Source organism: Tripterygium wilfordii, chromosome 8 (genome assembly GCF_013401445.1).
Source record: "Tripterygium wilfordii isolate XIE 37 chromosome 8, ASM1340144v1, whole genome shotgun sequence".
NCBI lineage: Eukaryota > Viridiplantae > Streptophyta > Magnoliopsida > Celastrales > Celastraceae > Tripterygium > Tripterygium wilfordii.
The window spans coordinates 9,016,859-9,088,947 of record NC_052239.1 but is presented as its reverse complement, the minus strand read 5'-3'; the positions used below and the strand labels follow the sequence as shown (position 1 = coordinate 9,088,947).

The 72,089-nt window shown below is 37.3% G+C and overlaps 2 protein-coding genes, 1 non-coding gene and 1 pseudogene across 3 annotated transcripts; 2 read left to right on the top strand and 2 right to left on the bottom strand.

Annotated features, from left to right (window-relative positions):
• The first annotated feature begins 30,378 nt into the window (after positions 1 to 30,378).
• Positions 30,379 to 30,478, top strand: LOC120004711 (annotated as a pseudogene).
• A 12,656-nt stretch (positions 30,479 to 43,134) lies between these two features.
• On the bottom strand, positions 43,135 to 45,483 carry LOC120003607. Its single transcript, XM_038852626.1, has one exon. The coding sequence runs from the start codon at positions 45,481 to 45,483 to the stop codon at positions 43,135 to 43,137; it is 2,349 nt and encodes a 782-aa protein (XP_038708554.1).
• On the top strand, positions 44,816 to 44,922 carry LOC120004693. The gene has a single exon (XR_005469610.1). It is a non-coding gene; the product is annotated as a small nucleolar RNA R71 (small nucleolar RNA).
• A 17,679-nt stretch (positions 45,484 to 63,162) lies between the features above and the next one.
• On the bottom strand, positions 63,163 to 64,921 carry LOC120003834 (zinc-finger homeodomain protein 4-like). The gene has a single exon (XM_038852947.1). The coding sequence runs from the start codon at positions 64,169 to 64,171 to the stop codon at positions 63,314 to 63,316; it is 858 nt and encodes a 285-aa protein (XP_038708875.1). The 5' UTR covers positions 64,172 to 64,921; the 3' UTR covers positions 63,163 to 63,313.
• Between the last annotated feature and the right edge of the window lie 7,168 nt (positions 64,922 to 72,089).

Here is a 72,089-nt window from a genome sequence, read left to right as displayed (position 1 = left end):
ATAGGGTCAAGCCCATATGATTAATTGATTGGCTATGGTTGTTTCTTTTTGTATGGTTAATTGTTTGTTTCCTTTATATGTTAGAGATGTTGATTTATTTTGTTGTAGTAAATTATTTGTCATCTCATACATTTACACTCACTATAGCCTACCACCCGGGCTCTACCTTTAGCATTAGAGAGGGTTGACCACTATTCTCGTGAGATTCCGTCTCCGCATGGATAGTGGAAGACATCCTCACCGGATCGACTTCCCTTAAAAGTTAAGAGAGGAGCTTTTGTCTCAATAGCTGGGATTTTAAAAGCAACCTCATTTGGGACCTCGCGAAGTAGTTAGATAAACTTACCCATGCACTTTATAATGCCTTAGATCCATGCCCGAAACCTCCAGAAATTTAGGTTACCCCATGTAATGACATATTCTATTTTTGTGTGATTTATTTATTTATTTCTTTGGTATTTGCCGTTGATGTTTTGTTTTACACATTTTTAATTGTAATTTCCATTACTGATTTCTTTTCCCATGGCATTCACATAGGCATAGTCATTGCAATTTGATTTGATAATATTGTCAAGACATCTTTCAATTGAAACAGGATGGCGTCAAGAGTGTCCATATATGAAAAGGTGGATATCTATGACGTAAGAGATGAGTTGAGCAGATTGCAATCCGAGCATGGAGATAGTTTGAAAGAGGATGTCTTATTACCAAGGGTAATGAAGACAGAATTTCAGAGTCACACATTGTCACGTCTGATAAGTTTAAGGGCAAGGGTAAGTCCGCATTTGAGGTCGGAGTTCTCAAAAAAGTATGGTCTCTTCGGGACTCTGCTAAGTGTCGATACACTAGTGACATTGCTTCAAGAAGCTATTTCATATTAGGATCCAGCATACAGGTGCTTCACATTTGGGCAGATAGACTTCTCACCCACAATTTAGGAATATGCTAAGTTACTACAATTGGAGCCTCATAATACGAAAATGTATTACTTCCATGAAAACATGTCAGCTGAAAAAATTGTAGCCAAGATGTTGGGATGTGAGATTGAGAATGTCAAGAGGATGGGTTCATTCAAAGGGAGCAAGTGATGTTTTCAAATTGAGGAGTTGATGAAGTATGTGGAGGGAAAGTCGAAGACAACATTGGGACAGTCAGCATTGGCACTTGCAATATATGGAGCTATATTATTTCCTTGCACTCAAGGACATGTGGAAGGGAGAGTGATCAAGTTTTTTAATCAGGTAGATCGCGGTGTGAACCCAGTTCCTACAATAATATGTAAAACGATTCATTCTCTCAACTTTTGTCGTCGCAACATGAAAGCAAGGTTCAATGGATGTTCAGCTTTACTCGGAATCTGGTTAGTAAGTCACATCAAATACTATAGGGAGCTTGATTTTTCAAAGATTGGCTTTAAGGATCACACGCGGCCAGAAAGGAGACCGATACTGGAGTTCACAGAGTCAAAGTGGAAACTTGGACACCCGAATATTGGAGAACGGGAAAAGTTCTTGCAATCCCTTGATGCTTGCAGTGTAGAAGGAAAAGCACCTTGCTTTTTGCCTAATACATTTCTATACAGGTGTATAGATTTTCCTTGGGTCCCTCTTTTAGGCCCATGGGGAGCTGTCAGTCAAGCACCAACATTAGTATTTAGGCAAATAGGGTCTGATCTTTGTATTCCAGCAACACATGGGTTGTTAGATCTTGATTTTTCTTATGATGAGGGAGAATATCTGGAGTTGATTGTACCAAGGGTACAAAAGATACTTCAAGCATGGAAAACTCTCAAGATTACGAATCGAGGCAAGCACACATCAGATGGAACCCTAATTTACTTTAAGTGGCATGAGAAGAGGTGCAAAACTATTTCAGAAGATCCTATCCAAGGAGGAAATACCCATAACGAAAGAACAAGGGTACCTCAGAATACAGTAGGGGAAAATGAAATGAGGTTTCAAGGAAATGAGCATACGGGTCATGGAAGGAAAAGGCCTAACATTGAAGAAGTCGAAGACTTAACTGTGAAGAAGATTCAGGATATAGAAGAAGCGTTACGGAGGATGACTCAAGAAGCTGGAAGCTATAAAAGGAAATATGAGTTAAAAAAGAGGAGCTCTCTCAAGCAAAGGTACAAGAGATGGAGGAAATGAAAGAACTAGAAAAGGTGAGTAAGAAGAGGAAGCAGTTGGAACAAAATAACCTACAAATGCAATTTGAACTCCAAAGGGCAAAAGTGGAGATGTCACATGCATTAGAGGAACTTAAAGCTTGGAAGTCCCAACACCAAAGAATTGAGCGAGCAAATGTCACAATGGAAGCGGCCATGAGAAGAACGAATGAAGAAATTAAGAGGCTAAGAGCGTTACATCAAGAGTTGCTAAACCAGAACCAGACTGAGATGGCCAGGCTAGCAGATGAGAATGAGGCATTACTTGATGGACTTGTAGATAATCGTGAGGCATGGTGAGGCACGGGCTACGCTTACCCGTCAGACTGAGATAGCAACGTGCCAAGTGACAAAGTTGTCTACATGGGCTATTGCTTTTGAGGAAGAAGCTGCAAAGTTGAGCCAGAATGAAGTGCTTCAGGGGCCAGAATTTGGGAAAGTCCTGCAATGCTTGGCCAATCTTCGCAAGAACCTAGAGAAAATTGGAGGGCTCCAGCATGGAGGGTTTCCAAACTAGGGATTAATTTTATTTTCTGGGCTATCATGTAAAAATACAAGTCGTTTTAATGAAATGATGTTTTTTTTTATTATCTTTTCAAATTGCAATGGCTATATAGGATTCGCACACAAGCATGCATAAGAAAAATAACAAAACAAGAAAACTAACCTTGCTACATTTTTTCAAATCAGGGGTTTAGTGCATCATTAATCATAGCTTTCAAGAAGCAACATCGTCACCCCTATCAAACTCGTCTGCAATAAAAAATCACTGAGAATATAGAGCATGAAATAGAGGAACAGAGTCAAAGTCAAGATATAGCAGAATTGAAAGAGCAGATGGCCCTATTGGTGAAGAATATGGCATTGTTGATTAAGGGGAAAGGAATAGCTGAAAGTTCTGAAACACTGGAGGTTCAAGAGAATTGTCCGCACCATGAAATACCAAATTACCCACCTGGGTTTACTCCTGTTCATAACCAACCTTTGCATGGTTTGTATCAACATCAATAGTCTTCCCAACAAGCAGCTATTCAGAACCCGACGTATAATTATCCAGTTGAGACTCATGTGCAAGATAATTCCTTCCCAATCGGTGCCGATACCGCGAGAGTTTTCACCAGCGGAGTAGTGACTAAGGAAGTTCAAAATGAAGAAAGTAGTTTAATGGATGCAATTAAGAAGTTGGAAAAGCGATTGAGGGCCATGAAGGGTTTTAATGCTTCTGGAATGTTGAACCCAGCCAATTTGTGCCTCATGAAGAATTTGAATATTCAGTATGATTTTGTACTACGAAAATTTAGCTTGTTTGATAGCACTGGAGTTCCATTGGATCATTTAATGATGTATTGTCGGCGTATGCAGCCATATGCAATTGATGAGAAAGTGTTGGTGCATTATTTCCAAGATAGTCTGACTGGGGCAGCTCAAAGGTGGTTCAATACCCTTAATCCTTCGTCAGTATCTTCGTGGGAGGACTTAGCTGAAATGTTTATGAAGCACTATAAGCATAATGAAGATAAGATCCCCACCATTTATGACCTGCAAAATACAGTAATGAAGAATGGAGAAAATTTCAAGGAATTTGCTCATCGATGGAGGGATTTGGCAGACCAGATAATTCCACCACTGTCAAAGAAGGATTTGTTGAATGCTTTTATTGATGCTCTCCAGGAGCCTTATACTTCCAATTTGGCTGGAGGCGATCATAATAACCTAGCTGATACAAGCAGGAGAGCGAGTTGAACGTTGTATGAAGAGGGGTACCCTGCACTATCTCACCCTTGACAAACCAGACCCAACTAAAAGAAGTAAAGGCAAAAAAACTGAAGTACATTCTGTGAATTTTGATTCAAATCCAGCTGTTTATGGTGCACCCACTTCAAATTATCGCCCTAGGAGTAATGCCCCCAGGATGTCTAGCCCAGGAACAAACTATAATCACCCTCAAAACCCTTATCCACCCCAATTCAATGCATCACCTCCTAATCAATACCTGCAAAACCCAAACACCTACCAAAACCCTCGCCCAAATTTCCAAAACCCAAGACCTAGAAGGCCAGTTGAACATTTTGATCCCATACCTATGACATATGCCGAGTGTTTCACCAAGTTACAAGCCCAAGGGGTAGTAGTACCAATATCAGGTAGAGTTCACCAGACTCCATATCTTCCCTGGTATGACCCAAATTCCACATGTCTTTACCATGGGGGTACACTAGGCCATTCAATAGAAGCATGCGTGACATTCAAAAGATTAATACAAGGGATGATTGAAGTGAAATGGCTTAACCTGAATGCTATGGATAAGCCAGATGTTAACAATAACCCGTTACCTAATCATGGAAATGGAGGTGTGAATTGTGTCGACGAATCTCGTACTGTTAAGAAATGGGTCTCAAAAATTTCAATGCCTTTGGGCCAATTGTTTGAAGTTTTGAGAAATGAGGGATTGGTTGAAAAAGAAACAACGAACATGCCCGTTTAGTATGGACCTTACGATGCAACTAAGACTTGTGAGTTCCATAAGGGACAAAGGGGACATGCTATTGAGGATTATTGTGGCTTTCAGGAGAACTAATGGATTTGAAATTGATAATGTTTGAAGAAGAGGTTAAAGGCCAGTTCAATGACATCAACGTCATCGGAGGATACTATCAAGGGCCTAGGCCTAATTGCGCTCTGCAATTTGTCTTGCAATATCATGTGGAGGACGCACCACTAGTTGGGCCACCGAAACCAAAGATAGATCCTTTGTACAAAAATGACATGGTTGTGCCATGGAATTATGAAGCAGGAGTTAGTGGAAAGCAAAGAGAAATGGTAGATAATATTTCTGGTATTAGTGGAGTTACCCGGAGCTGGAGATGTTACGCGAGAAATGAGCCCGAAGGGAATCCGACTGTGGATCTTGAAGCTGAAAGCAAAAGAAAGGGGAAGGTAATACCTGAAGTTGAGGGATCAGGTTCTATTCCAGAAGAAAGACTTTTTGTACGTCCAGAAGAGAAAAAGAAAGTTATAACTGATGTGGAAGTTCAAGAGTTCTTGAAAATTATTCGGCAGAGTGAGTACATGGTAGTGGATCAATTGAAGAAAACTCTTGCAAAGATTTTGATCTTGGAGTTGATAATGAATTTTGAACCACATTGACAAGTCTTGATGAGGATGTTAAATTAGGCGTATGTATCAAACAAGATTCCTACAGACACTTTTAATGGGATTGTGGGAAATGTGTTGGCCTCCCATCTATTGTCCTTTACTGAAGATGATATTCCGCCTGAATGGATGGGGCACAACAAAGCTTTGCACATTTCAACCATGTGTCGGGGAAAGGAGCTAGCAAGTATCTTGGTAGATAATGGGTCATCACTCAATATTTTACCAAGGGAGACTTTTGAGAAGCTGTCGATTGATAGATCTTATTTAAGACAAGTGCCGATGGTGGTGAGGGCATTTGACAGAACTCATAGAGAAATTATGGGAGAAATTGAGATACCTTTAGAGGTTGCAAGTATAACTTTTAATGTGCCGTTCGTGGTTATGGATATCTCACTCACTATAGTTGCCTGTTAGGAAGACCTTGGATTCACACTGCGGGAGCCGTTCCATCAACGTTGCACCAGATGCTCAAGTTTGCTCATGATGGAAGGGTTTATATAGTAAAAGGCCAATCAAAATGGATGGTTGCCAGTTTGTCCAATAGTACTCCTATTGATGCTCCGATGGAGGGGATTGAAAGTTCATTCTAATCTTTTGAAATTGCTAGCGCTAGCTATATGAAGGAAGGATGTTCTCCCCTGAAGTCGTAGATATCTAATGTTACGAAGAATGTAGCAAAATTTATGTTGAAAAAGGGGTTTTACCCGGGAGAAGGACTTGGTAAGAATCGACAGGGAATTAAGAAGCCAGTGGGAATGGTGAAACATCTAGAACGTTGGGGCTTGGGTTATAAGCCAACTAGGGCTGACAGGAACCGTGCACAGGTAGAAAAGCAGGCGAAGAGGTTTGCTCTTCTGGAAGGAAAGGAACTGGAAATTGAAAGGAAACCGATTCCCTGGCTTTATGACAATTTTGTTTATGGAGGGATGCAGAACAAGATAAGTTTGGTTGATACTGGGGTAGTTTTTGGAAAACTGCCATTTGAAAGCTCGATTGATGTAAATGGGGAAACTTTTGCAAATTTATGTGATCAGTTTGAAGAGTTTCAAGTTGCGGTGGTGGAAGAGGAACAAAATTTGGCTGCTAGACCTTGCTTTGTCATCTCGAGTCCTTCAAATTTCAAACTTGGCAACTAGACCAGTCTGGAGCTCCCAATATCTCTCAAGAGCCTGCAAGAGTAATCCCGAATGCACTACCATCGTTGGCCTAGCTCATGGCCTTCGTTTGAGTCTTTTATAATGAGCATGCTTTACTTTGCTTTCAATAAAATGAAAGTTTTTTGACATATTCATGCTTCTTTACCTCCATTCAAGTTTTTATTCTTCATTCTCAATACCACTTTCATTCATTTCTTTAACAGGATTGAAAATGATGATAATAAAAAGGACGAATTTAATGAACCAGATTTTGATGCACCCATTGGCAATGTTGAATTTGACTATGAAATAGATGAAGAAGTTGAGATTTTTTCTGAGATGTTAAGACAAGTCAATCAAGAAGAGAAAATAATACAGCCGCATCAAGAGTTGACTGAAGTCGTGAATTTGGGAACTGAAATGGAGAAAAAGGAAGTTAATGTAGGAGCTACCTTTGAAGGAGAAAGCAAAAAGAAGTTGATAGATTTATTGCATAATTACCAGGATGTCTTTGCATGGTCTTATCGGGACATGCCCGGTCTTGATACAAACGTTGTTGTTCACAAATTGCCATTGATTCCAGAACGTATTCCTGGGAAACAAAAACTGAGGAGAATGAAAGCAGACATGCTTTTGAAGATAAGAGATGAAGTGAAGAAGCAATTTGACGCTGGTTTCTTGGCAGTGGCGTGATATCCAGAATAGGTGGCGAATATTGTACCTGTTCCCAGAAAGGATGACAAAGTTCGGATGTGTGTCGACTATAGAGACCTCAATCGCGCAAGCCCGAAGGATAACTTCCCTCTTCCTCACATTGATGTTTTAGTGGATAATACAGCCAGACATTCTACTTTCTCTTTCATGGATGGATTTTCGGGTTACAATCAGATCAAGATGGCACCAGAAGATCGTGAGAAAACAACTTTTATTACTCTATGGGGAACTTTTTGTTATAAAGTCATGCCGTTTGGTCTGAAGAATGCCGATGCCACTTATCAAAGGGCCATGGTCACTTTGTTTCATGATATGATGCACAAAGAAGTTGAAGTATATGTTGATGATATGATAGCAAAATCTAAGGAAGGTGAAGATCATATCATGAACCTCCAAAAGTTGTTTGATCGATTAAGGAAGCATCAATTGAAGCTAAATCCAGCTAAGTGCACATTTGGGGCAACCTCGGGGAAATTGCTAGGTTTCATTGTAAGTAGGAAAGGAATCGAAGTAGATCCTGATAAAGTGAAGGCGATCTTGGAGATGCCTCCTCCTCGCACAGAAAAGGAGGTTAGGGGTTTCTTAGGGAGGTTGAATTATATTGCTCGATTTATTTCACAATTGACGGCTACATGTGAACCTATCTTTAAATTGCTACGTAAGAGCAACTCAACTGAGTGGAATGAAGATTGTTAGATGCCATTTGAAAAGATTAAATAGTACTTGAAAAGTCCTGCAGTGTTGATGCCCCCTATGGCTGGTAGGCCGCTTATTCTCTATTTGACAGTTTCAGATAGTTCGATGGGATGTGTGCTCAGACAACACGATTCATCGGGAAGGATAGAGCATGCCATTTATTACTTAAGCAAGAAATTTACTAATTGTGAAGAAAATTATTCGATATTGGAGAAGACTTGTTGCTCATTGGATTGGGCTGCTCATCGACTCATACATTATATGCTTTATCACACTACATGTTTAGTTTCCAGGATGGATCCTATCAAATACATTTTTGAGAAACCATCCCTTTCAGCAAGGATAGCTAAATGGCAAATGTTACAATTGAAATATGATATTCTATATGTCACACAAAAGACGATAAAAGGAAGTGCAATAGCAGATTATTTGGCAGATGGAGCGATTGGTGATGCTTAGTCTATGGACTTGGAAATTTTCAGATATTGATGTCATGGCTTTGTCGATAGAAGAGAGGAATCGAAAATTTTTGGCAAAATGGACTATGTTGTTCGATGGTGCTTCTAATATTATAGGATGTAGAATTGGTGCAGTATTGGTATCACCTGAAGAGAATGTTATCCCGTTTACAGCTAAGTTGTATTTTGAATGTACCAACAATGTGGCTGAGTATGAAGCATTTACGATGGGAATTCAAGCTACTATTGATATGGGGATTAGGAGGTTACAGGTCTATGGTGATTCACAGTTGGTGATTAGGCAATTGAATGACGAATGGGAAACGAAAGATGACAAGCTCATTCCATACTACCAGCATATCAAAAAGTTAATCAAGTTTTTCGATTGGGTGGAGTTGGATCATATCCCAAGGGAAGAAAGAAAGTGCATGGGATCTTTGGGCCATTCCTAGCATGGCCAAATGTTTGGAAAAAGGTACGCGAGATCACGAGGCCATTCCCGGCTTGGCCAAATGTTTGTGCAAGAAAAAAAACCCATGAATGTATGAAGACAAATCTCTTTTTGAAAACTTGATTTTGGTTAATTGTCCCAAACAACATCACCCCTATCTTCCTGCAATCATCCATCCTGAGAAAACTACATCTTTCAACGGCTATCAATCATTCCTAGTTTCAATTTGTCATGTTGCAATTATTCTTGTATCTTTCGTTCTCTTTTTTGCCCAGACTTTTTCTCAATTTTCTGTTTAAGACTGATTTCCATCAAATACGCCATGCCTTTAGCGCTTTTAAATTTCTTTTAGCTCCTTTACAGTCAAGAACACTAAAATCTCATCGGCTCCGCCATGCCTTTTATGCCTTTAAATTCCTTTTAGCTCCTGTACAGTCAAGAATGCCAAAATCCTTCAAGTTCCTGTTAAGAACAATGTCCTAATGCACTTGTCATGATTCTTTTATTACTTTACTTAATTTCAAATAAATTCAATAGCATGACGATGCTTGTACTATATGAGAATTTTACGCAAGCAATAAGAATCTTGATGAAAACAATCAATGAATTAGGAACTCAGAAATGAATGACCTCAGAGTATTTTACTAAAAATGGATAGATAACAGGAGAAACTGATCAAGTACATATATGATTCCAGAAGGTTAGAAACAAAGGAAATAGTTAGAATCTTTGCAGGAAATAAATGAAATAATTTCGATTCCGCACAAAACTGCCCTAGTTTTGTGTGCACCCACTTTGCAATTATTGAATCTGACTACTTCCATATGAAGCTTCTCCCCCACAAATTCATTATGTATACCTCTGATCATAACCAGTTCAACTGTGCATAGCCTTGCCATCTGTCAATCACTGTATTTCTCCACATTCTTCTCGACTTCTCATAAAGGCCTATGCCATTCCCCTTAATCGTTTTTGTCACTCCCCTTCTAATCTCAATGTAACATGAAGCGCCCAAGAAGGGTTTTCACATCAGTAGAGACTTTTCTTTTCTCCAATTTTTGCCTGAAGCGCCCACGAGGGGTTTTCATTCCAGCGGGATTTTTGTTGCCCTAATTTTTTCCTAGACCGCCCTTTCGAGTTTTCAATCTAGCGAGCTTTTTGAATTTAATTTTTGCCTATTCGAGTCCATTCTGATTCTTCCAAACTCACCTCCAAAACTACTCGAACGGACGGAATCTCCACTTCAATAGGCAAAACCGCCTCCATACCATACAGCAATGGGAAAGGAGTCTCTCCAGTAGATGTGCGTATTGATGTTCGGCAACCATATAGAGCAAAAGGAAGTTTCTCATGCCAATCTTTGTAATTCTCTGTCATCTTCCCGATAATGTTCTTAATATTCTTATTCGGGGCTTCGATAGCCCCGTTCATCTTCGGGCGGTATGGGGTCGAATTATGGTGACTAATTTTGAACTGGTCACAAAAAGCCTTCACCATTTTGCTGTTGAAATTCGTGCCATTATCAGTGATAATTCTTTATGAGACTCCATATCGACAAACAATCTCTTTCCTCAAAAACCGAACAACCACGCTACTCATCACATTAGAATACGAAGCAGCCTCCACCCATTTGGTAAAATAATCGATAGCAACCAAAAATGAAACGATCCAGTTAGAAGCCTTTGGCTTAATTGGACCGATGACATCTAAACCCCACATTGAGAAAGGCCACGGTGATGTCAACACATGTAATGAGTTAACGGGGACATGCGTTCTGTCTGCATAGATCTAGCACTTGTGACACCTTTTGCATAACTTATACAGTCCTTCTCCATGGTTAACCAATAATATCCTGCACGAATAATCTTCTGTGCCATTGCATATCCACTACAGTGAGTCCCACATATTCCTTCATGAATTTCCTCCATAATTTGTTTAGCCTCAGCAACGTCAACACAACGTAGGAAAACTATCCCATCATTCCTTTTGTAAAGAACATTTTCGCTCAAGAAGAAGGATCCTGACAATCTCCTGATGGTGCACTTATCATTCTCTGATGCCCCCTGATGGATATTCTTTTTTTTCAATATACTATTGAATATCATGATACCACGGTTTACCATCAGGCTCTCCCTCCAAATTTGAATAGTAACCTCGAACTTTTCGTTTCTCGATTTTAATCACTTGCACTTCACCTTTTGGGTCTACATCAAACATTGCCACCAAAGTTGCCAGAGCGTCTGCTATTTGATTTTTATTGTAGGTCAAGCCAGGAATGGCCCACAGATCCCGTGCATTTTCTTTTTACAGGCCAAGCTGGGAGTGGCCCAAAGATCCCATGCACTTTCTTTTCTTGCAGGCCAAGCCGGGAATGGCCCACAGGTCCCGTGCATTTTATTTTAAGCGTTTACAGGCCAAGCTGGGAATGACACAAAGATCCCATGCACTTTCTTTTCTTGCAAGCCAAGCCAAGAATGGCCCACAGTTCCCGTGCATTTTCTTTTTACAGTCCAAGCTGGGAATGAACCAAAGATCCCATGCACTTTCTTTTATTGTTGGCCAAGCTGGGAATGGCCACAGTGATCCCATGCACTTTCTTTTTTTGCAAGCCAAGCCGAGAATGGCCACTGTGATCCCGCGCATTACCTTTTTCCGTTTTCCCATACGAAACTTGGTTGACTACACCTTGACCCATGAGCCCATAAGTACCCATAAATAAAAACCCTAAAAAATATCTAAAAAATAACGGAATTAAAAGATTTTGGAAATAAAACCTTAAAAAGAGAAAAGGTGACACCTTTTTAGGGTTTTGCAAAAAGAATGAAAAATACAAAAAGGGTTAGTTGCTTAGGGTTTCTAAAGAGAGAAGAAATAGGGTTTGGGAGGCTTTTTGGTAAAAAGAGAAAAATAGGGTTTTAGTCTCATAATATAAAAGGAAGAAGAGAGAGTCTCATCGACACACAAAAAGAGAGGGAGCTGTAAAAAAATAAAAAAACAAGAGAACAAAAGGAGAGAAAAAGAGGCGTGAGAGAGAAGGAAAAAGGGGTTTTGGCTTTTGGTGGAAAAAAACAGGAGAGGAGGCAGCCGTAGGAGGAGAGAAAGAAAAAGAGAGGAAAAAAAAAGAAAGAAGAGAAAGAAGAAGAAGAAAAAAGAGGAAAGGAGGGTTTAGCTCATTATCATCTTTTGAGTTTTGTTCTTCATAGTTTTTAGGCAGTTTGTGGGTTGTTTTCTGGACAATTTGTGGGCTGTTTTTGGGCAGGTTTCTGGACTCTATTTGGACCGGAATTAATGAAAGCTTGTGCGATTCAGGATTTTGCTCGGTTTATTGCAATTTGTGTATATTTGGCCCTCATGTTGTGTAATTTAATTCATCCATGTTGGCTTGTATAATTTGAAAATTTATTATTTGGATCATGTGTACGAGTATGGATTCTGAGTGTGTAAATTTAAAATTGGATGTAGGTCATTTCAATTAAGAAAATCATAAGTTGGTTTTCTTTATTTGAATATGGACCTTATCTAATTTTGCTTATAAATTAGTCGTAAGTTGACAATGATAGGTTAAATTGATAGGTAGTATTTTTCAATAGTCTATTGACACCATAAGTTGGTATTTAAAATTTAACCCAAGTTATACCATAAGTTGGTATTCTTTTATTAAACCTACCAAAAGTTGGTAGTGCATTTTTATTAAACCTATCGAAAGTTGGTAGGGCATTTTATTAAAATTATCACAAGTTGATAGTAATTCTCCAAACTTTCCTCCAAAAAAAAATTATCATAAGTTGATAGTATCCTTTCAAACTTTTTCAAAAAAAAACTATCATAAGTTGATAGTATTATTCCAAACTTTCTCCAAAACTATCAAAAGTTGATAGTAATATTTCAAATTTTTTTCCAAAAAAAAAACCTATCATTAGTTGATGGTGTTATTCCTGATTTTTTTTTCCAAAACTATCATAAGTTGATAGTAGTTTTCATACAAACTTTTTTCTCAAAACCAGTATATCTTGCAAAGAGCAAGTTTCCATAAGATAGCCATTGAATTAATTAGGGTAACCGTTTTCAAACGGGAGTTATGGGGTGCCTAACACTTTCCTCACACTCAATCAATCGATCCCCGTGCCCCTTTTCTCTATTTCGCAGGTCTTTATGGTGTCCAATTGCACCTTAAATCAATTGGTGGCAACTCTGAATATTTTTCATCCTCCATCGCCAGTCCGCGTCGTGACCCCGGTTGCGACAGTTATGTGCTTTTTAACTATGATATAATAGAGCATAATTTATCTATTACCTTGGTTGTTCAGAGAACATGTTAGTATGATCAAGAGAATTAATAGGCGAAGGCGTCTAACTCAACGTGAGAAAGATAAATTACACAGTGAAAGCTTTCATGAATGGTTTGGTGATAAGGTAAGCTGAATTCTTTTTTATTTTTAAACCCATATGTCAATTCTCTCATTAGTATGCAATCTTAAGCTGAATTATCTTTTTCATGTCATAGGTTAAGGAGTTTGATAATTCTTCTGATGATATTAATGTACTTGGTCGAGGTCCAAATCGTATTGCAAGGAGATTCAAAGCCTTTGATATGAATAATGGATATAGATTTCGAACGAAGGAGTATGAGATGGGTATGACTACCCAAAATAGTGGAGTCATGGTCGTTGCAAAAACACAAAGCTATGCAAGTACTAGTGACTCACCCTCTGTGTTGGGTGATGTTATATATTATGGTTCATTGATTGACATACTTGAATTGAACTACTACCACAAATTTAGAGTAATTCTCTTTCGATGTGATTGGGTTGATGTAACCCAAGGTAGAGGAGTGAAGCATTATTCGTTAGGGTTCAAATTAATTAAACTATCTGAGATGATACATACAGGTGAATGTTTGAGTGATGAGTCATTTATATTTGCATCTCAAGCTCAACAAGTGTTTTTTGTCCAAGATCGTAGAGAGTTAGAGTGGTTCATTCCTTCGCCTATAAAACCCAGAGACACTTTCGATATATTTTGATAAAGAATGAGGTAAGAATATATTTTGATAGTATTTTCCATCTTGATTCATGATGACTTGATACCTTCTGTTAACAAGCTCATTTTTTAGTGTTGATACCTTCTGTTAACTGCTTTCCCCTTGATATATCCTCTGAATTTGCCATTTAAATTACCAGTTGATATGGAATTTAGTCTAGAAAAGCTCTCTATGGCATTTCTAGAGAAATTAATGTTTACGTTGTAGGAGAAGCTTAATCATTCTGGGATAATGTATTCAAACACTCTAGCTCTAGTTTGATGGTTTAAGGTTATGTTTGATGTCTAGCCCTTTATATTGAATTTATGGTTTCTGCATATGAATATGTTCATATTCTTTGAACTTAAAATTATTCTTTCAGTTATGTCCACTTTGTTTTTTATGCCAATAATGTATGTTTTGAATAATATGAATCTATTAGGATTCTGTTGACAAGATCATGATACTGAGGTTCCTTCATTTTGGTTGTTTCAGCTTCATTTGGCACAGGAGATTTGACTTCTTTTGGGTATCATCACAATAAGTACTGATGAAGAGTTGGCTTTTGAAGGTTCTTGCATCCAGCATGTGTTTGTGCAAAATTTGGCAAAACATAGATTTGTAGGTAGTATTGATGTGGTTTGGCTCTTGGCACTTGGCACTTGGCAAAACATAGATTTGTAGGGTCTGAACTCTGAACTTGTGGGCCAAAAATGCTTTGATGTTTGTCATGACAGTTTTTTGTGTTATAATATTCATTTCATTTTGTTTAATTTTAAGCTCTAAAATTATATTATATTAAAATGAGATTCAGGCTCTCGTAAGGTTTAATGATTTTAATAAATAAATTTTTATATTTATTTTCAATAATTATAATATAAAAATCAAGTATACAATTTAGTGGCAATTAAAATAGTCGTTAAAATTATTGTTTGTCATCAGTCCTGACTCAGTTAATGGCGAATTTAAACGCCTGAAAGGGGTTATAGTTTTAACGGTAATTATATTAGCCATTATAAATCTTATTTTTTAAACTTCCAGTGTCAATTTTAAACGCCACTACACAAATATATTTTTACCGACAATTTAAATAGTTGGTAAAATTCAATTCATGTGGAGAGCGGGTAGAATATTTGGTGGCTAAAACAAATGCTAAGAAATGGTTCCGTCTATACCGGCAATCTTGAAGGCATTTACCAGCAATCCTCTTATTTGCCGGTAAAGCTTTTAACAACGAAGCTTTCAACGACGAAAGCTTTTTCGTCGGTAAAACCTATTGTGACTATTGTAAGCGCCGCTATAGATCAAAACAAACGCCACAAAAAAGGTTTTCTGGTGTAGTGACAATCAATAAAGGGTTTAGGGTTCGAAAGGGCCAAAAGTCATATAATCATAAGAATGAATTACGTTCATGTGTTTTTCTTTGTTTTTGTGAGGGATTCTCACCATATGTCCCACTACATGAGCAAAAAAAATTGAGAGAATGGATACTAGGTGTGATTGCAAAGCTCGTGTTAGGTTTGGCATTAAGGGTAATGTTTGGAAAGTGATTGATCTAATTTCTGAGCATGACCATGAGTTAATTAAAGAAGACCAAAGGCATTTGGTCAAGTCTGAGAAAATGCTTATTGATACTAGTTCAAGTGTCCTACAGTCAATGGCAAATGCTGAAATTAGAACAACTAAAGCGTATTACTAGATAGTCAACGAAGCTAGGGTGCTAAGAATGTTGGGTTCACTTTGAAAGATTGTCAGGAATTTTTAAAAATATCAAAGAATGAAGATGATAGGTGCCGGGATGCTCAAAGTCTTATGAATCATTTCAAGTTAATGCAAGCGAATGATTTTATGTTTTCTTATGCTGACCAAAATTGATGATCAAAGTTGATTGACTAATTTTTTTTTGGAGGGATGGCTTGTCTAAGATTGATTATGATTGCTTTTGTGATGTGATTATTTTTTATGCAACATACCGCGCTAACAAGTATATTATGATTTGTGCTCTTTTTGTTGGGATAAATCATCATTGGAAGAATGTGTTTTTTGGATGTGCATTTTTGTCAGATGAGACCACATCTTTATTTATTTGGTTGTTTGAATTTTTTTCCAAAGTTATGGGAAACAAGGCTCCTAAGAACCATTTTCACCGATCAAGATCAAGTCATGTCAAATGCTATTGAAAAAGTGTTTTCAATGCTTGACATTGTTTGTGTGAGAGTCATATTGCAAAGAATGCTGCTATAAATATTCTTCAGCTATATATACAACTTGAATTTAAGAAAAAGTTTTTCACTAATTTGCTCCATGCTTGTGAAGATGAAGAAGAATTTCAAAGTACTTGGGATAATGGTACAGTGTTGGGATTTAGGTTATAATAAGTGGCTTAAAAAGTTGTATGAACTTCGATTTAAGTGGTACCTTGCCTTTAGTCGTGAAATTTTTTCTGTAGGCATTCGCTCAACTCAAAAAAGTGAGAGCACAAATAGTGTTTCCACTACATGACATGTAAGTAAATGACATTAACTGAGTTTGTAAAGCATTACGAAGAAAATTGCGAGGAAAATGCGTAAGGTTGAAATTGAAGATGACTATAATTGTGCTTAGGGGAAACCAAAGTTGTATGTTCGTAATGATAGGATTTTCATTGTTTCATTTTAGCTTTTGGTCATTTGATACGGGGTGCTAACTAGTCTTGTGTTTCCATCCATTTGTGGTTGTTTTGGGATTGAGCATTATCCCATAGGAGAATCTTCGATTGTCGAGTCCTCGTTGGGACAAACCTTTAATGTTAGTAGTGTTTGACGTGATGTGTGATTCATTTCGGTGACCATGAGTTCCAAGCCGGCTTAGCATTTATAAAGTTTGGTTTTCGACATCATCTTCCCGGATATCCGAAATTCAGGTAGTATTGGAATGTTACAAGAGGAGAGTCAATTGGATGAGAAATCCTTTTCTTCTCTCCCTTTCGGTTGCATCTTGTTGAGAAATCCTCATGAAATTTTCTTCCTCTGATGACAAACTAGAGACTCCAGATAGATTTTAGACATCGTGAACGGATCCACCATTGTTGGAGGTAAGGGAAGGGGGACTAGTATGCTCTCTATCTCTCTCTTCTCTTCTCTCTATATAGTGTCACATGGCAACCACGGCAGTGACCATGGTGGCCTCCGCAGCGGTTTTCGCGCATCACCATAATGATGCAACACGGGTATGTTGTGGCCTCACGAGTAGCATCGATGGCTACCCCCCACTAGAGGAAAGGACAATCACCCTCATGGTGACCGGAATTTACAAGGGTGCTGACCAGCACGCCGGCAGCCCCTCTCTTGCTGTCGGTCCGTGACACCAAATCCATGACTCGGTGTCCCCGAAATGGAACCAAAATTGCAGATGGAGAAGGGAGAAGCTAGGTGATATGGGATTGACAAATGGGCTCTGCTCATTGGGTATTTATTTTAACTAGGTAAACTTTAGTCACACCCTTAAATTTACTAAAAACACCCCAACTTAAGTTGATCATCCCTTATAAAAATCAGTTGACGGGGTGTCTTTAGTAAATGTAGAGGTGTGACTAAAGTTTACCTTTTAAATAAATGGAAAATGACATATTAATACCACTTTCAAAATTCTTGAACATTTAAGTCTACTCAAAAAACTTTATCCCTCATAAGTTCATTTTTATTTTTTATAATTATTTAAATCATTTAAATTTTATTTAATTCCTTTTTTGTCATTTTTCAAAGAGATTTAGCTCTAATATGATTTCTCTCTTGTTACTATCTCTCTATGCTACATCTCTCTCTTCTCACTACATCTTCTCTCTCTACTACATCTCTCTCATCATTGCATCTTTCTCTCTCCCACTATATCTCTATCTCTTATTACTACATCTTTCTCTTTCTCTCTCTTCTTTTTTTGGTGGTCGATTTGGTCTAGATATGGCTGGACATTGTTCGTCTCTATGAAGAGAGTCCAACGATGGTTGTAGTGTGGCGAACCGTCGCTGGGATCGGCCGGATTTGAAGTTTTTGCAAAACAGTAGCATTAGCGGACCAATGTCGTTTTAAAACAGTAACATTCGTCGACCAATGTTACTGTTTTAAAATGGACATATCCAGTGATCGTTTTAGACCGTATATGGTTGTACATTGTGTGCTTCAATGAGGGGAGTCCAATGGTGATGGTGGTATGCCGAACTGCAGTTGAAATCGGTCAGATTTAAATTCTTTTCCCAAATAGTAACATTGGCCGACAAATGTTACTATTTTGAAACAATAACATTGACCGACCAATGTTACAGTTTTTAAACAGTCATATCCGATAGTTGTTTTGGGTCGTATTTGGCTGGGCATTGTGCGTCTCAGTGAGGGGATTCTAACGACAATGGTGGTGTAGCTAACCATCACCAAAATAGTCCTGATCTGAGGCTTTTGTCTTGCGGTGGTCGCGGCTTTCCAATTGTTTTTCTGCCAAATGGATGGTCGTTAGTGGTGGTGGAAGGTCGGAGTATATACGTGTTGATGTGAGCTTCAGTTTAGGTTGAATACCAACAGGCAACAATAAGGAGAGAGGAGGGAGAAAGAGCAGAGAAGTGTAGTTGTTGTGGGAGGAAGAAGACAAGGGTAAGAAAGTAATTAGTATAGTAGTGGTACCTTAGAGGGATAAAGTTTTTTGGACTAGACCTAAGTGTCCAAAAGTTTCACAAGTGATACCGGCTTAGAATTCTCCCTTAAATAAAATAATATGGGGACGCGACCCAATAATAGAAAAGGAAAATGTGACCTCTATTTGTGGCCCATTAATTTATAAATACATCCAAACTTTGGTCAACTTACCTTTGACCATCTACTTTTCTACGTATTGGATTATCACACCCTACCCCAAACCAAAACTTAACGAGTTAAGACTTGCGACATCTAATTCTTGATCTAAACCTCCCTAGTGTCCTTTGCTTGAGGAATCTTGAGTGGATTCCATCAGAAACAACAAATCGATAACTACAGCTTTTCTTTCAGGGACAATGGTGAGTGACATTCGCTAACCACCATTCTTTTCGTCTTTTTTTCCTTAGTTGTAAGAGTTTTATCTTCTCTTTTGAAGTTCTCTTGTTGTCTTCGGACTTTCTTGGGGCATGCCTCTTGTGTATTGTACATTTTTTATTGTAATTTTACTTACTTACTGTAGGGGTCAAAGTCAACCTTAACAAATTATATGGGTCATGTTCAACCCAACAACAACATAAAAGCCCAACAGAGGCTAGGGCCCCGAAGCCCAACAACATAAAACAGGCCAGAACTTACAGTCCAAAAAAGGACTTGGTCTTATCAAGGCAGTACAAAGCTGATGCAAATAAGACCGAACCAATAACTAAGGGACGAAGCCGAAGATAAGGCAGTTCCTCGTTAAATGGTGACAGCCGAAACTGCTGCAAACTACTACAAACTCCTCCAAACTACCGTAAACTCCTCCAAACTGCTATGAACTTCTCTAACTGCCACAACTGCTGATAACTGCTCAAGAAAAGCATAAAAGGAGTTCATTAGGAGGGTGGACGGGGATTCGGATTGGGATTTTCTTACTCGCACTGTATTCACAAGTGATAAATAAAAAAACCATATCATTCTGCACCGTGGACCTAGGCTAAAAGCCGAACCACGTAAAATCTCTCTGTTTTGTCTTGCATTTGCCCATTCATTCTCCACAATTCGATTGTCGATAATTTACATCAACAATTTGGCGCACCAGATAGGGGAAGCAGATAGTATTATCACAATGACAAACGCAGAAGATTCATGAGATGGTGTTGTAAGCGAGAAGATGAAAGCTTTGATTCAACGCTTCGACGAACATGAAAGAAGGGTCCAACAGTTGGAGCAAGAAAACTTGACTGTTCGAAGAGAAAATCAAAAGCTACTTGATCTTATGAATCAACCTTCAAGTCCATATGTAACCAGAATCGTCCCTGCAAGTACTGTCCCAAGTACTTCTGTTCGACTCAATGATGGACAAACAACGCAAATTCCCAATGCAAGTGTTCCCTTGCCAGGATTTATGCATCAGACGGAATCATCATTGGCATCAACATCAACTCAGTTTCTGAGGCCAACGACACAATCCATGGCACCACTGTTTCCTATACCAAAGTCATCTTCGGCTATCCCAACAATTGGTGCTTGGTCAAACATAACTACAACATTGCCAAAAATTGCAATGCAGCGAAGTGTCGATAAAAGACTAGAAGAAATGGAATCAGCCTTCTTCAGGATACCAGGCATGCCACCACCTATAAAGAAAAATTGTACTTTCCTCAAATCTCCATTTGTTCATGCCATTGCCATGGAAGAGCTCCCAAAGAAATTCATCATACCACATATTAAACCTTATGATGGTACCACTGATCCAGAAGATCATGTGGATCAGTATAGTCAACGATTGACTTTGGTATCATATCCATTCAACAAGCATGAAGCATGCATGTGCCGAGGATTTAGTTCAACCTTGGTGGGACCTCCTTTGAAGTGGTATCTTAATCTTCCAGAAGGGCAAATCGCTTCATTCGCACAATTGGCCGATGCATTTGTTGAACAATTTGCAAGCAGCAGGAAAATAATTCCAACATCGGATCATCTATATCGACTGCGACAAAAGCAAGGAGAATCTCTACGGTCATTCTTGACGAGATTCAATAAAGAAAAACTGGAAATTCCAGGATGTTTAGATGAAATTGCGATCAATGCATTTCGCATGGCTCTTCTACCTGGAAGCAAATTATACGGAAAGCTTACCCGTTATCCATGTAAGTCTTTCAAGAAGTTCAGGCAAGAGCAAGCGTTCAAATTAAATGGGAAGAAGATGAAGGAAGGCTTCCAGAGCGACTAACAGAGCAGCCGAAGAAATCTTGAACAAAAGCAAACAAGTTCAGAAGCTCCGCGATATCCTCGCAAAGATCCTAAACCGATTGATTTCAAGAACAAACCTCGATCTCCTGAATACAATTTGGTAATTCCACCAAATGAAATCTTATCAGTGCTGAAGAAAATGGGAGATGCTGTTAGATGGCCTGATAAATTACGTAAACCGCTAGATCAAAGGGATACTTCCAAATGGTGTGAGTTTCATAACGATCACGGGCATACAACAGACGACTGTTTTACCCTCAAAAAAGAAGTAACTCAATTACTTAAGAAAGGTTATCTTCGGGATTTACTATCAGAAAGAGGAAGAGCGACGATGTCCCAAGCTGAAAAACGAGAAGAGGAACAGAAGCCACTACCACCAGAGAAGACGATTAACGTAATATTTGGTGGATCGGAGATTAGCGGAATTACACATTCATCGGCAAAGAAACATGTCGAGCAGATAGAAAATTCTGAGGTATGGAATGATAAGCCGATGATACAATTCACGAGACAAGTTATCAGCTTCACAGACGATGAGATGACGAGGCTATTCAATCCACATGATGATGCCTGGTAGTAACTCTGCAAATTGCCAATTGCGAAGTTAAAAGAATCATGATTGATGATGGCAGTTCAGTAAATTTACTGTTCATGTCCACACTCCAAGCAATGGGACTTTCAGAAGCAGATATAATCAGAGGTCCTATACCACTCATCGGCTTCAGCGGGGAACAGCAATACACCATCGACTCTATTCCATTGCAAGGATATGCGAAGGCAATAAATCTCCAGGTTCGATTTAATATATTATATTGTCAATCTCCATATAATGCGATACTTGGATGACCTTGGATTCATGCAATGAGGGCTGTGCCATCAATTTATCATCAAGTGATACGATTCCCAACAAGAGATGAAATACAAGAAATATATGGGGATCAACGTCAAGCAAGAAGTTGCTATGAACAAGCATTGAAAGGAAAAACCAAAGCTTTATAGCAATTACAGCGAGAGCTGATTCTAAGTAATCAAGAAGAACCGGCTAATAAGGAGATAGAAGAAGTCATCATTCATCCGGATTATCTAGATCAGAAGATTCAGATTGTAGCCAACCTGGATCATCAACTACGAGAAAATTTGATCCGATTCCTGCAAAATCATAAACATACTTTCGCTTGGACGCATACAGATATGATTGGAATCGATCCGAATATCATCACTCATCAGTTACAGGTCGATGATAATTTCCTTCCAGTAAGGCAGAAAAGATGAAGATTCACTCCAGAAAGAAATAAAGTCATCAATGAGGAAATTCAAAAGCTGCTAGATATTGGATTCGCCCGCGAAGTTCAATACCCAGACTGGCTAGAAAATGTGGTTGTGTGATAGGTATGATAATACCTATTGTTTTTGGTAGAAATATCCCCCTCTTAAGCTTTCTTTTGATAAATAATGAGTGTATTTATGTGTTGATTTGTATTTTGATAGGTTGATTGCGGTTTGGATGAAAAGCGACGAAAAAAGGGCTGAATTGAAGAAAATGTCCACCGACCTTCGTGTGTTCAAATAGTCATAACTTTCTGTCACGTTATTGGAATCGAGCGCAACAAAAGGCATTGGAAACTAGACATCTCAAGCTTTCCGTAGAATCTAAAATCATGCAAATCGGAGGTCATATGGAGAAGTTATGGTCATTTGAATCATGTGCCTTGGGGTAACGCGTCTAGGCGTGCGCCTAGGCGTGGCGCGCCTAGGCGCACAAATTGTGCACGCCCAGGATCACTTCTGCACGCCCAGTCCAGAGAGTTGGACTTGAATTTGAAGTTGTGCACGCCTAGGATTGTGCCTAGGCGTGCGCCTAGGCGTGTGCCTAGGCGTGGTGCGCCTAGGCGTGAAAACAACGCGCCTAGGCGCAAAAAGCAATTTTCTGAGGTGTTTTAAGTCGCGATTTGTCCGAGCTGCGAGAGTTTTTTTAGACCTAGAACTGATTTTCTGGAGAGCGAAACCAGAGGGGGAAGGTGATTCTTGGAGCTAGGAGGAGAGATTCTTCAGCTCAACTTGGATCTACTCAACTAATTGGGTTTATTCATGATTTTCTCATCTCTCCTTTTGTGTTTTTCTCTCATTATGTGTAACTAAATCACTTGTGCCAAGGCTAGGATGAAGCCTTGGGTTTGATGACTTTGTTTATGACTTGATTTACATACATATGAGTTGATTTGGGTATAAATCTTGTGTTTCCATGTTTGATTGCAATTTCTTCATGCTTGTGGTGTTTGGCCAACACTTTAGGTTTTTGGATGAAATTGTTTGGAGAATTTGCTTAGACAATAATATGTCAAGTAGATTATGCTTCTTGAAACACTTGATTATGAATGTGTCTCCCTTTAATTAGGTGACAATTTGTATGAATTCTAATCTCCATAGAACTCCATGAATTCCTATGCATGTTTAGACCAATAAGATGGCTAGAATGTATTTAGGAATATCCGACCTAGACCAATAAGATGGCTAGTAATCGATTTTAGGGAGATTTGGCTTAAGTGCGCTAAAACCGACTTAGGTACGGATTCGTTATGCCCGAATTAGCAAATATGTGTGTGAATTTGTGTCATTGCAAGTCATTTCCCAAGGGGGATTCCAAAGCCTTGGTGTTCATCTCATATTCGTTAACTCATCTCATTTGCATTAGTTGTATCCTTATTCTAAGAAAATACCAAAAACACTTTGCTATTTGCTTGTTTTAGTTTAATTACCAAACCAAACAATCTTGAGTTGAACTTTACTTTTGATTGCATTGTCCATATATACATACAAATATACATTTGGATTAGACATAACACCGTCCCTGTGGATTCGACCCTTGCTTATCATTGTGCTGTAGTCGCCGACTAGTACACTTGCTAGTAAGGTTAATTTAGACCCAACATTGTGGTAAAAAAGAAGAATGGAAAGTGGAGAGTCTGTATCGACTTCACAGATCTGAATAAAGCTTGTCCGAAAGATTCTTTTCCACTTCCTCATATCGATGTACTTGTGGATGCGACAGCAGGTCATGAACTACTCAGCTTTATGGATGCATTCTCCGGATATCATCAAATCTTGATGCATCCAGGAGATTAAGAGAAAACTGCATTCATAACCGAACGTGGTACGTATTGTTATAAAGTGATGCCATTTGGATTGAAAAACACAGGAGCGACATATGAACGGCTGGTCAATCGTATGTTCGCAAGTCTACTTGGAAAAACGATGGAAGTATACATCGATGATATGTTAGTAAAGACTCTGAAGGCCGAAGATCATGTTGAACACCTCAAACAAGCATATGAAATTCTTGATGTTCATCAGATGAAGTAAATCCTCTCAAGTGCGTTTTCGGGGTCAAAGCAGGAAAATTTCTGGGATTCATTGTTACACAAAGAGGTATTGAAGCAAATCCTGATCAAATCCAGGCGATACTTGATATTCCTTCTCCCACAAAAATACGAGACGTACAACGACTGGCGGGAAAGATTGTAGCGTTAAACAGATTCATCTCCAAATCATCTGTTCACGGCTTTGAAAAAATCGGCTAGCTTCGAGTGGACAGGTAAATGTGAGACGGCATTGTGAGACGGCATTAAAGAAATTGAAGGAATATCTGACCAATCCTCCAATTCTTGCGAAGCCAAAAACCGGTGAGATACTCTATCTTTATTTAGCAGTTTCTGAATTTGCGATTAGTGCAGTACTGCTAAGTGACCGACACCAAAGTGTGTGTGTGTACTTACCCCAAGTGTAGGGTATCGTCAAGTAATAAACCGGTAAGTCCGGTATCGATCCACGAGGAAGCAATGCAAATTTGAAGTGAATGATATGCAAATGACTAGCTAACACTAATAAACGCAATGAATATCAAATAAAAGCAAGTAAATGAAATGGGCCGAATGACTCGGTAGCATGAGCGATTTTGTAATCAAAGTAAGCACGAAATGGATTTAAAACAATTAATTAAAAACCTAGTCTCTAATCCGTCCCGGTGGCTACTCGGTTCTCATACTCAAGGTATCATTGCAAACACACACAACCATACACAATGCATTGTGTGATACTATCAATCATGCATATGCAAAGAGAATTGGGATATAAGACTTCCATTCATACATGTAGGCCATCGGGTCTCTTAATCTACGATGAACGCAAAGGGATAAGCACCTAATATTATGGATTAATGTTCCCCCTTGGGGCTTGGCTTGGCTAACACCCTAGTTTCACACTCAAAGATCAATTAACCATAACTCTCCCATGCACATTCCTAAATTAACCCAAAACCCCATCATCAATACACATAATTAATAGCTATGCAATGGAAAACTCAATTAATTAAGGAAATCATGCAATGAGTTTAACAATTCTCAATCGAACACATTAGATGCAATCCCTAGACTGGACAATCCAAGAATACAATCAAATATGTCATTCTTATGTATCCAATCACACAACTATCACGGAATTAAAAGAGAAAAAATCGAAGCTACGATTCATTGAGCATACCTTGAGTAATCGAAACCTTGCACCCACCGTTCGGGACTAGAAACTAGAAAGGGAACTTAGCCACTCATCATAATGGATATAAACATCAATTTTATAGATGAAAATCAATGTTTACAAACAAAATCACAAGAACCAAGCAAAACCCTAGAGAGAGAAAGAGAGAGAAAAACTATGGAGGCTAGATGTTGGAGAATGAATAAATGAGAAAGAAAACCCAAATCTTAGGGTTTTCCCCTCTTTTTACAAGTATAATGACCTATTTACCCTTACAAAGCTTTCTCCCATTGGTTACATTTGAGAAATACCCAAAAACCCAGCTCAATTAATCATTCTCGGAATGCAAAAATCGGGCAACTGTCCGGACGGTTGAAATCTGTATGGACGATTAAACCTTCTGGTTCCAACTGTCCAGACAGATTATAGCGTGTTTGGATAGTTTGTGCAGATTTTCATTTTTTGCTGTAGCTTCATGATTCTTTGACCTTTTTGCCCTTGGATTCAACTATCCGAACATCCAATGAAGGTGTCCGGACAATTCTTCGTCTCTATGCACTTTTTTTCAGTTCCGAGAACTTCCAACTTTGTCGGTTTAATCATATTTTCTACAAAACCAAAGAGAAGCAATTATAAGAGTAAAATTAACTTATTTAAACACAAATACATTACTTAAGATACTAGAACCCCCTAATTAGATGGTATTAGGACCTCAAAATAGAGGTCCGATCACACCCCCCAACTTAGACGTTGCTAGTCCCTAGCAATGCAAACACTACCTAAAAATAAAAACCTAACTCACTGACGTAGGAATCACGGTTGCATTTAGCATATGCAACAAGCCTTTAAACCCCTAGGTCACCCTAGTGGACGAGTTGTAGTCTCGTGAGGGCTTATCAGAGCGATACCCACAAACACTTGCCAAGGGATCCACCATTACTTTGAAAGCACCATAAATGATTCTTAAGTTCTCACATGCAAGAAATAGAGCTAATCTCCCAATTCCCCCGCTTAGTCAAAAACATGCAAAATCTTTGGAAAAGCAATCTCAATCCCCTTAAAAATGACCAAGAACATTTTATACTATGAAAAATATATGCGCAATCAAGCAAAACAACTCAACACATTCACACAAGTAAAACCTTGTTATGGACCCTTTTGGTGTCCATAAATCCCCAATCCCAAATGTACACAAAAACGTGAAAGCATTGTGCTAAGTGAATGACTTACACAATTGAATTAAATGTATGTGCTTATAAAAGATAATTTGGATGGGCATAGCTTTGAGAAAGAAATCACCTACAAGAGCAACTAATGCATTCACCAACTCACTTGCTTACCTTGGATCAAATTCATCAAAAGGTTAAATGGGTTGTAATGTGGCTAAGGGACAAGGTAGGAAGAATTTGGAACTAGGTAACAAGTTGCAAGGTTAAGTTCAAACACGTGAGCTAAATTCTCATTTTTGTCACCCCTTCCATTGTACCACAATTTCAAAGACTTCTCCTTCTTTACACACAAGTGATTCTTTATTGCATACATCTCTTTTTTGATGTTTTTCTTCTCTTTTCTATGCATTTTTTTCTTTTTTTCTTTCCTTCTTTTTTTTTTCTTTCTCTTCTCTTCTCGAAAATGAACAACATTTGTACAACAACCCTCAATTTTTTTCAACATAAGAAAGGGTAATATCACTACCAACTTATCTTTTTCAAGCTCATACTCAACCTTGCAACCAAAGGTGGGAAGTATTTAAGGAAGTGGTTCACACAAGGCTTGTAAGTGAACTAAAAAGGCTTAAAGAAATTTAGGCTTATAATCACTCACAAATGAATAGGCTAGGCTCAAATCTCTCAACCTAATGAATCATTCAATCCTAAGTTCACAAGCAAGTGGCAAATACAAAAATCACACTTCTCAGTAATCAAATGTAATGGGTGCAAAGCTATTGAAGAACACGCGCATAAGATGTCAAATGAATATCAATGAAAAACATCACCCGAAACCCAATGTGTATCAATGAAGAATGGCTCAAAAGAATGAGAAGGGATAAAAGGTAGTTTTTCAGGCAAAAGAATCCAAAAACGCAGTCATACAAATGCTTCAATGCCAAGATGTCTGCTTAACTACACAATTTTATATCAAACTAGGTCTCAATCATCCCAAGAAAGATTGATTATAATTATCCCACTCAATTGCATATATCAACTTCACAAAAGAAATCAAGAAACCTACTCTACACTTGCACGTTTGAACAAGAATAATAAATTAACGTTCAAATTGGTAGTGATTCCCAAAAGCGTCTACCGTTCCCCTCCTAAAGTCCATCTAGCATGTATGAACAACAACGCACAACACAATAGGATAGAGGGTAGGAAATCATACCATACTCTTCAAAAGTGGTCGGAATCATGAGAAACGAAGCATATCCTGGAAAAGTTAATACCAACCACACTATCCAAGCATGACACAACAAGAATTTTTTTTCAAAATTGTCAAATTTTTGATATTCACAAAAGCACACCAAAATAAAGCAAGTTTCACAATGAATTCACAATTCCCTCACCCCCCAACTTAAATGAGACATTGTCCCCAATGTCAAGAATGGAAAACAAGGCAAGAACAAATTGTGAAATGCATTGTGAACATACAAAAACACACCAAAATTAAGGGTAAGAAAATCACAACATAACACACAAGCATTTCACAATTCTCACCCCCCAGCTTGAATAAGTGCACCAGGCGCGGAAATTGTGAAATGGATTGTGAGCATACAAGACGCACACATAAATTGAAATCAAACCAAAACTAATCACAACCATACTATGGTACAAGGGTGGAGTCTTCCACAACTAGGTGGGGGTGGGATCCTTTAGATCCCGGGGAACAACCAAAGCATCAAAGTTCTCCATGAATGGTATCAAGCATTGGTCATTCACCTTAAACACTTTCCCTCCACTAGTGTCCTCAAAATCACAACTTCCATGTTGAGGAACATGGCGAACATCTAAAGGTCCATTCTCCTTGGTTCTCAAATCTCTGGGAAAAAATTGTACCGGAGATTTGGGCCGCCACACCTTCCTAACTTTTTCAATGACTTTTGGCACAAAGTAGCGTTTAGGAGACTTTTTCACTCCACTTACTAAAGGTTTTCTTTCCGGTCTTGGTGGATGCACTTGGGATGATTCAACTCTAAGTGTAGGAGGCTCTAATTCCTCAATGTCATCTTTCTCACACAAAGGTTGACTAACTTTCGCACCCAATGCTAGCACACCTTCAACCGAATCCTTTGCAAGGGTTAACTCCAAATTATCCTCAACATGGGCATGGATAAAATCTACATCCCTTATATCCTCACACTCACCCATAAACTTAGTCACACGAAAGATATTCATCTCCATAGTCATATTCCCAAAAGAAAGTTGTAGCACCCCACTCCTAAAATTGATTAAGGCATTGGAAGTTGCTAGGAATGGGCGACCTAAAATGATCGGAATGGAAGTGCTAAAGCTAGTGGGAGGTTGAGTATCTAACACAATGAAATCCACGAGATAGTAAAAATTGTCCACTTGTACTAACACATCTTCAACAATACCCTTAGGAACCCGAACGGATCTATCGGCTAATTGCAAGGTGATCCTAGTAGGTTTCAATTCACCTAACCCCAATTTTTTGTAGATTGTATACGGAAGGAGATTCACACTTGCTCCCAAGTCTAACAATGCTTGCTCCACCCTATGGTTCCCTATGACACATGAGATAGCAGGGCAACCGGGGTCTTTATACTTTGGGAGGGTGTTGGTTTGAATAATGGAGCTTGCTTGCTCCGCTAGAAAAGCTTTCTCCTTAACATTTAATTGCCTCTTCACCGTACACAAATCCTTAAGAAACTTGGCATAAGAGGGTATTTGCTTAATGGCATCTAAGAGAGGTATATTGATCTTAACTTGTCTAAATAGCTCAAACATCTCCTTATGCAATGCCTCATTGGTGTTATTTCTTAGCCTTTGGGGAAAGGGTAGCTTGGGGATGTACTCACTCTCCTTGCTAGAATCTACCTTATCCTTTCTTGGTTGTCTCTCATTTTCTTCTACTTGTGCTCTTTGCTTTTTACCTCTATTTTCACCGATTAAATTTTTTTCATTTTCACTCTTCTCTTCTTCTATCTCTTTCACACCATCACCAAAGTCGTGCACCACATCATTTTCATCACTATTCTCAAAGGGTATAGGTCTATCCACAGCTCTTCCATTCCTTAACGTAAGGATAGATTGCACGTGCTCATATCCACTCACTCCCCCACTAGTAGATTCTACCACATTGGCTTGTTTGGATGGATTGGGGTAAGGTTGAGCTGGGAATTTACCCTTTTCATATGTGGTGAGAGCTTGGGTGACCTTAGTGATTTGACTCTTAATATCCTCAATGGCCCTATTGGTTTGTTCTTGAAATTTGTTGGCCTTTTGATTTTCCCCAATTTGAGCTTGCATGAAAATGTTAAGAGTGTCTTCAAGAGACCTCTTAGGGGGTGGAATATAAGGTTGTTGAGTTGGTTGTGCAACACTTGGAGGAGGCAATTGTTGTTGGGGTGGATTGGGGAATGATTGAGATTGATTATTCCCATCATTCCTCCACCCAAAATTTGGATGATTCCTCCAAGGGTAATTCTCATTGTAAGAATTGTTGCCTTGGTTATTGGTAGGGTAGGGCTGTCTAAAGTTTTGAGAATTGTTCCCATTGTAACCTTGCCCAAATAGGACTTATTTACAAGCTGATAAAGCATTACACTCATCCGTCCTATGATCCCTACTTTCACACAAAATACAAGCAACTTGTTCATCAACACCAACCATATTTATATGGGCCTTTAGTGACTCTAGGGACTCCAATTTCTTGGATAACAAAGCAAGTTTAGCATGCACATCATCATTTTCATTCAACACAAACCTGCCACTAGAGTTTGGCACAACATCATGTCGGGTTAGTGGAGGAGCTTCCCAAGATCGGGATTCCTCCACCAACCCATCAAAGAAAGTGAATGCTTCATTGGCATCCCTATTCAAAAAGTCACCTTGAGTCATAGTGGAAACCAATTTCTTCAAAGATGGAGTCAAAGATTTGTGGAAGAAATTCACAATTTGAAATTTTTGAAATCCATGGTGAGGACACATAAACAACAAATCCTTAAACCTTTCCCAAGCTTGGAAGAAGGTTTCATGTTCTTTGCAATGAAAATTCATGATTTGTGTTTGGTAAGAGATGGTACGGTGAGAAGGAAAATATTTGGTGAGAAATTCTTCTTGCATTGCCGCCCAAGTCGCAATGGATTGGGGGCGCAAGTTCTCAAACCATTGTTTTGCATGATCCTTCAAAGAGAACGGAAAAAGTTTGAGTCTCAAAATTTCTTGTGAGCATGTGACATCACCAAAAGTAGTACACACTGATTCAAAATCACGCACATGTGAATATGGTCGTTCCGATTCCATTCCATGGAATTTGGGAATCATTTGGAACATTGACGGTTTAAGGCTCACGTTTTGTTGGTTCGGTGGCATGATGATGCAAGAAGGTTGGGTTTGCCTTGCGGGATGCGTAAGCTCCCTCAAAGTGCGATGCTCTTGGGCTTGGGCATGAATGTACTCCATAGGAGGAGGTGCATGAATGTTTTGCCTATAGGGAGCATATTGTGGCACTTGTGGCATTTGGTAATACATGGGATGCATATAATTATATGGGGGAGGCATATGGTATGCGGGAGACATATTGGGAGGTGGGTAGACATTTTGTGGGGCAAATTGCGCTGCATTGTCTTGTTGAAGTGGTTGAGGTGCATTTTGCAAAGCATGCTCAACTTGAACATTTTGCAAATTTTGGGCATTTGGTGCATTTTGGGCATTGCCAATTTGGACATCTTGCCCTTGCACCGGATTCATCAACTCATCAATATTCACATGTTGCAAAAGACGACGCAATGCATCAAAATTCATATCACCCCCACGAACACTCCCCGCATCACTCATATTTAGATCACCACCTCTCCCATCTCTATTAGACCCACGCCCACTAGCATTATCTCTAAGTTGAGACATGATGGCAAGGAACAATAGCAAGTAGCACACAAAAGTAGAAATCAACCAAGTCAAGTAACACAAGATTTTCAATCAACGAACTACCAAGAACATGAGCAAAGATAGGAATAGAACAACGATCAACCTTAGGAACAATAACACACCAAGATGTAGCAAGTAGTGATAGAAAGAAAAATGCGCAAAGCTCTCTCAAACAACGTATCACTACCAAGCAGCAAACAAGGTGGCATCCATCGCCCACAGGAATCTAAGTTAGCCCCATCCGCCAAGTTCTCCTCACAAATTTTTTTTTCTCTCTTTTCAGCAACTACACTAAATCAACTACACTAGAAAGCAAGTAAAAGGGAGGAACAAAGTTACCCTTGAAGCGTGACCGTGCTCCTTCCTTATTTGATGGTGTTTAATAGCATAAAGCTAGCATCTACAAGCCACCCAGCTCCGTCTTTGACACTCGCTTCCCCGGCAACGGCGCCAAAAACTTGACCAACACCAAAGTGTGTGTGTGTACTTACCCCAAGTGTAGGGTATCGTCAAGTAATAAATCGGTAAGTCCGGTATCGATCCACGAGGAAGCAATGCAAATTTGAAGTGAATGATATGCAAATGACTAGCTAACACTAACAAACGCAATGAATATCAAATAAAAGCAAGTAAATGAAATGGGCCGAATGACTCGGTAGCATGAGCGATTTTGTAATCAAAGTAAGCACGAAATGGATTTAAAACAATTAATTAAAAACCTAGTCTCTAATCCGTCCCGGTGGCTACTCGGTTCTCATACTCAAGGTATCATTGCAAACACACACAACTATACACAATGCATTGTGTGATACTATCAATCATGCATATGCAAAGAGAATTGGGATATAAGACTTCCATTCATACATGTAGGCCATCGGGTCTCTTAATCGTAGATGAACGTAAAGGGATAAGCACCTAATATTATGGATTAATGTTCCCCCTTGGGGCTTGGCTTGGCTAACACCCTAGTTTCACACTCAAAGATCAATTAACCATAACTCTCCCATGCACATTCCTAAATTAACCCAAAACCCCATCATCAATACACATAATTAATAGCTATGCAATAGAAAACTCAATTAATTAAGGAAATCATGCAATGAGTTTAACAATTCTCAATCGAACACATTAGATGCAATCCCTAGACTAGACAATCCAAGAATACAATCAAATATGTCATTCTTATGTATCCAATCACACAACTATCACGGAATTAAAAGAGAAAAAATCGAAGCTACAATTCATTGAGCATACCTTGAGTAATCGAAACCTTGCACCCACCGTTCGGGACTAGAAACTAGAAAGGGAACTTAGCCACTCATCATATTGGATATAAACATCAATTTTATAGATGAAAATCAATGTTTACAAACAAAATCACAAGAACCAAGCAAAACCCTAAAGAGAGAAAGAGAGAGAAAAACTATGGAGGCTAGATGTTGGAGAATGAATGAATGAGAAAGAAAACTCAAATCTTAGGGTTTCCCCTCTTTTTACAAGTATAATGACCTATTTACCCTTACAAAGCTTTCTCTCATTGGTTACATTTGAGAAATACCCAAAAACCCAACTCAATTAATCATTCTCGGAATGCAGAAATCGGGCAACTGTCTGGACGGTGGAAATCTGTGTGGACGATTAAACCTTCTGGTTCCAACTGTCCAGACAAATTATAGGGTGTTTGGACAGTTTGTGCAGATTTTCATTTTTTGCTGTAGCTTCATGATTCTTTGACCTTTTTGCCCTTGGATTCAACTATCCGAACATCCAATGAAGGTGTCCGGACAATTCTTCATCTCTATGCACTTTTTTTCAGTCCCAAGAACTTCCAACTTTGTCGGTTTAATCATATTTTCTACAAAACCAAAGAGAAGCAATTATAAGAGTAAAATTAACTTATTTAAACACAAATACATTACTTAAGATACTAGAACCCCCTAATTAGATGGTATTAGGACCTCAAAATAGAGGTCCGATCACTAAGAGAAGAGAACAACCGGCAGCATCCGGTATATTATGTTAGTCGAAGTTTGCTAGATGCTGAAACAAGGTATCCTTTAATGGAAAAGCTTGTTTTAGCACTTATCACTGCAGCAAGAAAGCTTCATCCTTATTTTCAAAGTCATCCTATCACGGTGGTGACGAGCTTCCCGATCAAAACGATACTCCATAAACCAGAATTATCCAGACGTTTAACGAAGTGGGCAATTGAATTGACCGAGCATGATATCGAATATCAACCTCGAACAGCAATCAAAGCCCAAATTCTCGCAGATTTCGTTGCTGAATTTAGTCCGGGAATGATGGATGGTGTTCACAAAGAATTACATCAAAACAAAGAAGACGATGACGCTATTTGGCAATTATTTGTTGATGATTCAAGTAATGAAAAGGGAAGCGGCCTAGGTTTCATCGTAATATCACCACAAGGAGATCAATTCCCTCAAGCTGTACATTGCGGATTTCGTGCTACAAACAACGAAGCAGAATACGAAGCTCTGATTGATGGACTGAAACTAGCAAAAGAAGAACACGTGACTTTAGATTCCCAGTTGATAGTCAATCAATTAAAAGGAGAATATCAAACAAAAGATGAAAGAATGAACGATTATCTGGAAATAGTGTGGAAGTTGCAACTCGAATTCAAAGAATTCCGGATTCATCAAATTCCCAGACAAGAAAACCAACAAGCAGATGCATTGGCAAATCTGGGATCAGCAAGTCAAGCGCAAATAACTCAGAATGTCCCATTGATTTATTTGGAATCATCGGCAATAAGCAAAACTCCCACGGTGGAACAATCATTTGCTATTACTAAAGACAATGATGACTGGAGGACACCATTCATACAATATTTATAGGATGATGTGTTACCACAAGACAAGAATGAGGCCAGAGCCCTACAATGAAAAGCATCACGTTACACGATAGTTAATGGCATTCTTTACAAAAGATCATACCAAGGAGTATTGCTAAGATGTTTATCTCAGGAAGAAGCACAATATGCCTTAGTAGAATTACATGAAGGTGTCTGTGGAAACCATTCAGGTGGCCGAAGCTTAGCCAGTAAAGTCATGCAAACAGGTTATTATTGGCCTATGATTCGTGGCGATGCAGCCAAATATGTGGCGAAATGTGATAAATGTCAGAGATTTTTCACAAATTTCGCATCAACCACCAACGGAGCTGGTCCCAATTTCATCAACATGGCCATTCATGAGATGGGGAATGGATATCGTTGGAAAGCTTCCTCCAGCATCGGGACAAAGAGTGTTCTTATTAATTTTAACAGACTACTTCACAAAATGGGTGGAAGCAGAAGCTTATAAACAAGTCAGGGATAAAGAAGTTAAAAGCTTCATCTGGAGAAACATCATTTGCAGATTTGGAATTCCTTATGAAATCGTTTGTGACAATGGATCTCAGTTCATAAGCCACAAACTTCAAGATTTCTGTAACACGTGGAAGTTAAAGCTTTGCTTCGCATCACCAAGGCATCCACAATCGAATGGCCAAGCGGAAGCAACAAACAAAACGATAGTCAACACTTTGAAGAAGAGACTGGAAAACGCAAAGGGAGCATGGGTAGACGAACTTTCAGGAGTTCTGTGGTCATACCGAACGACGGTGAGAACTTCAACTGGTGAAACTCCATTTTCTTTAACTTATGGAACTGAAGTAGTGCTACCAGTTGAAGTTGGCCTTCCCACAGCACGATTTGAATGGAAGAAAGATGAAGAAAATAACATCGTTCTCACCGAAGAATTAGATATGCTTGAGGAACGACGAAATCTTTCATCTATTAGAATAGCAGCTTACAAGCATCGGATCGTAAAATATTACAACAAAACAGTCAACTCAAGAGCTTTTGATATTGGTGACTGGGTTTTACGCAAAGTTTTCCAGAACACACAGCAATTGAATTCTGGAAAACTGGGGGCCACGTGGGAAGGACCGTACAGAGTCATAGAGATCGTCGGCAATGGTGCTTACAAATTGCAAACCAGAGAAGGAAAGATACTTAACAACAGCTGGAATGCAAAACATCTCAGGTTATATCTTTCCTAAAAAATATATATATATATATATATAGGGGTATGGATCATGAACCACTGAAATGTATATATTTTCTCAATCGAGTTGAATATATACATATATATGCTTAGCATATATAAGTGCCTGACAGACCGTATTACATCACCCCCATCGTTCTATACTTGATTATTGCAGGATCTGTTAGCATATTGGATAAAATATCAAAGTTTGGACGAAGGTCAAAGCGACGAAGATTGATGTCCTCCAATTTCCCAAAAGGTCTTGTATACTTAACCCTTTGTTTATTCTAAGATTCTTATTTGCATCGTGGTTAAAATCTTAAGCATATAGTTAAAGCTATGAACTTCAATTGTTAAGAAACGTAAAGGAGTTAAGATTGTATTTAAGACTAAAAGGGAAGGTACAAGATAGCGAGAATAAAAATATAAGTCTAAATATCGTCTTCGGCTTCAGAGGCAGAAGTCTGCGTTGCATCGATGACCTTGAATTCTTCATATTCTTTGATGATTCGATCAACTTCTTCCTCGTTTAAAGTTCCGGCCTTGTATTGCATCATTACTTCTCCCAAAGCTTTGATTCTTTCCTTTCCAGCAGCAAGAGCACATTCTCCCTTGTAGAATCGGCATCTTCCTTTGATTCTGTCAGTTCATCCGATAGCCGATTCGCTTTTTCGATAGAAGCACTTAGCTCAATTTCACAATCTTTCAGCTTAGAATCAACTTCTTGTAGATCCTTCAATAATATCTCATTTTCTTGAAATCTGATCTTGAAAGCTGAAAGTTCCTCCTCCGTATCTTTTTGTTGCTGCATTATGTTGGACAATTGCCTACCCTGATCTGTAAAGTCAGTTTTCAAAACAATATGCCTTCTATCCAATTCATCAAATTTATCTTCAGCTTTCTTTAAAGCTTCAGTAGCAGCATTCTTCATTTTTTCCAATTGAGCTTCGGCCTCCATCCTTAACTTCTTCTCCTGCTCTTCGGCCTCCGAAAATTTTTTAATATCGGTTTGTAATAATCCACTGGAAAGTCGAAGACTCTTTACTTCCTCACTTAACTTTTCGACTTCTTTATCAATGTAAAGCTGAACTGACAAAGCCTGAAAGAAGAAGACGAAGATTATTTTTAAGCCAACATAGAAATACAAAGAGTTTGAATTTTGAAAATACCTGAAAAGCATGAGAAATGCTATAAAGAGAAGCATCCTCAATGTTCAGCTATTTTCGAACACCAAAATAGGTGCTGAAAAATAACTCAATTTAATCCTTGCAACTTAAGAAAAACGTTGTTGAGTACAGTGAGAAGCAAGGGTATCTCCCGCAGAGGATTGGAATATAATTGCAAATCAAATCTAATTGTGACTCGAGCTAACAGTATTGTGACTCGAGCTAAACGACTAACTTAGAATAATCAATAAGAAGTAGGAAACGTTTTTGATTCTTATAAGAGAAAGAGTCAAGGGAAAGCTATCCACCACTAACAATCATGTACTGCTGCAATCTTCAACTGTTATTCTTGATTCACGAATGACGATGTTTAAGATAAAACAATGGCATGTTGATTTTATCTTATTGCTCTCTCTTAATTAGTATGTCAAGTGCATGGCATGTACTCCTTAACTTAGTTCTTAAGATGCAATCTAGAATGGCATGTTCATAGATTCAACACTCAAGAATCATTAAGCACAAAGAAAGCAAACATCACTAAATTCACAAGATGTGGCATGCATCTTATATCACTTAGAAATCAATTCACATGAATATGAGCTATCTTATTCATTGGCTACTTAAGACTTTATGAAGATATGGGTGATCAATCATATTGTCCTAGCAATAGAATTCTAATACATGCATCTAAGCGTGCACTCAAAGAAACATATCTCAGATTTCATCAACGAGTAATATAGTGAAAAGATTTTCATTCGATCTCAAGAAATAAGATTAAAGATTAACGAAGCATCAGTACAATCATGTTCGGGCTTCAACCAGCCCCTTAACTGAAGGAAAACTAGCTACTCATCATCTGTTTTGAACACTAAAACACAATAGAGAAAGAGACAACCAAGTAGTAGATCTCCGCTTGCTTGCTGCCGATTTCACCTTCTCTTTGCGTCCTCCGTTCGTTCTTTCCTCCGTCCGTGTGTTCTTCGATGACTTTTACATCCCTTTTATAGTTTCACAATAGGGCACGATTGAGACTTTTGAGACAAAATAGGAATTAAGTCCAATTACCATAGGGAAGTGATTCTCCTAATTGATACAGAACTCGACTTTCGATACACTTCTCCTTATGGAAACTGAACTTAATTGATTGAGAGAGTTGTCATTGACTTCTAACACATGATTCGAGTGCCCCGTAATCTCCCAAGATTTGTTCCTTGTCTTGAGTACCAAGAATGGTAACTTGAGGTATCAAATCTTCTAATTTCGTATACAATTTCTGCACTGAACCACTGATGCTAAAACTGATGCAACTTCCTCTAGGGAACTCCAAATCACGAACCGTAAAATTCTATGGAAACTAGACTTCTAGATCTTTCCAACGGTATATCACTCGTTGTCCAATTCCTCCTGAACACGTCCAGTTTATTCTGTGAAATTGACGAATCTGTTTAGGAACCTGACTTGGCTTCAAAATTGTGAACATATTCATCTTTTCTTATTTCATCATATTTTTGCCTCTTTAGCTCTCAATCACCATTAGGGACGTATTCCTTCAAAACTTACACAAAACACATCAAAACAACCAATTTCACAAAGGAAACTAGTGCAAAGTATAGGAATAAGGGATGTAAAATGTGCATAAATATGTGTTATCAAATACCCCCAAACCTGAACTTTTGCTAGTCCCCGAGCAAAATGGTAAACAGAAGATAAATAATAACCTAGGCCACTTTCGTAGGGAAACACGATAACACTTAGCGTGTGTCACAAGCCTTTAAACCTCTAGGTGTCTCTAGTAGGAGGAGTTGTGTCTCCTGAGGGTTTACTAGAACGATACCCACAAACATTTATGAAACCAAAATTGTAAAAGGGCATCCTTTAAACAAACTAATAGAAACCAATGTGTGTCAATCGTACTCAATGAACTAAGATCATGTCACTATAAGGAAATACATCACAATGTATAGACTAATGCAGATACTCATAAAATCCAAGCTTAAAGAAACACCATACCCGAATGCCATGGAATAAATTCGCCTCGACTCTATACCTCACATGATAACTTTCTTTCTTTTTCTTTTGGTTCACTCAGAACCTAGGGCTTGAAATCTCTCACAAGCATACGTGGCGGAAGTTATGTGAAACAGGTAAGGATATTCCACGTATGAATAGATGACAATGAAGCACATTTATAGAAAGAAGATCTCACGAAAGAAATCAGATACTAAGAACACAGATAAACCATAACACTTATCTTCACTTCCAAGAGAAATTCACCCAAAAATCAGTTAGGTCTTTTATTATGGTTGTAACGTAAGGTAAGGCTTATGGGTAGGAAAGAAAGAAATACAAAGGGATCAGAGCTTGAGCTATACTAAAGTCTTGCATTCATGAAGTACAATAGGTTGGCCCGCTTATAAACTTTGTAATTGGTGTCCAGGCCTTCAGTGCCCTCTTTTTCTTTTTTTTTTCTTTTTCTTCTTTTTTTTTTTCACTTGGGAGCTCAAATGATTTTTCCTTAATTTGTGAGCTCATATTCTTCTCAACTCCAATTTCGTTTTTTTTTTTTCATTACAACATATTTCTTTCTTCCAATCAAAGCACAATCTGCCTCGGTACACACCATATATATTTTTTTCTTTTATTTCCAGCTCAACCTTCGAATTTCTACAAGATTACCTTAACATAGCTCAAGCTACAGGGTAGGTTCAGAACAGGGCAAGCTGGATAAGTTGAGGGTAATGAAAGAAAAGGCTTAAGTTTTTGGTTTCAACAGGGTAAACGGCGCACACAAAAGGTAATGAATTCAAAAGGTTTAACAAGGGTAAGACACACATAGCCTAACTTCATCTTTCAGGGTTCATTCAACTCAAAAGCAAAGGCAAGCATCATGATATCTGTATAGAGATTAGTTCTTTAGTATCCAATGCAAGGCCTAGTGAGATCAATCTAAACGATGAAGTTGAGAGTGTTTAAGAATAGAAATAAAAATGCATCTCTCAGAAAAAATCAGTATAGGCTCAAAAATCTCACAAGGTAGTCTCCACTATTTTTCCACAGTTCATTCTGCTATGGCATCCTTGTCCACCAAGATATTAAGAGCACAACACAATTAAATGAATCATCTATGATGCAATCCCTACGTGACACTCTCTCAGTCAAAGATTATTGATCAATGCACACCATATACATCTCCATTAGTAAGCAAAAGTAGCACTTCAACTCAAGGTTTCAAAACAGTTTTTTTTTTTTTTTGTTTTTTTTTTTTTTACTGACTCTAAACATTTCCCGCACCCCCAAACCTAAACTAAACATTGTCCCAATGTTAAGAAATTAAAACACAGAACAAGCTAAGCCAAGCATGGAAAGAGGGAAACACAACTAACTATTAGAAATTAAAACTGAAAAGAAAAGAAAAGTTACTAGAGTGTAGCCTTTTTCTCCCTTGTTGGGTTGCCTCCCAAGTAGCGCTTGAGTTAACGTCTTCAGCCAGACGGCACCACAAATCATGCACTAACATCAGGGTCACGGAGAGGTACATTCTCCACCAACCGCTCTGTGACCCACTCAAGGTATGGCTTAAGCCGATGCCTACTCACCTTAAAAGTGCTCCCCGGAAACAACTTAAGTCGAGAATCAAAGAGAAGGACTTTCTGGCCAACTTCAAAGGTCTTCTTGGCAATTAGCTTATCATGAAACGCCTTCTTCTTCTCCTTGTAAATTCGAGAATTCTCATAAGCTTCAGTCCTTAACTTGTCAAGTTCGTTCAACTGAAGACGTTTATGATCACCCGCCAACCTCATATCAAAATTGAACTTCTTGATGGCCCAATAAGCACGGTGTTGAAGCTCCACTGGAAGATGGCATGACTTCCCATATAGTAACCGAAAAGGACTCATGCCAATGGGGGTCTTGTAGGCAGTTCTTTATGCCCATAAAGCATCGTCCAACCTATCACTCCAATCTTTTCGGTTTGTATTGACGGTTCTTTCTAGAATGTGTTTAATCTCTCTATTCGAAACTTCTGCTTGACCATTCGTTTGAGGGTGGTATGGTGTAGACACTTTGTGAGTGATATTATACTTCTTTAACAAAGCTTCAAAAGATCTGTTACAAAAATGAGTTCCTCCATCGCTGACAATAGCTCGAGGCGTACCAAACCTTGAAAAGATTTTAGCTCGAAGAAAGCTGAGAACAACTTTAGAATCATTAATCCGAGTGGCCTGTGCCTCCACCCACTTAGAAACATAATCTACAGCGAGAAGTATATAAAGGAATCCATGAGAAGAAGGAAAGGGACCCATGAAATCAATGCCCCAAACATCAAAGATTTCAATAATATTGAATGGGTTTAGTGGCATTTGATTTCTTGGGCCAATATTACCTGTCCTTTGACAACGATCACAAGTCTTACAAAAATGATATGCATCCTTGAACAATGATGGCCAATAAAAACCACTCTCAAGTACTTTAAGAGCTGTCCTCTTAGCTTCATAGTGGCCTCCACATGCATAAGAGTGACAGAAAGTTAGAATAGAATCAAACTCACTTTCGGGTACACACCTTCTTATCACTTGATCCGGGCATTGCTTCCATAAGTATGGATCATCCCACACATAGTACTTTGCCATCGTGACAAGTCTATCCTTTTGTGCTCTAGTGCAGTCCGCCGGAATCTTCTTGGTAACAACATAATTGATGATATCCGCATACCAAGGATCCGCAACCTGCATAGCAAAAATTTGTTCATCAGGAAATTGTTCTTGTAAGGGTAAAACCTCACCTTCCCAAGTTTGAGTATGTGTCATGCGGCTGAGATGATCCGCCACAACATTCTCACACCCCTTCTTGTCTTTGATTTCAATATCAAACTCTTGAAGCAAGAGCATCCATCGAATCAGTCTAGGCTTAGCATCTTTTTTTGTGAGAAGATATTTTAATGCTGCATGGTCAGAAAAAACTATCACTTTAGTGCCTATAAGATATGATCGAAATTTATCTAAAGCGAAAACAACAGCAAGTAGCTCCTTCTCTATGGTGGTATAGTTGACTTGAGCCTCATTGAGAGTCCGAGATGCATAGTAGATAACGTGAGGCAGCTTGTTTACTCGTTGTCCCAAAACAGCGCCCACTGCGTAGTCACTTGCATCGCACATTAATTCAAATGGAAGGCTCCAATCTGGTGGCACAATGATAGGGGCTGTCGTTAACATTCCCTTAAGCTTGTCAAACGCCACTTTGCATTCTTCATTGAACTCAAATTCCACTTCTTTTTGGAGTAGGCGGCAAAGAGGCCTTGTAATCTTTGAGAAATCCTTGATGAAGCGCCGATAGAAACCTGCATGACCAAGAAAAGAACGAACCTCCCTCACACATGTAGGGGGTGGTAAAGAACGAACAAGATCTATCTTTGCTTTATCAACTTCAATACCCCTAGGAGATATAATATGGCCTAAAACTATGCCTTGTGTTACCATGAAGTGACACTTCTCCCAATTAAGTACAAGGTGAGTTTCTTGACAACGTTTTAAAACAAGTGACAAATTATGAAGACAATGGTCAAAAGAATTACCGAAAACTGAAAAATCATCCATGAATACCTCAATAATTTTTTCGACCATGTCAGAAAATATGCTCATCATACAACGTTGAAATGTGGCAGGCGCGTTGCATAAACCGAAAGGCATCCTCCTATACGCAAATGTTCCGAAGGGACAAGTGAATGTCGTCTTCTCTTGATCTTCCGGAGCTATGGCAATTTGGTTGTAGCCCGAGTAGCCATCCAAGAAACAATAATATGCATGACCTGCAAGACGCTCAAGCATCTGATCAATAAAAGGTAAAGGAAAGTGATCCTTACGCGTAGTATTGTTGAGCTTGCGATAGTCGATGCACACTCTCCAGCCCGTTTGCAAACGTTGAGGCACTAGTTCATTGTCCTTGTTCTTGACAACTGTTATTCCAGATCGTTTGGGCACAACTTGTACAGGACTCACCCATTTACTGTCAGAGATAGGGTATATCATACCGGCATCAAGAAGTTTGAGAACTTCTTTCTTTACCACTTCCATCATAGGAGGGTTCAATCGACGTTGGGATTCTCTTGTAGGTTTTGATCCTTCCTCAAGAAGTATTCTATGCATGCATGTGGTTGGGCTTATTTATGCCCTTGATATCTGCTATACTCCAGCCAATTGCTGTTCTATGCTCTCTGAGAACTCGAATCAGCTTGTCTTTATCCTCTACCGAAAGGTTAGCTGCGATAATAACTGGTAGTGTCTCATTGTCTCCCAAGTATGCATATTGTAGATGGTCCGGTAGCTGTTTAAGCTCCAATTTTGGTGCCTCAATCACAGAAGGTACAAGTTTTTCATTAGAAATTGGAAGAGAAATAAAAGGAGAATAATACTTACCTTGTACCCGTGGCAAAGCTTCAAGGGCAGCCACCGAAGTCTCCAATTCTTCACACCAAATAGCTTCTTGGTTGGTCATTGTGATGGCTGATTGTTGGCATGGTAATAAACCCAATTCCAGCACAGTTTTTAAAGAGTCATCACCCATGCTTGTATTGAATGTATCCTACACCAAATAATCAAAAGTATCAATGGAAAAACAAGATTGATCATCACAAGGATACCTCATTGCTTCGAAAATTCTAAAGCCAATTTTTTCTCCTTGAATTTCCATGGACAAGGTTCCTTCATAGACATCAATCTTGGTACGCGCAGTTCTCATGAAGGGCCGGCCAAGTATGAGGGGTAAGGAGACCGGCATAACAGCTTCTTCCATCTCCAACACAAAGAAGTCAGCCGGAAAGATCAATTCATTCACACGTACCAAAACATCTTCCAACAAACCTCTTGGTCGTCTAAGTGATCTATCCGCAAGTTGAATAGCCACACTAGTCTCTTGGAGCTCACCTAGATCAAGTGCTTCATAAACAGAAAAAGGCATTAAATTTATAGAAGCACCTAAATCAAGTAAGGCTTTTTCAAACTTTTTTTCACCGATGGTACACGGTATGGTAAAGCTTCCATGGTCTTTCAATTTGGGAGGTAGTTTACGTTGGAGCACAGCTGACACCTCCTCACTCAGAGCTATTGTTTCATGTTCTTCAAATCTCCTCTTGTTAGTGCAAAGCTCCTTAAGAAATTTCACATACTTGGGAATCTGTTTTATAGCATCCAAGAGAGGGATGTTTACTTGGACCTTACGAAAGGTATCCAAGATATCTTTATCGTGTTGCTCCTTCTTGGTTTTCATGAACCTACGAGGGAAAGGAATGGGCACAGTATATGAATTTGAAGCATTGGTTACCTGATGGTCGGTTATTTGCTTCTCCTCAATATTTTTTTCCATCTCCTTTTGCCCAAAAATTGTGTCTCTTTTCTCCTCCTCCTCTACCACATCATTCTTTCCTTTGTTATTCAACATTGGTTTGTCCAGAACGTGCTTTCCACTCCTCAAAGTCACAGCTGCTGCTTGTTCAGGGTTTACTCCTTTAGGATTAATTTCGGTTTGGCTAGGGAGTTTACCCGGTTCCCTTTGAGAAAGAACAGTCACAACTTGACTCATTTGTCTCTCAAGGTTCTCTATAGCCTTATCTTGTTTTTGGAAACGACTATCTGCTTCCTGTATAAAGGAATTAGTGCTATCAACCATAGTCATAACCAAATCTTCAAGTGACTTACCAGGTGCACGTTGCAAAAGTGCTGGAGGATTCATAGCTCGAGCTATCTGTCCTTGGCTCGAGCCTTGAGGTGCAGTAATTGCTTGTTGGACATTGTCATTGTTACTCCATCTTAAGTTTGGATGGTCATGCCAACCCGGATTATAAGTATTGGAGTAAGGGTTATACCTTGACCTTTGTGCCGCACAGTTAGCTTGCTCCAGCTCTGTAGAATACATGTGACAAGTTTCAGTTGTATGATCAATATTGAAACATTTAGCACATACCTCACTTTGAGTAGCTTGTCTTATTGGGAGTATGGTCTTCATCAGCATGTCTAATTTATTTTCAATAGCTGTTATTTGTGAGGAAGATCCATCTCGAACATTTACTTCATAAACACTCCTACTCCTTGATCCTTGTCTTCCTCCAGTAGAGAATTGCTGAGAATTTTCACTTAAAGTCTCAAATATTTGAAAAGCCTCATTACTTGTTTTATTCATGAAAGCTCCCCCACATGCTGAGTCCACTAAGACTTTGTTGGCATCGTTCAAGCCTTCATAAAAGGATTGAGCTTGGTCATCTTTGGAAAAACCATGATGAGGACACTTGCGAAGCAACTCATTGAAATGCACCCATGCTTCATGAAAAGAATCTTCATCTTTCTGCTGGAAGACATTTATCTCCTTTCTCAATTGCCTTGTTTTCTGAGCAGGGAAATACTTTGTGATGAACTTGGTAGCCAGCTGATCCCATGTGGTAATAGATCCTGCTGGCAAGGAATTTAACCACCACTTAGCATCATCCTTTAGAGAAAAGGGAAAAAGAATTAACCTGAGTCCCTCGGCATTTAGGTGTTGGATGTTCTGTGTCCTACACAGATCATAGAATTCCCGAAGGTGCATGTTCGGATCCTCCATCGACTTTCCATAAAAGTGTGGTACAGAATTGATCAATTGATGAGATATGCTATATGTAGATGCCGCAGTGGGAGTAAAGGCAATGCATGACGGCTGAGCTAGATTTGTAGGGACAAAAGAAGCCTTGAGTGGTTTCTCCTCTTCAGCCATTGCGTTATCCTCAAAAATATGCTGCTCTTCCTCTTCGTCCGAACTAGATCGTGGCAATGGTGGTAGTGACTGAGAGGATGTGGATTCCGTAATTCGGCGTTGGGCTGCTTCTTTACGGTGTAGACGAGCAGTGCGTTCAATCTCTGGATTGTAAACAAGGTCCTTTCCTTGAGAACTTCGAGTGTGCATACACTGAAAAGAGAAACAAAAAGAAAATCAATTTGCAATTAAATAAAACAATCCCCGGCAACGGCGCCAAAAATTGTTCAGCTATTTTCGAACACCAAAATAGGTGCTGAAAAATAACTCAATTTAATCATTGCAACTTAAGAAAAACGTTGTTGAGTACAGTGAGAAGCAAGGGTATCTCCCGCAGAGGATTGGAATATAATTGCAAATCAAATCTAATTGTGACTCGAGCTAACAGTATTGTGACTCGAGCTAAATGACTAACTTAGAATAATCAATAAGAAGTAGGAAACGTTTTTGATCCTTATAAGAGAAAGAGTCAAGGGAAAGCTATCCACCACTAACAATCATGTACTGCTGCAATCTTCAACTGTTATTCTTGATTCACGAATGACGATGTTTAAGATAAAACAATGGCATGTTGATTTTATCTTATTGCTCTCTCTTAATTAGTATGTCAAGTGCATGGCATGTACTCCTTAACTTAGTTCTTAAGATGCAATCTAGAATGGCATGTTCATAGATTCAACACTCAAGAATCATTAAGCACAAAGAAAGCAAACATCACTAAATTCACAAGATGTGGCATGCATCTTATATCACTTAGAAATCAATTCACATGAATATGAGCTATCTTATTCATTGGCTACTTAAGACTTTATGAAGATATGGGCGATCAATCATATTGTCCTAGCAATAGAATTCTAATACATGCATCTAAGCGTGCACTCAAAGAAACATATCTCAGATTTCATCAACGAGTAATATAGTCAAAAGATTTTCATTCGATCTCAAGAAATAAGATTAAAGATTAACGAAGCATCAGTACAATCATGGTCGGGCTTCAACCAGCCCCTTAACTGAAGGAAAACTAGCTACTCATCATCTGTTTTGAACACTAAAACACAAAAGAGAAAAAGACAACCAAGTAGTAGATCTCCGCTTGCTTGCTGCCGATTTCACCTTCTCTTTGCGTCCTCCGTTCGTTCTTTTGAGACAAAATAGGAATTAAGTCCAATTACCATAGGGAAGTGATTCTCCTAATTGATACAGAACTCGACTTTCGATACACTTCTCCTTATGGAAACTGAACTTAATTGATTGAGAGAGTTGTCATTGACTTCTAACACATGATTCGAGTGCCCCGTAATCTCCCAAGATTTGTTCCTTGTCTTGAGTACCAAGAATGGTAACTTGAGGTATCAAATCTTCTAATTTCGTATATAATTTCTGCACTGAACCACTGATGCTAAAACTGATGCAACTTCCTCTAGGGAACTCCAAATCACAAACCGTAAAATTCTATGGAAACTAGACTTCTAGATCTTTCCAACGGTATATCACTCGTTGTCCAATTCCTCCTGAGCACGTCCAGTTTATTCCGTGAAATTGACGAATCTGTTTAGGAACCTGACTTGGCTTCAAAATTGTGAACATATTCATCTTTTCTTATTTCACCATATTTTTGCCTCTTTAGCTCTCAATCACCATTAGGGACGTATTCCTTCAAAACTTACACAAAACACATCAAAACAACCAATTTCACAAAGGAAACTAGTGCAAAGTATAGGAATAAGGGATGTAAAATGTGCATAAATATGTGTTATCACTCAAGATTCAACTTAGGAGGAGTGAAACCAAGGGGATAAGCCAATTTGTGTAAATCAGGAAGTAACTCGACAGGCCTCGAATAAAGGGAGATGTTAGGAATCGACATTTCGAAACTCCTCGCCGGGAGATCAGATGGAAGATCAGCACCCGATAATCTCAACTCCTTTTCAATTAGAGCTCTCAGAGGTGAAACCGGATGAACAGGATCTTTTCCTTCTCTTCTCACGGTCTCCTCTCTCACTTCATCATCAGGAACCTGAATGATGTCATCGGCCTCCTTGCTCAATCCCGCACTTTCACCTACTGGAGAAGGAGGCGATACCCTGATTTTCTTTTTCCTCATAAGTTTCATCTATGTCACCCTCAGGAACTTCAGAAGTTTCAGTTACTTCAGCAATTGTTCCTAGCTCGCTGTGAAGTCCCAAGATATATTCATGTTTTCTCTTCGTCCTCTTCTCCTTAGAACTTTTCTGCACTTTCTTCTTTTCAGCAATCTCCTTAAGACTCAAAGGAACGATTACTCTTGGAGCCATGTGGGGTCCTGTGAAAAATTGAAAAGAAATTAGTAGAAATAAGAAACAAAATCAAAATCATAAATATTTCATTAACTTACTTTCAAAAAGATACTTTGAGGAAACGAATTTCCAATCTCTTTCAGAACGAGGAACTGACTTTAAAAATAACTGGCAATTCCTCTGAGCCTCCTTAGTAATAGTTGTCTTAGGAGATTTTCCTGCCATTAAAAGATAAATGTTCATAAAAGAATTAAATAAAAGTAAAGGAAAACTTAATTAATTATACCTTGAATTGTCCAAGAACTAGGAATAGCATCATCATCTTCCAAAAGAATTTCCTTTTTCACTAAGAAATATCTCTTTTGCCAGTTATGATCACTGGACGTCGTCCCAACAATCAAATTTTCCTTATCCTTCTTCGACAACATATATCTACCTACATCCTTTTTGTTTTCTTGCCAAGAGTAAGCAGCAAGAAATTCATGAAGACCAAAAGTAAGACCGTATTTTGCACTTAAAACTTCAAGAGATAGCAAAATACGCCAAGAATTAGGTATAAGTTGACAGGGGGCAACTCAAAAAAATTTTAGCACAGACTTAATTAAAGGTACTAAAGGAACCTTAATCCACACCTTAATGATATAGCATATACTACAGTCCATCCAGGAAATTCATAAGAAGCTGATTCGCTAGAACCAGGAATTCACATTCCTATTTCCTGTGGAATTCTAAATTCAACCCTAATACTATCTAAATCCTCTTCCATTAATACAGAAGCAGGATCCTTGTCTACTATAACCTCATCCTCCAAAACTTTTTGAGTCTTACTTTTTGAACAAGTACTTGGTAAAAAGCTAACCTTAGATGAACTAATCATCCTTTGACCCGATACTCCTTCAGATTCAGAGTAAGACGAAACCCTAAGATTAGTGGATTGATCTCCTAGTTCTTTTTCTGGTATATCACCTTCAGGAAACTCATCCTGAGTATCTATAACAGCCGGACTTTCATTCGGAATGATTGAGGGACCGAAATTAGATTCGTCTCTTTCATTCTCTCTCTCAAATCTATCGATGAATTCTTCAGAGGAACCAAGCCAAGCCATAATCGAAAATTCAAAAAAGAAAAAGTCAAGAAACGTACCGAAAGTCGAACCGTGTCTTGGAAGTTTTAAGATAGCGGGTGGTTACAGTAAACCCATTAAAAAACCCCCAAGGACTAAATAGTAAATTCAAAATTCAAAAGTTAAAACTCCTCGGAAATCATTCTTCCACGAATTAATCAAAGCCGTTCGATCAAAAGTAACTTCTCGATAAGTGACGAAAATGGCGGCGCTACATCATGTCACTAAAAGACTAGTAAGAATCGAAATACGATTCAACTTCTAAAGTTGCGCTCTTTTTCCTATAAATATACTGGAGAAAACCCAAAGAAACACCACTTCCAAAACAAAAAACCTCTACAGTCATGAGTTCCTCCAAGCTTCCTATCGAGCCTGAGTACCGAAAAGTAATGTCCAAACCAACCAAGTCAGATGAAGGACCATCTAAAGTGGCAGAAGAATTTCAACAGTTGAAGTTATACCCCGATGGGTATGATCCTTATCAACACGTCTCCGATCTGCAAGATCTGCTGATACGTTTGGATAAAGATTTCAATGAAGCAGAAAGAAGGATAATAGAGCTTACCCGAGCCTACAAATTGGCTGGGAGGTCACTTTATCGGCTTCGAGACATGTCAGAAAATGCTGCTATGAAAGATGATCCTGAAAAGCTACGACAGGCTTTACAAAACATCAATCTTTTTATGAAGAATAATCTAGTTAGAATGCATCATGCCTTATGGCCAAGACCTTAAAAGCTTGAGCAATTTTAACTATTTATAAATACTATTCCATGTCTATCTCTGCCAAAGATAAAGTTCTTAGACAAACCAAGAATCTCCTCTTTACATTCCAAATATTCAATTTCTGTCAAAGATGAAACCTTTAGGTGAAGTAAAAATCTCACTGGTAAAAGATAAAGCTTTATTAGAGGGAGACAAAGCTTTATTAGGGGAAGACGAAGCTTTATTAGAGGAAGACAAAGCTTCCCAAAAATTCCAAAAATAATTCAACTCCAATAAATATCAATTCTGATCAGTTAACCCTCGAGCAAACCAAAAGGCGTTCTAACTCCTCGAGAAAAGACGTGGAGTAATGTCGCAACCGTCCATTTCCCCATTATCTATTACAACTTCCAAGGAAAATGTAACTTCCTTCATATTCCATTCGTATAAATATTCAAAAGAAAGAATTAGCATAAACCAATATTTTCCTCAAGAAATCTTCAAGGATGGATACTCCTAACTCTCCACCTACGAAAAGATCTAGAACCGTTGAAGGCTCTACTTCTAAAGAAGATGAAGATGGAAATGATCCTAGATTCAACCTCTCCCCTGTAAGAGAAGATGTATACGAGGACGATCATCAGAAAACCATTGAATCTCTACAAAAACCTCTGACGGAAACCAAAAGGAGACTTGAGAAAGCAACTGATAAAGTTCAAGACTACAGAAGACAACTTATGGTCTCAAAATACGCCATACAAGGCGTTTGATATATGTCATGGGGCCTACAAGCAAGAAGTCATGATCCAGATAAATTGCACGAAGCAATCACTGAGATCACAATACAACTTGGTTCTGTTGTAGATGGGATAGACAGTGTTCTTTACACCCTAGAATAAAATTCCTGTCCATTTTCCTTTTTTCCAAATTTATTTCAGGAAAATTTCTACGAAATTCCATTTTATTTCCAACAAATATAAAAGGCTGAATATTTGAATTGTTTATTCCGAAATACGAAAAGACACCATGGTCTCTAAAAAGCGGTGCAACCGTTTAGCTTCTCCACATTTTTCAGGAATAACTGCTTCTTTGAACGTGAACCTTTCATCTTTAAATACACGACGATAAGAAGGAGAAGACATTCCTGTTTCCTTCCAAAAAATCTCTCAAACATTCAGGAAGATGAGTTCTTCTGATTCCACTCCTGCAAAAAGAGCATTGGATGAGAAAGAAAATCTCATTCCTTCAAAACGGGCAAGAAACGAAGACCCTTCATCTTCAAAAAAGGCAGAGGCCAAAGGAGAAGGTTCCACATCTCGAAACAACGACGAACCAGACGATTCAGTCGTTGAAATATTTGTAGTATCTGAAGAACTGTACGAAGAAAATCCTCAAAACTCCATCGAAGGATTAAAAGGACTTCTTGAAGAAGCCGAAAGAAATCTGCAAAACGAGTACGAACGAAACCAATCTTATACGAATGTGCTTCGAGCGGCCAGAGATGCGCTGAACAGAGTTCGCGATAACGCTTGGGGTCATTCTCGAAATCAAAACGTTTATCGATTACAAGAATCTCTTTTAGATCTTGCAGCCCATGTTGGGAATGCAATGAATATCATAAATGATGTTATTCGTACCTGGGCTCGTTAAGAGTTATAACATTGCATATTTAATCCCATGTATGAAGTATTTATGTTTTATTTTGACAAAGATATTCTCATTGTTAATCTCATTGCGCTGAAATTGCAATTCCAGAAATACTTCAACAGTCAAAAAATGCAAAAATTGCAAACAGAGATGATGAGACGAAGAGCTTTGAAGAAGACGCAACCCCAAGCAAAATATTTTTACGTTTAAATCAAACTTAAAAATAGGGGGTAAAGTGTAGGGGTCAAAGTCAACCTTAACAAATTATATGGGTCATGTTCAACCCAACAACAACATAAAAGCCCAACAGAGGCTAGGGCCCCGAAGCCCAACAACATAAAACAGACCGGAACTTACAGTCCAAAAAATGACTTGGTCTTATCAAGGTAGTACAAAGCCGATGTAAATAAGGCCGAACCAATAACTAAGGGATGAAGCCGAAGATAAGGCAGTTCCTCGTTAAATGGTGACAGTCGAAACTATTGCAAACTACTACAAACTCCTCCAAACTACCGTAAACTCCTCCAAACTGCTATGAACTTCTCTAACTGCCACAACTGCTGGTAACTGCTCAAGAAAAGCATAAAAGGAGTTCATTAGGAGGGTGGAAGGGGATTCGGATTGGGATTTTCTTACTCGCACTGTATTCACAAGTGATAAATAAAAATACCATATCATTCTGCACCGTGGACCTAGGCTAAAAGCCGAACCACGTAAAATCTCTCTGTTTTGTCTTGCATTTGCCCATTCATTCTCCACAATTCGATTGTCGATAATTTACATCAACACTTACCAAAAAGAGATATCATTGTTTGCTATGTTTTTTTATCTTTGGGGTGTATTTCATAAATGTGTCAGTTTTTGATTATTTGGGATGTAGTTAGTTATTTTTCAATTTCTTTGGGGTGTAGTTGTAAAAAAGTTGGGTGCAAATAAAACTCACCAAAAGAAAATGGTGAGTTAATTGGGCCAAACTTTTTTTTGGGTTTTGAATTAGGTTCATTGAAAAAAGTTATGTTATGAAACATTTAAATATGGATGACCTACATGAATAAATATGACAAAGAGAGAGTGTTACGAATTATTTGTGAATGTCCCACAGCAGCTACGTTAAACGCAATAACGCATGACTGTATTATGACATGCAATTTAGTCTTCAATATGTAATTTATGCTCCAACTACATTTGATATCATTTTGTATATACAACCATGTGACTGTAATTTTTAAAGGATGCACAAAAAAAGTGATAACTGATCGATACTTTTTATTGCAAGAAATACTTACAACTCAATACCAACGGGTTTATCCCACTCGCAAGTGTCTGTGCCGAAGACAGTAAATGGTGAATCGGGTCGAATCCACGAAGACTGTATTAATTACCAACTCTAACTACTGACAATAGTGCAAAATAAGTATTAACTACTTCAAATAGCAACTAACAATAAAATTGAACTAAATATCAATGGATGAAAACTAGCTTGGGTTTGGCTTGCCAACTACCTCCACCTATGCACACAGCTTAATATGCAATCACACAATTTAAAAGTTTAACAATGTCAATTGAAAGGCCTTGGTCCAACTACAGTCAATTAGATTTCCCTAAACAACGATCCTGACTTTGGTCCAGTTGCAAGATCTTTTCTTATTGAAGGAGTCTTGGTTGGTCTATCCTGAGAATTTCCTAAGACAAGCATAAGCACTAGGAAATCGACAGTTGCACAATCTAGGATAATGGTCTATTACCCAATCAATTATGTCCTATGTTCCCAAAACTTGGATCTTACGCAAGTTCTTGTTACTTCGTCAAACACCGGGTCATGGTCAGCCAAATATGTTTAACTAACAATTCCTAAAATTATGATGTTGATCAGGCATGTATAACAATAGGAAATAAGCAATCAATCCAGAGAACAAAGAATTAAACTTAGTTTGATTGTCAATTAAATCTGTGCACAAGGTCTATGGTAGAAGAATTACCAAACCCTAGCTAGAAAAGAGTTTAGCTACACATGCTCATAATTCAAATCATATAACTACTCATCAACAATGTTCAAATTAATAGAAGAATTGAAATCTGCCGAAGGAATTGAACTGTCAAGCTTGATGTCTTTTCTCTTCTCCTTCTTGCCGTCAAACTCTCTCCAATATTAGGTCTTTCATTGTGCAGCAAAAAAGTTGTCTTTGTCTCAGCATAACACTGCTTATATAGTCCTTAGCAAGCCCAATTGTCCTTGCCACGTCAGCAACTTAATCACACAAGTCTTATTCCCGCGATCTGCGACCGCAACAGGTTGTCAAACTGGTTACACATTTTGTCCAATGCCAGCTTTATCCTCCAGTAATACCTGTTCATAAAAATATCAATATGGGCAGTATTTTTGCACTAAACATCATAGAAAAATAGTAACTTTAAGCCCATAAAACTAGGTGTATTTTACACCTAACAATAACGAAGTATTCTATCCTATTATTATTCTATTTCAAAATTTTCGATCTAGTAACTTCTAAATTTATTGAAATTTGTAACACGTTATCAACATGAGCCTCTACTATTCTATTGGTATAAAACCTTGCTTGTTCAAACAAGCAAAGTAAGTATTACTCTCATATATTATATTTTCTTACGTTTATCATAACATTATTATTATGTCAACTCTTAAAAAGTTAGATTTCTCAACCCTTGATATCTCAAGGAAGAACTAAACCTATGGGTCTTCATAATACTATAATTGATGGAAATATCAAATCCCAGCAAGATTAGGCAGAAGTACGGATTTTCCTTTATCAGTACCTCTATGAAGATTTAAAATCTGAATACTTCATAGTAAAAGATTCTCTATGATCGTGGAATAATTTAAATGAGATGTTTGAACACTATAGAACTGTCATCCTCCCAAAAACTCGTTACTATTGGATACACTTGAGGCTTCAAGATTATAAATCTGTTAGTGAGTATAAGCTTTATACTACACAAAATTGTCTCACAACTCGAATTATGTCAAGAAACTATTACTAAAGTGGATAAATTGGAAAAGATATATTTCACATTCCATATCTTGGATATAAACCTGCAACAACAGTATCGAAACCACAATTTTACTCAATGTCCACAATTGATATCCATCTTGCTTGTAGTTGAACAGAATAATTGGCTTCTATTGAAAAACCACCAATATCATCTTACTAGCACTGCACCATTTCCTGAAGTGAACGTGGTTGTGTACAATAAGCGTGGCTATGGTGGAAAAAGAGGACAAGGCTTTGGTCATGGCCGTCAAAATCGTGAAGCTAATTATTTTCAATCATACCATCAGAAGAGGTATGATGCTGAAACAAGTAAAAAAAATATCATACCACCAGAAAAAGGTATGATGCGGAACCAAGTCAGAAAAATGAAAAAGGTTTGCAAAACAAACCTCAAAAGGATAATGAAGAGACTAGTTTTCGATGTGGTGCTCAAGGACATTGGTCGCGTACCCATCGCACACCTAGATATCTGGTTGATCTAAACCAAACCTTCATCAAGGGAAAAACAAAAGTTGTGGAAACAAACTTTGTAAATTTTGATGATTTTGAGATGAAATATCTTATAAAAACAAAATATTATATTGGCCTTTAGATCAAACACTTGAATAATGGCATCTTTCTTCATCAAACCACTTATACATTTAGATGATACATTTATCAAAATCATAAAATAACGAAATGGTCCACATGGTGGATGAATAATTCCATATATATCTCCATGAATATGTTATAGGAAGTTAGAAGATTCTACACCTTCCCTAGGGGTAGATGGTCTCACAATTAACTTTTCTTGTGAACAAGCAATACACAAGTGATCTTTAGGTAAGAAACACACAAGTGATCGTTGGGTAAGAAAAACTTCTGGTCTTTTAATGGATGTCCATTTGTATTTCAATTATTCTACGCATTATGGTAGAACTTGGGTGACCAAGACAATCATGCAAAAGTATGGATTTTTGAATGAGAGCACATCTAATGCATCACAATATGTGATTCGGTATATTTTTATACTTGTGTAGTATAATGAAAGTGATATACAAATAATTTGTATTACCTTTGCTTCAGAACTCAAAATGATATTCATTTTTACGAATATCTTTGAAACTTAATAAGTTCATTTTTAATTTAGGAGTGTATAATGCTTTTTCAGTATAGATTTTTATCCCTCCATGTAATATGATATTAGCTATTCCGGAGCCTTCAATCATTTTTTATGTGCCTGAGATAGTATTGCACTACAAGAACATAGTTTATTAGTGATGAATTTAGTGACGAAATTTTTTCCGTCGCTAAAATTATAGTTAGAAATTGAAATTTTTGAAATTTTTGTTGCTAAATGTCATTGTAAGTTTCCGACATTTTGCAATGGAAATGTTAGTCGGTAAAAATTTCATTGCAAATGCCATCGCAAATTGTGGTGCGCAATCCCACCAAAAGTTGTGATGGATTAGCGACGGAAATTAGTGACAGATTTTGCGATGAAAAAGCATTCCATTGCTAATTTAGAGATGGAATTTATAATACGTTGCAAAATTCTAACCTCTGACACATGATCTTAAACTATTTATTTTTCCCGACATCATTTAGCGATGGGATTCGAATTCCGTTGCTAATTTAGTGATAGAACATAATTTTGTCGCAAAATCCATCGCAAATGTAGCAACGGATTATAAAAAAATTTCGTCGCTAAATTCATTTACTATCATAAAAAATTTGTAATTTGAAATGAATTAATTGACAATAAATTCTTTATTATGTTTAAGGTTGGAGGCCCACAAAACATGATTTCCAATGAATTCATACAAAACGTGGCTAAAGGACCGTTGAAGAGAGTTGAGATCTGACATATGTATTATGGGGATGGGAGGGGCTCCAATTCTCACCCAAAAATCATGTTAAATCATGATTTTTTAAATTTTAAAATGACATATTAGAATTTAGGAGTTAGGAATTAGTGTTTAGGGTTTAGAGATTAGGGTTAGGATCTATAATTTAAGGTTCAAGACTTAATTTTTAGTTTTTAGGATTTAGGGTTTATGGTTAAAATTTTAATATTTAGTTTTTTTTAAACAAAATCTACTATATTATAACATTATGAACACGAAAATATTCAATCACACATTTTAATTCATGATTTAATATAGTTTTAATAGAGAATTGGAGCCAATAATTGGAGCTCCCCCTATCCATGTATTATTTCAATGGATATAAATTCGACATTGATGCTAAGAGTGAAGACAAGTAAATAATCAACAGTGATGTATGCATACGGGAGACCGATTATGGACAATCATAAAATGACTATTACGTAATACTAAAGAGTTGTCCAATTGGAATTCCTAGGACTATCTGAAACAAAAATTTATTCTTTTTATTTGTGAGTGGTTCGACCCAACTCCTAATCGAGGTACGCAAATCCATAAACATTATGGATTGATCGATGTTAAACGTAGAGAGAGGTACATGAAGTTTGATCCATTTATAATTGCACAATAAGCGGAGCAAGTATACTTTGAGTTGGAGTAGGAGTTAGAGAAGCACACGACTCGGATGAAATCTGAGCTATTAGATGAAGCCGGTGACTTGTGTCAGTGGATGCAAGATCAACAGCGGAGGATGGAGGAATTTTTTTATCGAATGCAGATGCAATCCCCTATAAACAACACTGAGGATGATCATGCTTCACCTTAATGGGGATTAGATTGTATTTGATAAATATATTGAACCGCCTATTTATAATATTTATTTTTATTACATTTTATTTCTTACACATTTTGATATTATATTTAAATAAATTTAATATTTAAAATTCAGAAAATATTTAGAGACGGAAGTTTAGTTGCAAAACGTGTGGCAAATATAATACTTGTTTAAGTAAAAAGATTCAAAATTCAAAAAATATAATGTCCGTCACAAATATAATCCGTCGCTAAGCGATCACAAAATTCCGTCACCATTTTTCGTCGTAAAGTATTTGCGACGAGGATTTTTGTGATGGACAAATTTCTGTCGCAAACATGATTAGTGACGGAATTTCATTGTTTAGTGACGAAATATTTCATCGCAAAAAACTGTTTTCTTGTAGTATTAACATTTGCTTCAAGAAATGTCATGTATTAGAAATATTTCTCATGTTGAAAGATAGTGTGTTGTTGCACTATCTATCAAACATATGTCTTCATCATTTGAATGACAACCATATAATCCATTGTTGTGATTCATAATTATAAAATCATCAAAAATAACGAAATCATCAAATTTTACGAAGTTTGTTTCCATAATTTTTGTTTTTCCTTTATGGAGGTTTGGTATCGATAAACCATACGCTTAGGCGTACAACAGATACGAGACCAATGTCTTTGATCACCACACTAGAAACAAGTCTCTTCATTACCCTTTTTGGATTTGTTTTGCAAACCTTCATCATTTTTTTGACTTGGTTCAGCATCATCTCTTCTGGTAGTTTGCTTTATTTTTTTTACTTGTTTCAGCATCATGACTCTTCTGGTGATATGGTACCTTAACGATTTTGACAGCCCTGACCACGATCTCATCATCTTCTTCCACCACATCAACATCCACGATTATTATACATAACCATGTTCATTTTAGGGAACGGTGTAGTGCCAGTATGATGAGATTGATGGTTTTTCAAGCTGATTACTCTACTCAACTAAAAATAAGAGGAGATATCAATTGAAAACATTGAGTAAAATTTTGATTTCGATGCTGTTGACTTCAATAATAGTTTCTCCATGTAATTCGAGTTGTGAGACAATTTTGTGTTGTACAGAAGTACTCACCAATTGATTTATAATCCTGTAGACTCAGGTGCATCCAATCATAACGAGCTTTTGAGAGGATAAGGTGTTCAAACCTCTCCTTAAAGTTATTCCGCAATTGCAGAGCATTTTTAACCATGAGGTATTCATATTCTAAATCTTCTTAGAGGTTGTGATGAAGGAATATCATTACTTTTGCCCGATCCTTCTGAAATTCGGTATTTATTTTAATTATAGTATTGTCAAGACTCATAGTTTCAAGATGGATTTTAACATCACCAATCCAGTTGTGTTGTGATTTTTTATTTCTTTCATGGTATTTAGGTTTCTTCACTTATTGGCCTCTAGTGCTCGATACTTCATGTTTTGACAATGATGTCATATATTTCATTGCGTGTTAAATATCTGCTTCATTAAATCATTGTTTGTTGTCTAATCATTGATTCGCAATTTTGTCAAGTTTGATTAAATTCATTTCGGCATTTAGTTAGCCATTCACGGATTTGTATATTGGATTGATGGGAAAAATTGAAATTAAAAATTAATTTGGTAGTGATAATATGATTATCACTCTTTCTGGGGCCTTATAATATTTTTTAAAAAAATATTTTTTTAAACGAGTTTTGCATTATGTTTGGGTGAGTGAGAGATTATTGAATATATAAGCATCATGATATATTGTTGATTGTGTGTTTGGATGGATTGGATTGTGATTGGAAGTTGTGTAAGTAGATGTGGTAGCCATGTTGTTAATTTTTGGCCTTTTACGGTGGTTGTGTTCGCGACACACCATCATGCGACATGATCATTGTCTGGGATTTATCACTTTATTTGTTACCCATGTGGTAGTATGGGGTATTTAAGCGCCACGATCTCTAAGGGTGAATTCGAACTATCATGTGTTACTGATTGAACGTGGATGATTTCTGGCCCTATGCGCATTGGGATGAGATATGTGATTGTATATATATTTGTAAGCTTATATGTCTACATATTGGATGGTGATTGTGGCATGATTCATTTTCATATTGTCTCTACCTTTGTTTTGCATCACTTCGAGTTGATTGCTCTATTTTTTTGGGTTTATGTACCTGCTTGGTCTCTTCAACGTTGGATAGGATATGTATAGATTTTGACACTTGGAGATAGAAGTGTTTGGGTTGTTGATGATGTGGGTGTTCAGGTGTGCTAAGACTTGCTGTCGGTTCAAAATTTTTTGATATGAGATTGCACCAAATATGACCTGCCACCTATTAAGCTGTTTGTAATATGGTAATACAAAATTATTGGTTCGAGATTGTCTAGAAAAGGACTTAGAATTTATCTTGTTCCAAAGAAGAAAAGCAGGAGATAGAAAACTAACACCAAAATGAAAGAACTTTTATCAACAAAATGAAAAACAGCACATTATTAAAATGCATCTGAAATTTTATTAAAAGGGAATGCATCCTGGAATATATTAAGGGGCGTGTTTTACAGGCTAAAATAAAACCATTGTCATGGAGGCTACAGACACAAAGTCTTGAAAAGTAGATAACTAGGTTAAGGAAAATTGACAAGAGTCATTACTACGAAAATAGTAAAGTTTGTAGACATGGAGTTTGTGTTTGGCACGAGATGAGTATGAATATCTCTTATTCTTCTTCTTATAGTTTTCTTATTAATCATGGTTGTCTTCATTCCTTGTTTCTTTGGCACGATCTTGACATGTGCATACGTGGTGGATCATGGGAAACTTCCTTCTTTCTTATTACTTGAGTTGTTGTATCAAACCTCTTCATAACCGCAACATCCTCAAAGTAATGGGAATTGTAGTTGGAAACATGTCTAAGGAAAATTGGGGACATATAGTCTCCAAACTCCGAAATCTCCTGAGCTTCCTCAGTGCTTATCCAGCTAAAATCTCATTTTCATCTAACAAACTGTTTTAAAATAGAATAAAATTGTTCTGGCAATACATCCTTGTTTGTAACCTTTCAGGCATAACTCCTCAAACAGCCCTGGTTTTAAACGTTAAGTCATGGTGGAGCAAAGAAAAAGCTCCATATGTAAAGGAGCCCCAAGACCCAACCTGGTGCAATAGGCTAGGGATTTTTTCCTAGTCTTCAAATCACGTTTGGAGATGGTTATCGGCAAATTGGATATCATGAAGACCAACTTTGTTATAGTATCATAGTTATTATGTGATAGTTTATTTTTGCTTGATTTAATTATACTTTTTACTTACTGTATCCGAAAGATTATATCCACACCAAGATAGAAGGTGATTCTGGAAGACGTTTAGAAGGATGAAAATCACGCCATAATTCCTAAGGATTTGGTGTCTATATATGAGGTATATGGCATTTATCTAGAGGTCAGACTTTTTGAACATCTTTCAGAATCACCTTCTGTCTTGGTGTTGACATAGACAATTGACATACATTGACTGAAAACATATACTCCCTCCGTCCCATTTTAATTGTCCCCTTCAATTTTACACACAGTTTAAGAAAGTGCATTACTCCTCTTCAATTTGACATTTATACCCTCATTTATTGAGTTGGTTGTTGAGCTCTTCTAGCTTTTCAATTTAAGGATAAATAAGGGTAAGATGGGAAAAATGGATGAAATTAGTTTTAATTAATTGAAATGGGCAATTCATTTTGGGACATCCCAAAAAGGAATAGAGGACAATTAAAATGGGACGGAGGGAGTATGTTCTTGTATTTGGAGGGAAAGGTTTAGCATCTACTCCCATTGTTGGTTCGGAAACAATGAAATCTACTCATAGACTATTATGGAGTTTAAGGTGGATGTACATATTGCTATAAGTCTTGCATTGGTTGAAGAACTTATCTAAATTCTTGGGAATTACATTGAAAAACTTATTGATTCTTTTGGAGAGTCCACTGACAAGCTTGTTGCATGTTATTTGCTATTTGATTCATGATTGTAAATTCTTGACACTCAATGTCCCACCGAGCATGGCAAAAATATGTTGGTGGTCTTCTCCTTAGGGGCAAGAGAATTGTCGATTCTGGCTCTTGGGATACGGAGTTTGACTATATAGGGTTTGAGCGTGCTAGGACTTGCTCAGTTCAAAGAATTTGATATGGGATTTGCGCAACAATCTGACCTATCACCAAACAAGCTAAGTAGTTTGAGAACAAAAAACTACATGTTCGAGGGTGCCTCCTTGAAAAGCACTTAAAATTTATTGAGCGTCAAGTGAGAAAATCATGAGATAGAAGGCAAACACCAGAGTGAAAGTACTTCTATTGAGATAAATGAAAATAACACATCATTGGAATGGATTAGAGTTTTCAATAGGAATACATCCTAGAATATATGAAATGCGTGTTTTACAAGCTAAATCAACATAATATCCACAGAGGCTACAACCATGGAGGCTTGAAAAGGAAATAAATTTGGCTAAAAGTAGTTGACAAAGTCATGCTAAGTAAATGATAAAGTTTAGAGATGCAAAGTATGTGTTTAACACTGGGTGGTTGCAAATTCTACTTCTTCTTCCTAGAGTCTTCTTGGTCTTCATGATGGTAGTCACCTCATGAGTTCTAGGCATAATCTTGCCATGTTATGATGTGGTAGATCATAAAAAATTGCTTGTTGGCTTGCTGCTTAGGTTACTGGCCTTAATTCCCAATAACCTTTGTGCCTTCATGGTGTGTGGACTAATGGTGATGGATCCATATTGTGATCTTCATTCATATAGGTTGTTGAGGCATAAAGAATATGTACCTCGTCCCACTCCCTGAAAGGTAGGCTTCATATATGTTGTTAACGAATTTAAGCAGGCGGTTGTTACTTTTGGTAGATGATCGTGGCTTGATTCTCAAAGTGCAGGAGGAAGTTATTCCAATCTCTGGTCGACGTGCAATGGCTGAAAATGTGTCAAAGACAAATTAAAAGCTTGAGGGTATCAAACTCCATGAACTTGTAAACTGTCTTGAGATTATCTAGCTGAAATCTCGTTCATTAGCTAACAAACTATTTGAAAATAGAAGAAAACGACATTGATAATAAATCCCTAGATTTTAACGTCCTCGTATAGTACTCTTTCAGACACCCTAATTTTCAGTAAGATCTCAACTTAGATAAAATCACAATTCCTGCAAAATGAACGACTGATCAGCCATAAAACCTCTTTGCCCTACCACATGTCACATGACGATTGGTTAGAATGTCCAATGGTTTGTGCATGCTGCCACATGTCACCATATGACTGGCGGTCATATTTGGTACAAGCGGTATGACAATTGGGAATTTATTTATTTATTACAAGGTGCATTAGATTAAGATTTCAGAAGCCTACAAATTCGGTCCAAAATTCCTTTCTTTTGGGCCCCAAAAAGATTCCTGCATTCGGCTAGCACTGTGGGCTATACATAGGCCCATGACTAGCTTGTCATCTCATGTCATGTCAGAAATTATGCATTAAAATTTGCTTCAAACATATTAAATATGGGCGCAGAAGGTCATGCTTCCTGCTTTTTTTAAGTTGGCGACTCTGGGTCAAATTGTGCGAGAGGTACTTGTTTTGATGCCAGATTTCCAGTGGAGCAATTCTTTGTAATTATATATTGAGTTTTGATCTAATTTATTTTTTTTATCGGGTATAAAATTTTGTGATGTGAAATTGACGATTCGACTTTAAACCCATATCAATGATTAAATGGTAAATTTATATTTTGTCATTCTGTATTAGAAAAGAAAAATATAACCCACCTACCAAACAATCAGACCAGAATTGTGTAAAATCTGTACACTTCTCATCGTAGAGCCCATATCTTGCCAGCCAAAATTTCATTAAGGAAAGAAAAGGAAAAGTAATAAATGTGGTCACATCTTTGCAATGTACCCACATGGCCATCTAGTCTCTTTGAGTGAAAAAGTAGAAGACTCTTCCTCACACAACAGAATCCAAAGTTTTGGGAAGAAATGACAGATTTACTTTTGAAACCAAGCATTGAATGAATTCACAAACTTTGAATATTTCCTGGTATAAAATTATTTCATTATATTTTTTCCTTTTGCCTTATTAATTAACCAGAGGATTTAATTTCATGCAATTTTGGAATATTAACTACATTAATCTCAAGATTTTGAAAAAATGCAAGAGCAAGTTTAATTAATTTGTAATTATTCTTTCTTCCAATGTAAGACATTCATGCCATATTCCAAGATACAAGAATCATGAACTATAAGAAACCAATACAAATGTGTCTAAACTACAGTAATACACAAGCCCATAATTATTTCAAATACTGAGACAATGCCAAAACCAAAATAATAATAATAATAAAGATAGGGTAGGGAAAGTAAGTACTTAAACCTAACAATATTAATTATAAGGTGGGTTAAGGCAACAAAATAATTAAGAAGGTATAAAGAGAGAATTTTTGTCTTCAATTTAACTCTATGCAGAATAAGTAGTAGTAGCAGCAGCAGTAGCAACAATATTAGTGTTGTTGTCGTTGATCTTCTTTGCAAGATTGTGCTTGTTATTGTGCATCCAAACCTTGAGAACTTCTCTCTTGACTCCAACCTCTTGGCAGAATTGTTGTACAACACTTTCTTCTTGTTTTTGTATTTTCCACCCAACTTTCTCAGCAAAACTCAACATTTTCTCCTTCTGTTCTTGTGTGAACTTTGTCCTGAACCTCTTCTTCACAAGCTGATGATGATGATGATGAGGTTGTCTGCTACCACCACCAATAATATCTTCCTGTTCATCAGATTCTGAAGGCAACATTGACCCAACATTGTTGTTGTAGGACATTATCATTTGGTGTGGTGTTGGTGCTGCTCTTGAGGATATAAAAGTTGGGTACCCAAGAGGAGTTTCATGGCCCAAAAGGTTCTTATGGTGGGGATGCCCAAGAAGAAGTTTCCTTCCTACCCAAGAGGAGGAGGAGGGCTCACCTTCTACTTCTTTTCTGTGGAAGTTTCTGTGGCAATTGCAAGCTGAGCAAGTGAGTGCTTCAATGGTGCCTTCTTCTCCACTTGGCATGAACTCTCCACACCCATCCGTGGAATTTCCTCCCATTGTTGCTGCATGATTCTTCAAGCACTCTCTGTACCTCACAATCTTCTTGTAAGGCACATGATTGTTGTTGGCATGGTCATGATGATGATGGTTTAGGCTTGTGGGTATGGAGGGGCCATTGGAGGAATTAGGAAGATTATGATCATGGTGGTGAATCATGTGGCCAACATCAAATGCTGTGTTTATTGGAATTGGGATGTCTCCTCCTTCTTGACTAGAAAGTTCCATGACCTCTTTTTAGGGTTGTTAATGATGATTTATGTGGGTTTTTTTTTCGGTTTGGTTGTTTGGAGACCAAAAGATGGAGAGAAGAATAGAGTTAACAACTTATACGAACAAGATGGGCCTTAAATGATTGAAATTGGAAGTGGGTTGCTTTCTTAAAATACCTAGGAATTATTTATTTTTAATTTTGTCAAACTTGTCCACTCTTTTAGAAGCACAAAACACACCTAGAAATTTTTTAAAAAAAAAACCATGAATTAATTCCTCTTAATTTCTCTTTCTAATTCGAAAAGAAGGATGACCCACTTCAAAAAATTGAGGAAGATAGAGCTTTAAACTTCTTTATAATCATCACAAGGCTTATTAATCCCTCTAGATCAAAAGGCCATGCAAATCAAACGGAAGAGGTTAGCAAAAACACCACACATTCAATTTCATTCCTCACACATTTCAATTAATTCCTTGAAAGTGAGTGAGTGAGAGAAGGAGAGAATCAACACTCTACAAGAGACTCGTATGACAGATAATGGTGGATTAGATATGAACACTGTTCATATCTAATTGAACACTAGTGAAGAGAGAGCAAGAGGAAGACAAAAAAAACAAAAAAACAAAACAAAACAGGTTTCAAGAAAATTTACTTACTAAATCAACTTCTCTGCGGAAACCACAAGCTTAGACATCATCCACAGCATAAAAGACAGCTTTCGTAAGAGATATAAGGTTTGGAGACAATGCAAAATTTTGAAAGAGAGAGAGAGAGAGGCTTTGGAGGTGAGTTTTGCAAGTGAAGCTAAGCACTAAACAAGAGCTTATAGATAGGAGTGAACGCCAAAAAGGAGAGACTAGAAGAAGAGATTAAAAAAAAGAAAAAGAATATTTTTTTAAAGAAGCAAAAGAGAGGAAAATTAAAACAGTGAGTTTTAATTAAAAAATAAATAAAAGAAAAGAAAAAGTGTGGTTGATTGCTTTGCTTGCACTATTAGGCATCAAGTGTTTACGTGTGTCAGAGATGGTAGTGGAGAGGACAAAGTTAGAGAGAGAGAGAGAGAGAGAACTCATAAATAGTAAATATGATTTATGGCTTCATGGATGCATGATATATACCCATGAAGGTTTCAGCATTTTTATTATTATTATTATTATTATCAAAATGCACATTGAATATGAAATTAGCAAAAAATTTGCTCAAAAAATGCAAGTTATTTGTAATTGTAATTCTTAAGTTTTTATTGTTGTCTTTCTAAGCTTTTTTCTCATATTTTATTTACATATTTGGAAGGGCTTGTAACTCACCACAAGAAAAACGAAGTCAAAAGAAAAGCCAAAAACAAGAAATTAAAGAGTAAACTAATTCATAATTAATATAAATGAGGTCAACTTCCGATTTTTATGGGAGACGAGTGATAGTTAGGTTTTGTGGCTAAGAATAGAATAGAAAGCTTAGTTAGTGGTGTGCTTCTTTATGTACAAGACTTGCTGATGAGGAAAATGCTAATGATAAGGTGTGTATGTGTGTGTGTATATATATATTGTGTGTTGACAAAGAGGCCCCAAAATTAAACCAATCCTATATCATCAAAATATTAATATTCAATGGGACAATGATGTCCCATTGGAATGCAAAAGACAATTGCAATATTTCATTCAGACTTATCACATGAATTGGTCAGAGATTATGTGTTAGAGAGACAGAAAGAGAGACAGAGAGATAGAGAGAGAGAATATTGAAAATGATGTTAACATTAATTGACTCAGTGCATTGTTAGGTGTTAATCCATTTGTCCTATACTCCTATCTATGAAAGCCCTCATGGTTTTGTTGTGATCAAAAGAGGTGATAAGTCTGTGTTTGTTTTAGAATCACGAGTATGATATCTTATAACAGTCACAAATTCGAATCTCTCCCAACCTCTTTAATATATCCTCTTTCATCTATCTTAAAACTGTGTGTCTTTTATTTCATCTCGAGTGTATTTTTTTTTCAAAATATAATTTCGAATTGCATAGTATGATCGTAAAATGTCAAATTTAGATCTCTCAACGGGAAAAATTCATTTTCTATCAACTTGTCTAAGTGATAAGTTTTTCTTTTTTTTTTTTTTTTTGCATAAATTAATTGTTGGTCGTTTTTCAAGTTGTTTGTTTTCCAATTAAGAGGAATGAATTTTAGTAATTCGATCTTTATAAAAAAATCACTTTATCCTTTATGATCCTTTCCTTTATTCCATGATCTACACCACTTTCTTTATCCCATCTTTAATTGTTTGTATTTAAGTTTGTTGTCCTTTCTTATGGTAATTCTTCATGACTACCACTTTTTTCTTTGTTGATTCCCCTTATCCTTTTCAAGTATAAAACAAAACAATATTCTCATATTATCTCTACTGCATGGTCATATATTGAAATTAATTTCGTCAAAAAATTTCTACAATTTATCATAACCTAAAATTAAATAAGGTCATAAACCTGATTGTATTCATATAACCAATAAATTATTAAGAGAGATTGAGATTCGTAAGCACTCGAGCCAGCATAGAGATGGATTACAATCAACAGGATTCAAAAAGAAAAACACAAACACAAAACCGATCATCACCGGATCAATCGGATACCCACGGACGATACCATATTCTACCGAATATCGTTGAAAACCAAACGTGTTACACCAGATATCATACCATTATTTATATGTTAATAATTAGAATATGTAGCATTTTAACAATTTTGTGTTCGAAATTGAACTAATTATTTATTGCACCTGCAACAAGGGTCCACAGGAATAAATGGCTTTGTGTTGACGAAACCACGAACACAATTTTCAAAAAATTATAGCCAAAATTTTGTTTCTCTTTTTATTTTTTAAAGGAGATGAGTACATATCCCCCCATCTATCCCAATAACTGCCAGCCCAAATTCTCTATAATATCTTTAACTATTTCTTGAATCTTACAAAACTTTTGTGTTTTAAAGATAAGATGTGCCCTGCTGCCCCTGCATGAGTAATGGGTGCAACACTTTAATATTTTAAAAAATTAATAATAATAACAACAAATGCAATACCATCCAAAATAAAACTATTCATGGAATTCCCATCTCTATGATGCTTAATATTCGCCTAACTTGAACAATATTGACTTACAAACCATTTTGTTCTTCAACCATCACCAAGCCCTATTGTACATCAAACATATGTAATACCAATTTCAAAATATATCTCAAAATAGATGAGGAAGTATAAAACCATATATATAATAGTAGAAAACCCAATAAGAGATATGTGGAGAAACAATAAGAGGATTTTTTTTTTTCAAAGCTCAAAACCAATATATCCGTGTTTCTTGCTTTCTTATCTACCAGCCTTACCATTTTTTTTCTTTTTTTTTTTTAATACAAGGATAAGAGATGAGAGGCTCCAACTCGAAACCTCTATGAGATACCACACACATGAGTGCTATCTGAACTACTCGGTTCTCACAAGCCTTGCTTTTAATATAAACATAAGCACCAATTAAAACTATTGAAACCACCAAATAATTACGATCATACCCTCTAATATCAATTAATTAGTATTAATATAATCATAAATCACATTTAATAGTAGGAGTTAATATGAAAATAAAGAAAATATTAATTGCTTCTCTTTCAATTAGTCAAAGTTTTTAATTTTTTTTAACAACTCCTCTGGTATACAAGATTCCTACATATAATGTAGAGAGGCTCTTTGCAAGATTCTTAACATGTGATATTAATGATGATACTTTCATGTTAATTAATTGTGTGTGCCATGATTAAACTAACATCTTAATTAATATATATAATTAAGAACATCGTGAACCAAATTGCTTTTTTCATCCCTATAGAAAAGGTTATTAGAATCACTAATTTATGTCATTAATTTTACATGGTCAAACGCAAAAATTATTGATTTTTTCTTCTATAATTATGTTGTTGTGAATTTAACGACAAAATTTGAATATAGAAAAAATATGCGGATACAAAAGAGAGAACAAGACACAAGATTTAACGAGATTCGATGCAACTTTCCTACGTCCTTGGATGAAAAACAATGAAAAATTCCACTAATATGAAGAAAATTTACAAAAGAGATGAGCTCTTGAATTCAAGAACTAACCACCAAATCTTTTTCTTAGGACTATCACACTCTCACACCTCAAACCCCTCTCTCTAAGACTCCTTAGAAACTTGTACAAATCTTAACTCTTGTAGGCTACCTGAAAACACGAGAGGAAGAAATCTAAATCCATTTTGGATTCTAAATCAAAACCTAATAGAATTATGATTTTATAACTCTTAAAAAACATCAAGTCCCATTGTCGATCGATCGACTTTACCATCGACTTGAGGCAGTGCACCTGCTGTCTGGACGCTACTACAGGTGTCCGAATAGCACACTAATTTTTGAGCCAAAAAAAACTCCACAAATCTCCATCTTGGATCAAAGTTGAGCATTACAAACGGCATAAAACACAACAATCCACCCTAAAATCTTCATTCTTCTTGTGAATATCCTTCCTTATGATGTTGCCTTCCCCAACAAAAAATCTTAAACTCTGGATATTAACTCCGACCAAGTACAAACACTCTTTGAACTTGTTTGTCAAATCCACAACATCAATCGATGTACTTGAAGTCTGTCAACTACTCTCACTTGCTTTGAAAACTCTGGAACATGGAACCTCCATATTTTATGCTTAGTAAGTGCTTCCGAAACTATGTTTCTCACTCCCTGAGAACGACAATCATGTCTTCTCTGAGAATACTCTCCCATAAATTGAAATGGAGTACCAACTTGCATTCCACCCGACTTTCTCATCTGAAGCGCCACCTGCTTATGAGAATCGAAACACATGTAGTACTAACTGTACCACCTTGAAGAACATATAGACTGTCAATCTTTTTCCTTGTCATCACTGTCACTTATCCCTTGCTAACCTTCAAAAGTCCACCTTATGCGGAGAAACCTTAACCTTTGGAATCCAGACTGCTCAAAGACACAAGATTCTTTCTTAAAGCTGGTATATGAAAAACACCTATCAAAGTTCTAAGAGCTCCACCTTGCAACCGGATCCAAACTGAGCCTATCCCAACAATCTTGCATGAAGTACCGCTATCCACCAAGATTGTGCCACCTTTGACTAAATCATAAGTAGTAAATCCATCCTTATAAGGAGACACTTTATAGCAGCATCCTGATCGAATCTAAAATCTGCTTCTCTTTAAAGCCAACCTGTGGAATTATAATATAAAGGACAAAAGTTGAATCTTCATCTGAATATTTTAATAGTTAGTGTCCGGACAACACACTAACTTTGAGCAAAAAAAACTCCACAAATATTTTAATAGTTATATTATATTAGAAATGGATTACATTTCATGTTCATAATTTGGCTACTTACTTTTCCTAATAATAATCAAATGAATAATGAACTAAAGAGAACAATACACCTTTTTCTTTCATTGGTAGCTATAAAGCGAGATCAAATCCATATTAAGATGATTCTAAATTAATATTCTCTTTTCCTGTTTTTCAAGAAAAATCGAGAAACTTTTCTGTTATTCTAAAAGCAAGGCATGTTATTCTAATTGGTCAACTTAGTTTTCATATTTTATAAGATCGTACCTACTTTCGTCTAATAATAAATTACTTGTTGCATAGTTTGATTGGTGCCTTGTCTTAGGAAACAAACCTACCTTAAAAATGCCAATCATTTGCTATTTAAAAAAAAAAAAGTTAACCTAGTCTTTTATACCATTCACCAACCCAACAAATTATAATTATTCTCACTTTCTTATATATAATTTCAAAATCAATCATTGCTATATTTATGAATTTTTTCCCAAAAAAAATGATTTGATCCAACCATAGATAGTGAATTATTATAAGATTTTTTAAAAAGTCATCCAATTATATTATTAATTTTTTGAGAGAGGAGAAATTATCATGATTTATGCTAACTTGATAGTCAAATGGTTGCAGCTTTTTTTTTTCTCTCTCTCTTTCTTTCTTCAAGTAGAGAGATGTAGCTAATGGTAGTATATATTAAGGGTGTTCATTTGGTTTTCGGTTCGATTTTTAACAAAAACCAAAATCTCTGAATTGATTCGATTATGATATTTTTGAATCCATAATCGGACCATAAATGTTCTGATAACCAAACCGAAATAACCATATTATTCGGATCTAATCAGTTCGATTTTTGGTTTTTGAAGAAATGGAAGAAGTATGAATAAATCTTAAATAAAGTGAGAAAATAGCTCATGATCGACTCTTACTCCATCTAACAAAATTTGATAAAAACTCACGATAATGATAATAAATATATTATCTCATCACAATTAAAATGATAGTCACCATGAGTTTCAATTAATCAATCTTAATTTATAACTTGCGTAATGATTAGGTTAATTGATATCTTAATTTATAATTTTTTTATAGAAATATAATTAGACTTTTATAAATACTACTAGGCCTCTCATGGCGTCTCAACAATTCCAATATGTAACATTTACATACACACACACATATATATATATATATATATATATTTATATATATATAATATAATATAATATGTATTATATTATAGTATATATAATATAATATAGTATATAATATGCATTAATATTTTTCTGCTTTTCAGTTATAACCTTAGCCGTAATCGAAAAAATATCCGAAAATTTACTAAAATCATAACCGTAACCGAAAAAACCAAATAACCAATGTTACATATGGGTCCTCAGTTGTCTATCGGATATATATATATGTAACCCCTCTTCCATGCGCAAATGCGTATTTTGCAAACTTTGCAGCCTTCCAACTTTACCCATTAGTCTTCTCTTTGTCGAAGAGAACCTACGCCTCAGTCATGACCTCCTCTATATCCCTACGACGACGACCAAGCCGAACGGAACCACGCACGGCGCCTCCTGTGTAGGACCGACACGAAATCGAGATTTGTTAGAAGTTGCGATTTTGAGTTCGAACGAGAACCTGATTTTATTAAGTTTAACTAAATACTGTTATTTTGGACATTTAATCTGTTATGGCAGATTCTGATTTTATGAAATTGTTTCACATTTGTCTATGTTTTTGGATGTACTCTATTATGATGAAATCTGATATACTCTGTCATGAAATTTTATGTTCTGATTTTGAGAATCTGCCCTGTGGATATGTGAACGCTGAAGGATCGGCACAAAATATCCAGAACAAAGCAACAAAACCCAATTGATGTCCTAAAGGAAGTTGCCAAATCAAATACCCAAAAGAGGGGAACTCGAAATCGTAACTTCGGGTCATGTTGGACAAAAGTCCCACATCAGGTAATAACCCAGCAAAAATCCTGTATATAATAGTAAGCCCTCATTCCCTCTAATAGGCCATTTAGGGGGAAGACAATGGGGGTCCAGAATTTCTACATAGTATCGAAGCAGATGTGCACTCGTCCTCAGTAAGAAGATCACTCATTGGGTCTTGGGCACAGATACCCAGTCCAAGAGTGCTTGGAGTGTTGGATAAAAGTCCCGCATCAGGTAATAACCCAGCAAAAATCCTGTATATAATAGCAAGCCCACCTTTTAGGGAGAAAACAATGGGGGCCCAGAATTTCTACAGATCACATCGCTACTTCAGGTCTGTCAGACCAAATGAGTGAAGAATCGGTGTCATGCTCCCGGTTGGTTGAGTGAAGAGGAAGTGTCGTTGGAGATGGGTTATCGGTAGAGAGGAGGAGAAAGGGCTCTGGTTTTGGGAATAACGCTTGAAGAGGTGCTCTGGTTTTGGGTTTGACGCGCGTGAAACAGGGGAAAGAGAAGGGTTGTATATACACCATTGATGAGATCGGACGATCTACGTTGGAAGCCCACAAAGTTTACAAAATAGGTGTCTGCGCATAGGA

What these genes read in the sequence shown, in the direction of transcription:
- LOC120003607 (XM_038852626.1), bottom strand. Translation starts at nt 45,483, where the DNA reads ATGCACACTCGAAGTTCTCAAGGAAAGGACCTTGTTTACAATCCAGAG.
- LOC120003834 (XM_038852947.1), bottom strand. Translation starts at nt 64,171, where the DNA reads ATGGAACTTTCTAGTCAAGAAGGAGGAGACATCCCAATTCCAATAAAC.